A 70,570-nucleotide genomic window follows, 5' to 3' on the forward strand; every position below is an offset into this window, starting at 1 on the left:
CAACAGAAGTGGACACAACTGAAATGACTGAACAACAAAAACATGCAATATACTGTGCTAGGTGGGAGGATTACAAGTCAAACAATTCCTATATCGGCTTACAGTCTTATTGGAGGGATTAAAAATATACATATATATATATATATATATATATATATATATATATATACAAGCAAAACATATACAAAGTAATTTATAAAAGGAAGAGAACATTAACTGTTGGTAGGAGGGAGTAGATGTACTGTCAAGTACTCCTGTTATAGAGGCATATGGGTAGTGTTTTGAAGCAAACTAGATTCTAGGAAGAGACTAGGAGGGCCCAGATCTGGGCTATGGCAAGAGCTATTCTTGGTTTTGGCTTGGGGGCAGTTGCTGAAGAGCCCTAGTTGGTTAAGATTTAATCCACACTGAGGTCAGAGCTGTGTCCTTTGTCTTTTGCCTCAGTCCCCTTGCTCTTCCTTCCCCTTCTTCTTTGGCTACCCCCTCCCAGTGCCTAACATTCTGGGCAGTGACTTTGGCATGTAGACTCAGCAGTTCCTAGCTTGCCAAAGAAGTACAGTAAGTGCAGTCTGGTGAGTCAAAGTAAAAATTGTCAAAAGTTTTATGTACTGACAACAAGAAATGATTCCCTAACTTGGTGTGTGAGGTTACTAAGAGGGGGGTAGGCATGAGGTGAAGGACTTTATATCCTTTTAATTCTGAAAGTTGTACTCTCTGAACACCTAATAATTTCATTGTATTTCATGATCCATAAATTCACTGCTTTTTAACCCCTAAACCAGGAACAATTTGGATTGGTCTAGGTTAGGCCTGGCTCAAAATATGGGGTAGCATCTGTACAAAGGTATATAGACATGAGAGACTGTTAGTCATGCACAGGAAACAGCTGGTTGACCAATAAGCTTGGAATGAAGAGCATTTCAATAAACAAGCATTTTTTAAAATTACATTTTTTCCCCAATGGATAAAATGCTGTTTTTAAATCTCCCTCTTACTTTTCACCTATGTCGGAGGAAAAAAAACAGTAACAAAAATTTTTGCAATAAAAATGCATGATCAAGCAAAACAAATCCCTGAATTGGACCCCCCCCCCCCCAATGTTATTTTGTACTATTTTTATCAGAGAGTGGATAGCACACTTCACAATCAGTTCTATGGAACTAAGGCTGATCATGAAGTCTCTCAAAGTTGTTTATCTTTATAATGTTATTTATTCTCTATTCACTTCACTCTGTACTATCAGTTCATTCAAGTCTTCCCAGTGTTCTATGAAATAACATGCAATTTCTTTGAATGGCAAGGTCTCCACTGTTATGGTGACCTCCTTCAATTGGTGAAATCTGCCCCTGAATTTCCATTTGAGGAAATAACAAAGCTCCCTTCTAACCTTGTTCTGCCCAGGACTCTCCTAATTATTTTTTCACTTCACCCCTGGGGTAGAGCCTTCCCTATCAGCTACCCTTCCTTTTCAGTTTCCTTTAATAGGTTGTCTTTTCCCTATTCCCTGAAGGCAGGCACTGGTTTTTTGCTTGTATTTTTATTCCTAGTTTTTAAAATACTGCTTGGTAGATAGTAAATACCTAATAGTCTCTCTTTTGGCATAACAGTATTTCAGTATATTGCTATACCATAATTTGTTTAGCCATTCCTCAAATGATGAGGACCTCCTTAGTTTCTAATTGTTTTTCACTACAAAAAAAAAAAAAAGCCGCTTCTTCTGATCTCTTTAGAGCATAAGTCTTGTAGTGGTTTTGCTGGGCCAGAAGGTATGCAGCTTAGTAACTTTTTGGACATAGTTCCAAATTGCTTTTCCAGAATGACTATGCCAATTTGTAGCTCTATCAACAATTTATTAGTGTACCTGTTTTCTTGTTGTTCCTCAAACATTTGTCATTTTCCATGTTTGTCAACTTTAGAATCTTAGGTTAATAATTAAGTATCTACTATATGCCAAATCTGTTGACAGAAGTGTAAAAACAAAAATCTCTGTGAGCATCTTGCATTTAACTTAAGGGATAAAAACATTCAGGGATAAGGACATGTAGGGATAAGAATATATATAAAATAAAATATTTGGTGATGGGGAGGGGATAAATGTATAAGGAGGGAATTAGGAAAGGCTTCTTGGAGAGAATGGTTGGTATGAATAGGTCAAAACAAAATAGGCAAACATATTGAATTAAAATATGAAACTCTTAAATGGGTTTTGATCAAGGATACATGTAATACCCAGTGGAATTGTGGGCGTGGGCTATGGGAGGGGGAGGGAGGGTAGGGAAGAATAGAAAATGTTTGTAACCAAGGAATAATGTTTGAAATTGACCAAATAAAAAAATGTTAAAAAAAAGTAAAGTTCCTGGCACCTGGTAGACACTATTAAAAAAAAATGAAACTCTTGGTATAGGAGTTTCCTCCACCAAAACAGAATAGGATCCTCTGATTTAGTGGTTAAGTTCTTGGGAGTCCACAGAGGCACTTAGAGGCTAAGCAACCTGTGTAGGGTTATACAATTAATCAGGGTCAGGATTTAAACCAAGTCTTCCTGACTTTTAAGCCCTTCCCTCTGTGTATTAATTCATACTGTTTTCCTGAAACATAATATTAATAAAATATTGTGTGGGAGAAATGGTATAAAGGATGCCATCAGAGATATAGAATTGGAAAATGGTGATAATTCTTGTCCTACTTATCTCTATTGGAGTGGTTTGTTAGATGAGCCTTAAAGTGCTCTGCAATGGGGGCAGTTAAGTAGCTCAGTGGATAGAAAGCCAGGCCTGGAGGTGGGAGATCCTGGTTTCAAATTTGGCCTTAGACCCATCCTAGCTGTGGGTCCCTGGGTAAGTCACTTAACCCTCATTGCCTAGCCTTTACTACCTTGGAAGTGATACTTATTGATTCTAGGACCAAAGGTGAGGGTTAAATAAGAAAAATTCCTTAAATGTCTTACATTATAGGATTCAAGGATGAGTCTGAGATTGCACAATTGTGCAACTAGAAAGATTGTAGTACTCTCAGAACAAACAGGAGAGTTTGGTAGAGGTTTGAGGGAAAAGGTTTTAATTTAGTATTGAGTTTGAGATGTTTGTGATATAAAGAACTGTGTAGGGACAGTTGATCCTATGGGTGCCCAGATAAGAATGTAGAGAAAGAGGGCCCAGGCCAAAGCTGTAGAAGGTATAGCTACTAAACAGGGTATAGTTAGAACTACACAAGTATATGGAATTGGTATGAAATGGTGCCCTTCCAGCAAAATAAATAAAAATGGAGAGCTCAGAGAGAGTATAGAAGTGACAAGCCTCTATCAGAGAAGCCACCACTCAATGGCCTATCTGATAAACAGCAGGCAGCAAACTTGTCCTGCTCATGGAGACTGACTTTCCTGAGAAATAATTGAGGGGTAGGAGAGGAATCAGTACTGCAGTATTAACCCAAGAGGGCAGCACCTGTCATCTGCAACATCACATGCCTGTCAAGTCAGGCAATATAAACACAAGGTACCAGGATAGAAATGGGCCAATTCTGCAGAATCTCCTCCAGATAGGTCTCCTGGGAAGCCGAGGAAGGTTGATTTAAGTGCTCTGTCTAGTCTTATTCAGTTTTTGCAACTCTGTCATGGCTTCTCTTTAACCTCAGAATCTTTTGGGCCTTAGAGATCATGTTTTAGTCCAACTTTTTCAATTTAGAGCAGAGGAACTAAAGTATAGAAAGGTTAAGATCACTTGAGTTTCAGAGAGAAAAGACAGACCTGATTCTGAAGTCTAGTGAGATAGCTATGGGAACAGAAAGAGATTTTGGCCTTAACAGTAAAAAATCCAGATTGCCACACAATTGACATATAGTTGTGGGCAAGCCATTTGCTTTTTTTGGGTCAATTCTTTTGTCATTATCAGCATGGCCAACATTCATATAATGCTTTTAAGATTCACAGAGACTTTTACAATCATCTCATGATAATCTTAACAGTTCTATTTCTAACGTGTTTCAACTTTTACCAACACTTCCTAAAATGAGGTAGTGAAAATGTTATTCTCATCCTTTAGTTGAGGAAACGGACATCTAGCGAGATGAAATGACTTGTCTAAAGTGGCAGTGTAAGCTCATCCCTCAATTCCTAGGTGAACCAAGTAGAATGCAACCAGTAAGTCACTGATACTATCCTAAATCTTTGAAGTCAAAATTACAAATGGCCAGAAGAGTCCACCGAATAAATTAATCTTTGAGGCTTCATTGGCAAATTTCGGTGGTGAAATGGAGAGAGCACCTCACCTGGAATCAGGAAGACCTCGAGTTCAAATCAGCCTCAAAATATCTTCTAGCTGATGACTCCTCTAACGTAATTTTGTTTACCTCAGTTTCCTCATCTTTTAAATGGGGTTAAAAACATCTCCCAGAATTGTGTGACGATCAAATGAAATAGTCGTGAAGGGCTTCTGTATATGCGTGGTTCATAGTAACCGCTATATAAATATTAACCATCATTATTATTAAAGGATTACTGCTGCAAAGGACTCCCTCTTCAACGGCGCTTTCAAAACAATCATGAGCTAGGGGAATATAATCAGTCATTTCAAGAAGGGGAAACATGGTTCAGAAAAGTGACCAACCTGGGTACAAATATAAGAAATGGCAGTCAGGAATGGAAGCCATGCAAGACACAGTGCCATGGGGGTAACCCAAAAGACGTTTTCTAGTGTGGAGTAAGTGGTGAAACTGAAACCAAACTTTCAGGGTTACAGCCCTAGGAAATCTTCCTTAACTCCCCACCCTCGGGGGTAGGTTTCGCCACACTCAAGATGGAGGTGCGATGACTACGAGGCCCCGCAAAGGCGGTGCCTGCGCATGCGCAACGGCACCCTCCCTCCCCAGCCGGGACACAAGATGGCGGCGGCGGCGCTGGGGAGGGCGAGGCGGAGGCGGCCAAACGGGCGGCCAAGGAGAGTATGTAGTCGTGTCCCCCCAAGTCCGCTCTGGGCAGGTAAGGGCCCCTGGAGGCCGCGGTCCTGCCGCGAGCCGCGCTGGAGTCCGGGGATCCGCGGTCAGGCGACGACGACTCCTCCAGGCGCTTCCCGCCCGGGGCCGCAGCTCTGACCGGTCGTTGTCGCCACCGCCGCCGCCATCTTAGGCCCTCGGGCGGGCGACTGGAGATGGGAAGGGGAGGCCCAGGAACCGGGGGCCCCGAGGGTAGCGGCCTAGGGGAACTCTCTCCCGTCGCTGCCTCTGCCTTCGCCGCCGTCGCCGCCTTTGTGCTGGGCTGCGACTCCAGAGTCTCCTCAGCCCGGGGGCGGGAGCGCGCGGCAGGGCGGGGGGCGGAGCCCGGGAGAGAGGGCGGCGTGCGCGCACCCGCCCGCCCGGAGCTAGATAGAGAGAGAGGGAGGGAGGCAGGAAGAAGAGGGAAGGAGGGAGAGAGAGAGAAATTGAGATGGGGACGGGGAAGAGAGAGAGAGGAGGGAGCGCGCGCCCCCCAATCGTCCCTCCCCTCTCTCCGCCCCTTCTCTCCCCTTCCTGCGCAGAACGATCCCGCGCTTGCGCACTCCGCTGGCTCTGGTGCTCTAGGGCTTTTCTAATTCTGCGTCAGGAAAGGGAGCCCGACCGACCCTCCCCCACTCCTGGTGGCCCCGGACTGCGTCGCTTGCTCCTTTGATTTATATCAAATAATTTATATCTGCTCTGGTTTCTCTGGCCCGAGGCTTCCCCCCTCAGGATCCCTTGTGCCGGCCCTTATGCCCTCTGCCTGGCTCTAATGTCGCCTTGTGTGCTAGTGACCCTGTGTTTCTTTTGCTACCCAGCTGCAGGTCTGACGATGCCCCTGGTACTTTGCCCAAGCCACTGCTGACCTACCTGTCCACCCACCAACCCACCAGTGCCCAACCATACCGTACCTAGCATTTGCCCCGGACCATCCCTGGGAAAATCCTGCTGTGACTTCAAAGAAGCAGGGCTTGGTGAAGGCCTGGAAGTGCCTTCTTTTCGTGCTAATGCTTCAGACCCCAGAGGGTGAGAAATGGAGCTTGTCAGCCCTTAGGCCTCTGGCCCCAGGCCCTGAAATTCAAGGCCTGTTTTGGAACAGGGCTCAGACTGAGGTCGCTTCCTGTCCCTAGATACTGTGACTTGGGAATGATTTTAGAGATTGCTATTTTACTGTTGAAAACACCAACACCTGAGAAATCAGCCTAAAATCACACACCTAGTACCCATATCACCTGACTCCCAACCCAGTGCTATTTAGTTTAGCAACACTACTTTCTTCTAGCCTTTCAGTTAAGCACAGAACTTTTCCCATTTTAGGGAATGAACAAATGAAGTATGTCTCCTGAACACCATTCCTATTGGCTACATTTTGTGTCCCCCTACCCTATTTCTGTATCAAAATTAAGTAAATTCACTCACTTCCCCCCGAATTAATTGAGTTGAAAGTGTCTCACCTGGGACATAGATTTCTGTCCTATGCCTCTTATGTTTAGCATTAGAGTAGTCTATAGAGTAGTCTGATAGGATGGTATTAAGGCAATGAATGTGTACTCTTTTTCTAGAATGAGTAGTCAAGAGGTTTTCTGGAAATAGCTCTTAGTATTATAGCAGAGGATTTCTACTTGCTGGATTCTATATGGAAAGGAGTAAAACTGGGCCTTTTTGGTTCTGACTTGATTACTATGTATAATAGGTCTCATGCTGTTGCTGAGAGATGGCCAATGAGAACCATGGCAGTCCTAGAGAGGAGGCGTCTCTGCTGAGTCACTCCCCAGGCACCTCTAATCAAAGCCAGCCTAGTTCCCCCAAGCCTATCCGACTGGTACAGGACCTTCCAGGTATTATAATGGAACAATGAAGGGAATATAAGGAAGAGGTTCTGGGATCTTGGGAAGGGAATTTCTTGGTTTGTATTCCATGTGGAATTGTGCTAATAAAATAAGTAAAATTCAGGTTTCTTTGCCTAGCATTCAAGGCTTTCTGTAATTTAACTCCCCCCTACTTTTCCAGCTGTATTTCTGTTCTTACTATGATGCATTTTAAATTTCAACCAAACTGGATATAGTCTCTCCTTTGACTGTGCCCTGGCTTTTCCTGTTTCCATGCCTTTGCTCACCCTGTTCCTGCTCTTAGAATCTATGTCTCTACACTCTTCACCTATTAAATTCTTATTTATCCCTTAATGCTCAACTCAGATGCCACCTTCTCCAGAGAACCTCTGATCTCCTCATTCTCATTGGGTAACAACCTTCCCCCTTGAACTTCACAATCTTTTCACTTATTTAATATATTTATATTTTGTTATTGTCTTTAACATAAATTTCTGTTTTGTCTTAATTCCTCTATTAGATTGTATGTTCAGAGGTTAGGACTTTGTTTAATCTGAACTTTGTATTTCTCCCAGCTGGTATTTAATAAATGCCCATTATAGTGAATTTTTGGATTGCCTTGATTCTGGCCTTGGTTTCCAGATGAGCTGGTACAGGCTGGCTGGGAGAAGTGTTGGAGCAGACGAGAAAATCGCCCTTACTACTTCAATCGCTTCACCAACCAGTCACTGTGGGAGATGCCAGTCCTGGGACAGCATGATGTCATTGTAAGTGCCTTGCTTAGGGCTGTGGTGGGCTGATGCAGCTTTCTGAGAAGTGGAAGATGTTTGTGCCCTCTTTTTGAGGGAGCCACCCCTTCTTACTTGACTTGGAGAAGCTAGTTGGCAAAGTACTTGGGCTACTGCCAAGGGTGTGCTGCCTGAGGGTGGACTAGCTATTTGGTATTCAGTTGGTGGGAGATGGGTATGGGGCAGGACTGTGTAATAGGCTCTGCTTAGTCTGGGAGCCAGCATTGCCAGTTATAACTCTGCTGGTCTGGCCCCCACCCTCAGTCGGACCCTTTGGGGCTGAATGCGGCTCCGATGCACTCAGAAGCTGGAGTGGTGGAAACACCAGTGGAGAACAAGCCAAGGAAAAGGAGGCTTTCAGAAGAGCAGCCCAGTGGCAACATCGTAAAGAAGCCTAAGGTGTGTGTCCTGCTAGTGTGAACAACCTGGAATAAGGTCAGCTAGGCCTGAAGGCATTCGTGTAATGGAAAGAGACCTAGACAAGGAAGCAGAGGACCTGAATCTGAACTTGACTTTGATACTTACTGTATGAGTATGGGCAAGTTACCTAGCATATTGTAATGGAAAAAGTTCCAAATTTGGGGTTAGAGGGTTTGGGTTCAAATTTTAATTCAGCTCTTTCTACTCCCTCTGTGAACCTGGGCTCATCATTTCTCCTCTTTGGGCCTTAATTTTTCTCATCTGTAAAAGGAAGGGTTATATTAAATTATCTCTAAATTCTCTTTTATCTCTTGAGCCCTAAATTCTCTTATCTTCACTGTAAAGTAGAACTTAGTCCTTTCTGTAACAGAAAGATAATAATTCTTGCCTTCCCTCCTTAGCACTGTTGTGAGAATCAAATGATGTACTATATTTGAAGACCTTTGGTAAAGTGTTGTAGTCCTATGAGGTATTATTATTAGGACTTAGTCAAGAGTTTTGATTGCTGTTTTGGGGGCAGGAAGAGTGGCCCTATTATTCTTTAGGGAGCCATGTTCATACATACCATATTGTCAAGACTTACCCCTTGGAAAGTATTGTGACTTTTATCATTCTTCCTTCAGGCTGAAGTTCCAGGGACTCCTTCTGCCCAGTCTGTGCCCAGCTCCCCTAGTGTTCCTGGGACACCAGCTATAAAGTTATGGGGCACATCCCCTGAAGACAAACAGCAAGCAGCTCTCCTTCGGCCCACTGAGTGAGTTCTCTCTGTAGGGAGCCTCAGGCCTTTTTCATCTTAGTGCAGGCATTATGTGGGAAGTCAAGAGGGAGCAGCTGAGTCACTAGCTCATTTTGGGATTGGGTTATTGGTTCAGAGGCTGTTGGTGATTTACTGAGTTTACTAGAGATTGAGAGTTCATCTTCTCTATTCCTTACTTTCTTTATGGGCCACTATTTATTACCTAAGGGTGTACTGGGATCTGGACATCCAGACAAATGCAGTCATAAAGCAACGGGGGCCATCTGAGGTCCTGCCCCCACACCCTGAGGTGGAGCTGCTCCGTTCCCAGCTTATTCTGAAACTTCGCCAACATTACCGGGAGCTGTGCCAGCAGCGTGAAGGTAAGACTTGGCTCAGTCTCCCCTTTGCTTATGGTTCTTCTTCTCTCTTAGCTCAGTCTCCCCTTTGCTTATGGTTCTTCTTCTTGGCTGGGTCTCTCCTCTGCTTATGGTTCTTCTCTCTTGGCTGGGTCTCTACTTTGTTTATGGTTCTTCCAGCTTTTCTTTGTTGTTTTTATGTTCCTTTCCTCCCCTTCTCACCCCTCTGCCTTTGGAAAAAGCCAGGGGTCAGGGATGGGGCTGGAGTTGAGGAGTTCAATCATTAGGATCAGATACATGCAAGGTCCCACACCTTTCTCCTCAGACTTCAAGCTTCAAATTAAGATAAAAATCTGTGTTGCTTAGAGTTGGTTGAATGGCCACCCATTGTCTTTGTGTCTACAAAGAAGTAGTGTAATATAAGTACAAAGATCATTGGATTTTGAAGATCAGGATCTGGTTTTAAATCCTGGTTCAGTCACTAATTGTATTTTCTTGGGCAAGTCAATTGTCAAGATTCTCATTTTCTTTATCCATAAAATGAAGTGACTCAATTACCTCTAAGGCCCTTTTTAGCTCTGTATCTGTGATCCTATGATTTCCTTTCTGGGTCATTTCTGGGATTGCCCAGAATGTCTAAGGTCTTATATTCCTTTCTGCTCTCCAATCTCCCATTGGGATTGCTCATATTGGCCTCTCTCTCAGGCATCGAGCCCCCGAGGGAGTCCTTTAACCGCTGGATGCTTGAGCGCAAGGTGGTGGATAAAGGGCCTGACCCTTTGTTGCCGAGCAACTGTGAGCCAGTTGTGTCTCCTTCCATGTTTCGAGAAATCATGAACGACATTCCCATCAGGTACTCTACCAGGTCCATTTGGGCTTTGGGACTCTCCTAGGGCAGAGCCTGCTCCCTTTGAGGGTATCCTTGACATTGAGCCTGATGGCTACCCTTTTTTGACCCAGGTTATCCCGAATCAAGTTCCGGGAAGAAGCCAAGCGGTTGCTCTTCAAATATGCAGAAGCTGCCAAGCGACTCATTGAGTCCAGGTCAGGAAGTTCCCCTTTCCAGACCATCAAGCCAGAAATACTTTTATAAGGAAATTCCCCAGGAATGAAGTTGTCAGAGAGGAGTGGTAGAATTTCCCAGAGTTCATCCTATGCATCATGATTTCACACTGTAGGTTCTATCATGTTTGAGGGTACTGACAGAAATACCAGGCACAAGGCTGAAGAAGGAGGGAAAAGTAGGAGAAAATATGGCCCTCCATAGGTGTACCTATGGAGGTCAGAACTTGTGATTCTCCCTGGAATTCCATCACAGGCTCAGAGAGTCAGTCACCTCCTTAGCTCCTAAGCAAGCATTGGGCTAAGAGTCAGGAGACCTGAGTTTGAATCTTTTCTTGTGTTCACATGAATTCTTTAACCTTGGGCAATCACTCTCTCTAAGCTTCATCTGTTTTCATCTGTGAAATGGAGATAATACTTCTATTACCTACTTAGCAGGATTATAAGAAAAATGCATTCTGAATCTTAAAGTACTGTGGAAAAATGGATAGAGATTTTGCCTGACACAAGGCTTGTGTAGGTGGAATATGTGTGTTGGGTGGGAGAAGAGGAGAGCAAATAGAACCAGTGCCTCCTGGTTGGCTTGGTCCTGGTGCTTGAGTGCACTGATTTGCTGCCCTTCCCATTGAATCTTATGTAGGAGTGCATCCCCAGATAGCAGGAAAGTGGTGAAGTGGAATGTGGAAGATACTTTCAGCTGGTTACGGAAGGACCACTCAGCTTCCAAGGATGACTATATGGTGAGCTGTGGCCACTCTTTAGGGCCTTGGAAAGGAGGGTTGAGAGGGTTGGGGGCTCCCCAGGGTAGGTGGGGCTGCATCTACAGGGCATGTCTGCTGCAGGACCGTCTGGAGCACTTAAGAAAGCAGTGTGGCCCCCATGTGTCAGCTGCGGCAAAAGACTCAGTGGAGGGTATATGTAGCAAGATCTACCACATTTCCCTGGAGTACGTCAAACGAATCCGGGAGAAGCATCTTGCCATCCTCAAGGAGAACAACATCCCGGGTATGGGGGTGACTATCAAGGAAGATGGTTGGGGAGCTTTTGGGTGGAGGATGGTATCAAGGAATACCCCTGGGAGCATGAACTAGTTCTGGGAGGAAGGTGTAATTGTGATTGTGGAAACACTAACTGGGCCTTGTTGCCTTTTGGGGAGAGGGTCTACAGTAGTTCCATGACTGGCAGCTCTTCTCAATTCATATCAGGGAGAGGAGAGCTAAAGATATTGTATGTTAGGATTAGAGGTCACCTAATTCAATACCATCTTTGTATGGCTGTGGAACCTGAGGTTCAGAGGTTGTGACCTGCCCAAGGTAATATAGGAAGTAAGTGGAACAACTTGGATTTGAACCCTGGTTAAAACAGGTAGGGGTTTGGTAAGGGAGCAGAACATGTTAACTCCTCCTGCTCATTGATGGGGACCCCAGCATTGACACATCGGTGCCATCTTTCTTCATCTCCATGTGAGGCATTCCAGGGGAACATCGAATGGGGTGGTCACCTCAAGGAGGCAGTCCACAGGCGCTAAGGAGGTGACACGAGCAGTTCTGAGAGAGCCAGGTGCATATCCAAGGGACGACTGTTGCAACAGATTATTAGGAGCCACTGACTAAGCCTTATTCATTACCTTTGGTGTTTATTCTAACCAAATTTCCCCTATATATCTGTGGAGCCTGGGCTCAGGGGCTACAGTGCTTAGTATATAACTTGGTGTCCTGGAAGGAGTACCAGACTTTCGATCAAGAGTCATCGGTTCACATTGTGGCTCTGGCACTTACTTGCTCAATGAGCAAGAGAAGTCTCAGATTCTCAGAGCTTCAGTTTCCCTTTTTGCAAAATGAGGGTACTGTAAAAGTACTTGCATTTCTTACTCAGTAGGCTTGTTATGAGGAAAAAGTCTTGGTAAGCCTGAAAGTGCTACATAAATTGTTGTTGTTATTGCTATTATAATAATTACAATATAATTATGACCTAGGTCTGCAACCCCCTAGGTATAGCTCTGCCTGCCCCCTGCCAGTCTTCCTCAGTAAGTCCCCTCAAGGTGCTCCCTGACCCAAGTTGAGCATGGGCTGGAGTGGAGCAGGGTGGGGCCACCCCAGGCCAGGGCCCTCACCTCGCCCACTTCCCTCAGAGGAGGCAGAGGCAGCAGAAGTGGAGCAGCGACTCGTCTATTGCTACCCGGTACGGCTGGCCGTGCCCTCACCTCCCCTGCCCAGTGTGGAGATGCACATGGAGAACAACGTGGCCTGCGTGCGCTACAAGGGGGAGATGGTCAAAGTCAGTCGTAACTTCTTCAGCAAACTGGTGAGGGTAGAAGCATCAAGCTTTGGTGGTGGGATGGAAGAACTGAGTCAGAAGGGAAAGCTGGAGTGTCAGGAGAAATGAGTACCTCCTAAGTAGTAGCTATCTGCCCAAGTCAAGACATCAGAAGTCTCCATGCAGAGGCCTTGGTTGGGATCTCAGATTGCTTGGAGATATCAATTATGGAGAGACATTATGATATAGTGTAACCTTTGGACTTGGAGTCAAGAAACTGGGGTTTGAACCTGGACTTCAGCACTAACATCACTAATTTTGACTCTAGCCTAGTCAAGAACTTTTTTTCTAAATCCTTACCTTCTGGCTTAGAATTAATACTATGTTATCAATTACACAGCAGAAGAATGATTAGGACTGGGCAATTGGGGTTTTTCATCTGTAAAATGGGGATAGTGCTTACACAACATACCTTCTGTCTTCATTGGTAATTGTGAGGAAAGGACTTTGTAAACCTTAAAATATCATAGAAATGCAAATTATTTTATATTGCTAATGTGTTTATGTAAAATTATATACTATAGTTAGGTGTGTCATATTCCCCTACCAGACTGGAAACTTCACAGGGGCAGAATCCCAGAAGGATTACAGTGTTAAACAGCTGAATTATTGACATGGAAGGATTTCCTTCCTGAGCAAGGAGCCCTCAGGAGCTCTCTGCTAACATTCAATTCTCTGTCTTCTGACAGTGGCTCCTCTATCGCTACAGTTGCATCGATGACTCAGCTTTTGAGAGATTCCTGCCTCGGGTCTGGTGTCTTCTCCGACGTTATCAGGTATAGGGTACAGGTGGTGTGCCTACTTGTGCCAGGCTAACTAGCAGATGGGAAGTGGGATGGGGGAGGTATGACTAGCCTTCTGGGATGAGGCTAAGGTTGGATTGGAGGAGAGGTGGTGGTCTCTTCCCATCCTCGTGACTGTGGCTCTTTTGGTTACTCCTGTAGATGATGTTCGGGGTGGGACTGTATGAGGGAACAGGCCTGCAGGGCTCACTCCCAGTACATGTCTTCGAAGCTCTGCATCGACTCTTTGGAGTCAGCTTTGAATGTTTTGCCTCCCCCCTCAACTGCTACTTCCGTCAGTACTGCTCTGCCTTCCCAGACACCGATGGCTACTTTGGTTCCCGAGGGTGAGATCTCAGCTGTTCTTGACCTAGGAGGGTGGGCAGTGGCCTAGGCTGTGCATAGCTCTGAAATCAGAGGAGCTCTTGACTGTTAGTACTGAGTCTTGACTCTTCTCAAAGGATGAAGTTTTTTAACTTAGTTGCTGCTGAAGGGGAATCTTAACAAACCTGCTTCATAAAAGGGTACAATGTTCCACTAATGGGTTATGTGACCCTGCCACCCACTGGTTTTTTATTTTGTGTAAGATAAGTGTTCCTCATAAATCTCAGGTTCACTGGGGAGAAGATAACTAGGGAATGCATAAGGGCCAAGTGACTTACCTTCAATGTAAGAAATGAAGCCATTAGACCTAAGTGTCAAACAAAGATCATAATAACAGGGCTGGTTTGGGTAGGCTTTGAGAAGAGGATCTGAGGCGTCCTCCTGCCTTTATAATCCTCCAGTTCGCTGAGAACAGCAACCTCCACTACAGCACCCAGCACATTAGATATATACATAGGTGGTACCCACTCTTGGTAGGTTGACTGACTTCTGATGGGCCTCCCTCTCCTGCTCTCAGGCCCTGCCTGGACTTCTACCCACTGAGTGGTTCCTTTGAGGCAAACCCTCCATTCTGCGAGGAGCTGATGGATGCTATGGTCTCTCACTTTGAGGTTTGTGGCCCTCATGGGTGGGCTGAGGGATCAAGGGTGACATGTTCCTGAGCTATGCCAGATTCTCAGCAACTTCCCCCATTGGTGCTTTGTAGAAGCTGTTGGAGAGCTCCCCAGAGCCCCTGTCCTTCATCGTCTTTATCCCAGAGTGGAGAGACCCTCCCACACCAGCACTAACCCGAATGGAGCGCAGCCGCTTTAAGCGCCACCAGCTGGTGCTTCCTGCCTTTGACCATGAGTACCGAAGTGGCTCCCAGCACATCTGCAAGAAGTGGGTGCATTTTGTGGGCTGGGCTGGAGGAGGAGGGACAGGTAGAACAGGTACAGCTATTGCAGAATGGTCCATTTGCCTTACAGGGAAGAGCTCTACTACAAGGCTGTACACAACACGGCCGTATTATTCCTGCAGAATGATCCCGGCTTTGCCAAGTGGGAGCCCACTCCAGCAAGGCTGCAGGAGCTGACCACAGCCTACCGGCAGTCTGGCCGGAGTCATGGCTCCACCTCAGGGAGTTCCTCCACCTCCTCTTCTTCTGAGGCCAAGGACCGTGACACTGGCCGGGAGCAGAGCACCAGCCGAGAGTCCAACCCTACTTAGCAGGCAGTGCAAAAGTTGAGCCAGGGGGGTGGTGGTGGTAGTGGTAGTGGTATTGTCAGGCCTCGCTTTCTCACCTGATATAGCCCCAGCCCCAGGAACAAGATACCACCCACAATCCTCTATGGGGCAGCAGATGGGTTGAGGCTGCCACTGACATAGGAAGAAGGTGGCCCTCTATGGCTCTCCTCACACACATATCCTCCCCTATTTCCTTAAAATCTCATGCCTCACTCCATGTCCCTTGTGAATAGTCCCATATCCTCCCTGTCCTGTCGCTAACGCTGTTTCATGTGTAAAAGAAAATACAGAAAAGCCCCAAGACTGTGTGAGGGTTCTGGGAAAAGGAGGGAGCTTCTCAGGTCCCCTTCCTGGGAGCCCATGTCCAGGCCTAATCATGGTTGCTGCCTTTTCCTATGCCACTTCATACCAGTGAGATGTTCCCACTGCACACATACACCACACCCACACATGTGACACTCTTTTTACTTGCATACATCCACTAGCTGCAGGTCAAGGAGATACGGAATCCTCAGGGCCTTTGGTATGCCTATGGCTTTTAGGGCCCTGTGTTCTCAAGGACATAGGGATTCATACAACTCCCTGACTCCCCTTGGAGTGAGCCCTATGGGCAGGAGGCAGAAACCAAATCAGGCCAGGAACCAGATGATATTTTTCTTGGGTTCTTCCCTGCAGAGGTTTAGTGGGCTAACTAAACCCTTCCAGGTTATGTAAGAGCTAATGGGCCCAGTCTGGTCTTTAACTGATCTGAGTAGTTTTACCCATTGTGTATAGGGACCTTTGAATGAGCCTACCCCATGCCACCCAAAACTTGTCAATTAGGGTTCCTTAGGCCTGTGGATTATCAACTTCCTCTGGTGTCCCCAAGGACAAACTGGCAGGAGTTTGAGAAAGCTTTTATAGGGCAAAGGGACCATAGTCTAGAAATGCATGATTCTAGAATTCGAAAGTAATTCAGTAATAATCTAAAACTTGAGCATGACAACAAGCTCTGATACTACCTGTGATCATATGCAAATCACTTCTCTGAGCCTAATTTTCCTCATCTGTAAAGTGAGGGGGGTTGGGTGAAACGATCTCTAAGGTCTTTTAAAGCTCTGTCTTTGTGACTGAATTTCTGTAAAATGATACCTTCCCCAACCAACCCCAGAGCTAATTCTTATGCTTTAATGTTGAGCGCCACCAGCAGGAAGGTTCTGAGTTGCAGTGAACAGCAGAGTGCTGCCATTGTTAGGGGCAGTAGGGGACTGACCTCCAGAAGCCACTTTACCTACCAGCACCAGGTAAAGAGAAAGCAAAAGAGAACCATCCCAATCCAGTGAAACTGGCCAGGGCTGGCCTCCTAGTCCTTTTTCTTTATTCAGACAGACATGCCAGCTGATCTATCCAAACAAAAATAGATTTCCTCTCTCAGAAGCCTGCCCGCAGGCCCCGGTGCTCTGCTTCATCCAGGGTTGGGGATGGGGTGGAGTGGTTGTGGGTCAGGAGCACCTTACCACACCAGTGCCCTGTTCAGCCCTGGCACCAAGGCAGGCCCAAGTTCATTAGGAAGTCAGGGATACCTCTTGCCTGGTTCCCATGGAATCTTCTTGGTTGGCAAGGCAGATCCTGTGCCATCCTTTGGCAGGACTGTCTGTGGCATCTTAGCTTCTCCCTTCCCTCGTTGAGTCTCCTCAGTCATCAGTCAGTGTGATAACATCATACTCAATGCCTTGATGCTGCAGCTGCTGGATGTGCTCTGGCATTGCCTCTTCTGTCCCAAAAAGGCTCTGGGCCTGGGCCATGGCAGCATCAGCCACAGCTGGCAGGGAAGGAAGGAATTAGCCTTAGGAGGTTCAGGCCCAATTCCATCCCCTTCCTTAACTGAATTGCTCCCAGAGTCCTGCCATTTCTCCCCTATCCTCTCCACTATCTCAGTTCTATACCTGTGACAGCTGAGTGGGCAGCAGCCTCCAGCTGAGCTTGAGTGACAATCTGTTGTCCTGGAGATACAGGGACATACTGAATCTGGGGACCAAAGAGAGAGTGAAGACTGAGCTCAGAATTTTCCTCACCCCTCTTGGGTCCCATTTCTCCTGTTACCCCCTATTCTCGTACCTGGGATTCCTGCAGAAAAGGGGTGCCTTGCTCATACTGAATATGAGTGATCTGTCCCTCTTGTACCTGACAACAGAAAAATAAGTCACCACAGTGGGAAGGAAGCTGTCAGCCCTTCACACCACCACCAAGCTCTTTCTCCTTTGCTCCCAAGGCCTTTCCTCACCTGAATGTGATGCCCCTCGGGGACTACCACATACTCTTGGGGGAGGAGATGCTGTACCCCATCCTGTGAAATGATGTATTGCACCTGAGGAAGTAGAAAGGAAAGTGAATCACTAGAAATCATTTTGCTGGTATACCTTTGGAGAGGAACTACTTAGAAGCTGCTTGTAGGCAGGATCCAGGGAGACCCTGCTCTCCCAGAATTGTTGGTCTCACTGGGGAGAAAATGCAAACATCCCAGAAAAGAGGACATGTTCTGGGGGTCTGTGACCATTCTGAGATCCAAGGGGAGTGAGGGAGAAGAGACATCAGAAATGATGGGGATTGAACTGTCCATCTTGATTTATATATTTTATTCCTCTGGGGATGGGTTTTCCCCAACTGTAAAATGAAGGTTGGGCTAATCTTTAAGGTTGCTCCCTTCCCTAAATCCTAATCTTTTATGAAGCTAGGGGATGGGGGAGGCTGAAGTCAAAGGAATGATGAAAAAACTTACCTGGTTATCTGAGGTTACCAGGTGCTGTACCATCTGTCCATCCGCAGTAGTGATCTCCTGGATATAAGTGGCTTCCTCCTACCAAGACAAACCCAGCTCCTGTAGAAACTAGTTTCAGCCTAATCTCTCCCTGCTGATCCTACCCCCTTCACCCCACCCACAAATCCCAGGGCTCCTCTTAGTCTCACCTGATTGGCTACAGTTTGTTCCTGTGCCACAATGATGTGTTCCTGACCCAGCGCTTGCTGGAGTCGATCAGGCCCCAGTACCCCATGACTGGACTGTAGGGCAGCTGTGAGGAGAGAGAAAAAGGAAGAGTAGGGAGGAGCAAGTAGGATGGAGTAGGTTAGTAGGCTGCAGACTTGGGAAAGTCTAAAAAACACCTATTTGAACCTGGTGCTGAAACCCAAGCTTCAGAAATCTGGTCTACTCTCATACTGAGTCCCTCAGTTGGCTCTGGGGAAAATCATATTAGTGAGAAAGCCTAACCTAGGCTATAGGAAATATCTTGTCTTGTTTTCCCTAAGAAAGTGCCCTTACCCAAGAGAATGCCCAAATACACTCCCCTGAACCCAATCAATGCCTTGGAGGGTCCCTATTCCAAAGTGAAAGGGGGGTCAGGAGAAGGGGAGCTCACTATGCAGTGTAGCCAGGGTTTCATCATCACTATTGAGGATGATGGTCTGGGTGGAGGCACGGGGAGGGGCCCTGGGCACTGGGGGGCCCGGCTTCCTTCCATCTGGGCTGTGTAACCGCTGTATGTGGAATTTGAGGTGGCCATTTCGGTTGAAGCTGGTGGGCAAAAGGGGAGAAGGGTCAGACAGCCCCAGCCCCCAGTCCCCAGGTCCATTCTCCTTCTACTGCCCTTCCCTCCCTCCCCAACCTCTTCTGGCTCTCACCGCTGCCCACAAAGGTGGCAGGAGAAGGGCTTCTCATTGGTGTGGGTGAGGGTGTGACGCCGAAGGTCCTTCTTGTTCTTGGAGGCAAAACTGCATTGGCTGCACTGGTGTGGCCGAAGGCTTGAGTGCTGGGCCATGTGGGCCTGGCAAGTACCCAAGGAGACAGTGAGTATCATGGAAACTTACTTTACATCATCCCCTTTCCCTAGGAAACTGGCCCATAGATTTGCCCAGCAACCTGAAGGCAGCTGAAGAAGAACCTTAAATGTAGCATGGTATAGTGGTCAGAGAGCTGGACTTAAAAAATAGGAAAATTGGGGTTCAGATAGCACCTGGAATTATAAACACAGGCCAGCTGCCCTCCCTGGGTCTCAGATTCCTGCTCTGTAAAACAGGTGGGGATTGGAAGAGATGGTTTCTAAGGTCCCTTCTAATGTAATCTATGACCCTATAGAAGGGAGGGCCAGAAGCCTTGGGCTCTATCCCTGGCTTTTACTGATTCTATTACATTGGGAAAGTTATTACCCTGCTCTAGATTCCATTTTATCCATCAAATGAGAATAGATTTGCAATCTCAATGAACAGTTATAATATGTTCTGAAAGCCACAGTACAGTGCTAGGTAAACATCAGCTACTACTGGATTAGATGACAGGATCTGAGACACTAGAAAGGGACGATGGGGACCATCTGTTCTTACCCCACCCTTATTTTACAGATGACCAAACTAAGGCCCAGAGAGCCTATAAGCCTATAAGAAGGGGTAGGGGGTCACAGAGCTAGCAAGTAGTAGGAGCTGGGGTACAAATTCAAGGCTACTGCCTCCAAATTCCATGCTCTTTCCATTAGGTCATATTGCCTTCTAACTTGCCTAAGATGCTTGTAATGCAACCCAAAAGCCACCTGTTTCTGTTGCCCTGCTGACAAAGACCCAGGAGAAAAAAAGTTCATTTTAATGATCAACCCATCCCAATCTAACATAATTAGGAAGATAAATTTGCTGTCAAAATACCACATATATTAGGCACAAACTATTATTGGCTGACTGGTCACAACCATGGGATCCAACCAAAAGAACTTCCAAGTCAGAAGACCTGAGTTCTAGTCCTTGCTCTGTCTCTGACTATGTGACTGGGGGAAGCCCTCTCAGGACCATGGTTTTCTTCTCAGTCATCAAAAAGGGCTATTGATGATGCCCGGCCAAGTGACCCTGGGGCACTGTTTGTTAGAAGGATTCAAAGCCAGATTGTGAAAAATACTGTCTAAATGTGAGGGATTATAACCATAACAGAAGTCCACATAATTGAGAGCTGAGAGCACAGTGAGATGGCACTGGCCTTATGCATACAGTGAAGTTGTAATTGTTTGTGCTCAGGAACTCCCACCTTAGTCCTGTTACCTACCCGAACCTCAGGCCACAGGTGAGCAATGAACGAGCAGTCAGGACACTTGAAGGTGCTGGGCCCGGTGTGGGCCCGTTTGTGGCTCTCCATTTCAGCCCTTCCTGGGAAGGCCTCTGAACAGATCTTACAGGAAAACTTCTTGGCTGATGTGGCTGCTGCTGTTGAGGAAGATGGGGGTGGAGAGGGAGCCACTAGGCCCAAAGCTTTTGTGGCTGGGAGAGGTGGGGAAGTTGAGGTAGGTGGCACTCTGTCCTCCACTGGGGTAACCCCAGCCCTAAGGGCTCTTGCTGGGGAGGGAGGTGCAGGGCCATCTCTGCCCAGTGGCCGTCCTCCACACTGCAATAGGGGCCACTTAGTCCCAGATTCTGGAGTATCAGCAACCCCTGGGCCTGAGAAGGAAACACCTCCATCTGCACTCAGCTGTGGGGGAAAAAAAAGAAGAGACAGTGAGGGAAACTATAGAACCAAGATCTGTCTAAGTTGGGAAGAGAAAAGGAGAGAATAAGGGCAATTACGCCACAGAGAAATTGGGCTGGCTTGGAATGAGAAAGTGGCAGACCAAACGACAAATCAGAGAAATCAGGCTGAGCTTGGGAAAAAGGTTGAGAGAGAAAGGAAAGACAGAAACAGGACTGAGATGTCAAAGAGAAAGTTTGGGAGGCAAGGGAGTATAGGTAAGATTTGGGGAAGAAGAGGAGACAAGCTAGGAGGAGAAGGGAAGAGAAGGAGGGATGGGTGGGGAAAAGGAAAAAGTGAAGAAAGCAAGAGAAGTCAAGGGAAACGAACTGAGAAGAAAAAGAAATGATTGGCATCTGTGTGCTTCCAGGATCTTGGCTTAAAACACAAGGGGGAGTAAGAATGTATATGTTGTGTGTCAAAAGGGCTTTAAATTGAAACAGGAAGAAGAGGGACAGGGAACTCTATAATCACAAATCTAGTTAATATACGGAGAAACTATGAGTTATCAGTAAAGATGCCTCCAAACTCATAACAAGCAATAAAAAGTGTGACTTCCTTTGTCTATAGACAAAAATAACAAATAAGGTAAACAAGAAATCCTAATACTATAAGGCAAATTTGACCTGAAATTGGTGGGAGGAGTCCTATACTAGAATACAGTTCTGGAAATATATATCTTAATCAGAAGGAATCTGTAATAAATGCTCTCCATATGAAGGCATCTTCCTGTGAAGAGGTCCATGGACCAGAGTGGGGAAGCATAGTAAAGATGAAGAAAAAGATCACTAGTTTCAGAAACAAAAAAATGATTATTAAAGCTGGCATACACTTAAGAAGATGGGGCAGAAATAGATAAGAGACAAGTTTGGGAAATATCACAAGCCAGTAAAAATAGTAATTGGAGACTATTTGGATATCATCTATCTTATTAAAAAATTTTTTTAAACCCTTACCTTCTGTTTTAGAATCAATACTGTGTATTGGTTCTAAGGCAAAAGAGTGGTAAGGGCTAGGCAATGGGGGTCAAGTGACTTGCCCAGGGTCACACAGCTAAGAAAAATCTGAGTCCACATTGGAACCCAGGACCTCCCACTGCTATGCCCAACTCAATGAGTCAACAAAGCACAGTAGAATGAAGTTAAGTTCAAATTCCAGCTCCGATCCTTTTTTTTTTTTTAACCCATACCTTCCATCTTAGAATCAAGAATGACCTTCTGAAGACACAAAGAAAAGCATTCCAATGAAAAAGTGAGTTGTCTAAAGAGACCAATGTGTATGAATTGTCAGCCAATTTAGATTTTTAAAAGTACAGAATGTAGACAATAGCGGAATATGGGTTAGCCCTACAAGGATATAGTGTAAAGAGTGATAAAGTTGAAAATGAGCTAAGGGGGCAGTGAGGTAGCTCAGTGCAGTGAGAGCCAGGACCAGAGATGGGAGGTCTTGGGTTCAAATGTGACCTTAGACAGATCCTAGCTATGTGACCCTGGGCAAGGCCCTAAACCCCCACTGCCTAGCCCTTACCTATCTTCTGCCTTGGAAGTAATACTTAGCATCAATTCTAAGGAAAAGATTTTAAAAGGAAAAGAAAATTAATTAAGACTGGAAGGAAAGGCTAAGGATAAAAGCCTAAGGATGAAATGATGATAACAGATTGAAGGATTAAAGATTTAAAGTCAGAAGAGCCAAGAGCCCTTGAGGCCATCAGGTTCAATTCTATTTTACGAGAAAACTGAGGCTCAGAGAGGTTAGGCCTAAGGTCACCCAGTTAGCTAGTAATATCTGAGGCAAGCTATAAATTCAGGTCTTCCTGACTCCATGTCCAATGTCCTGTCCTCTTTGTGGAGAGAAAGCATCACTGCTTAATTCTTTTGTTTCTGTTTTCCCCTGACCTTTTCTTTTGACTGGAAAAGATAAAACAAAAATGGCCAGTGGCAATGTGAAACCAAGGGTAAGTAAGCTGAGAAGAAGAGAGCACCTGTCTATCTCCAATGAGAGCAGGCCAGGCTTGAATGGCCTGGAGCACTGAAAGGAATGTCAGATGTCATTGCTGAATTGCTAACAAGTAATTTCATGAAAAATTGGAAGGGCACCCACAGGACTAGAAGAAGGCAGGCAAGTGTCCAATTTTCCAAAATTGGAAAAGAAGAATTTTGCAAACTCAAAACTCAGTGAGCTTGATTCTGAGGTTTGGCAAAACTCTAGAATGTCTGTTGATGGAAGAATGGTTAATGGGCATCTGGTGAAGGAGTTGGGGACCACAAAGAATGGGCCAGGCCTCCTCAAGAACAGCTCATGTTGGGGGCAGCTGGGTGGTTCAGTGGATTGAGAGCCAGGCCTAGAGATCAGGCTATGTGACCCTGGGCAAGTCACTCAACCCCCACTCCCCAGCCCCCATTGCTCTTCTGCCTTGGAACTAATACACAACATGGATGGAAGGTAAGGGCATTTTTAAAAAAGGGTAGGTCATATCAGGCTAACCTTATTTCCTTTTCTAACCATGATAGACCAGGGCATCAGGAAAATGTGACAGAAATAATTTACTTGGATTTTAGCAAAGCATTTGATGAAGTCATTTTCATGCTTTTCTTGAAGGAAAGATGGTCCAATTTGGCCTAGATAATAGTACTGTTAGATGGATTCATAACCAGATCCAAAAAATTGCCATCAGTGTTTCCATGTTAACTTGGATAGTCTTAAACAGGTACACTGAACCTAATTTGATACTTTTTTAATGAATTAGGATAGTCATTACCATCAACTGTCATCCGATTTCATATAAAACAAGTTGCTACTGAGGTGCTTGTCCCTAAAAACAATATTTGGAAGAATATATCTAGGGGTGTGGATTAGGAATTAGGATTAGGAATCTGCACCCACTTCTGCTGTTTTACATTTTAATCAGTAACTTAGATAAGAGCGAAGATGGCATAAATATAAAATTTTCAGGGGATACAAAGCAGGAGGAAATGATTAACACTTCATGACAGTTAGGATCCAAAGAGATCTTGATAGGCTAGAACAGAAATGTTAAACATGCAACCTATGGCCTGAAATTGGAGTGAAGCCTGAACCAGATTACAATGTAGTTAGGAAATATTTAATAACATAAATACAAATACAATAGAAGGTGCATGGTTTAGTTATCCCTATTTCTACCTGATTCTGACACCATAAAACATGAGACTTAATTTAGAGATTTCACTTATCCCCATTAAATTAAATAAATAAATAAGTCTTAACACTTGGGTTCAAAAGTCAACTTCATAAGTACAAGGTTAGAAAGACACGACTAGGCCATAGTTCATTTGGAAAAGATTTGGGGGTTTAATATGAATCAACAGTATCTATGGAGCCAAGAAAGGTTTTATTTTGCATTAAGAGAGGTCTAAAGTCCAGGAATAAGAGGTGATCATACAGTGAGTGTCCTTATGTTCTTCCCTGGTCAGACCACAGTTGGAATATTGTATCAAGGTCTGGAGGAATTAAAAAACTGGACAGTGTCCAGGAGGGTGATCAAAATGGCAAATAACCCTAGGATTGTCATGAGACCATTGACTAAAAAAAAAAAAGGGAATGCTTAGCTTGGAGAAAAATAAGACTTAAGTGGGACACAATAGCTATCATCACATATCTGAAGGACTAAATGCAGAATAAATCTCTTAGTCTGGTTGACTCCAAAGAAAAGACTTAAAAACATTAAGCAAATGTTACAGAGAAGCAGATTTAGGCTGGAGGTTCAACTTCCCTAACAATTAGAGCTGTCCAAAGTGAAAATGAGCTGTCTTGAGGCAATGGGCTCACCCTTACTAGAAGTCTTCAAGTAAAGGCATATTGACTATTTGGTAAGTATACTGTGTTTTCTTGTTCAGGTTTAGGCTGGACAAGACAGCCATTGAAGAAGGCCTTCCCAAATCAGAGATTCTTCCATCTTGTCAAAATGAGAGTGAAGGGGATGGAAAGAGAATGGTGGGAGAGGGCATAGAGGGTGTAGTGGTGGTGGTGGCAGGGCCTTCTGGAAGGGAACAGGGAACATCAGTCACTTCTCTCCCTTCTCTTGACCTCGTTAACCTTAGCTAACATTTATGTAGTGCTTAAAAGTTTACAAAGAATGTCAATACTCATCACTTTATCTGATCCTCATAAATTGTTGAAGGAGATAAGTGCATTTTGCAGTAGACATCTTGAGGGTGAGTAATAAGTAGTTGAGGGTTCACGGAAGATGGAAGGCCAGCTTTTTGAGACTGGGGAAGCTAGAGAGCCTCTTACCTCAATGTGTTGTAATTGTGTCCCATCTGCTGCCATGATATAGTGGGTGCTGGGCTCCTTCAAGGCATCACTTACCACCACAGCCTGTGCGGCCTCCCCTGGGGGTTCCTGGCTGTGGGTACAGGGAGATAAAGGGAGGGCTGAGAAGGGGTCATAGGATCTTGAGGTAGATGATAGGATTTTGTGGACATTATTCATGCCATGGAAGGAAGAACATGGAATGGGGATGCAGGAGGAACTTGTTCTGGTACAATAAGAAAGCGATGGTCAGGCCTGGGCTCTAGGCCTGACCATCGCTTTCTTATTGTACCAGAAGTTGTCACCTCCACACTTTGGGCTTCAAGTTTCTTCATCTGTAAAATGAGAGTAAACTAAACCCAATATTCAAAGGTCTTTCCAGTTGTAATAGCCTCATTCCATAATATACTCATGTTTAAATACTGACAGTCAGAAATGAGTGTCACAGCAAACCCAGGATTGTTCATAATGGGCAACATGGAAGCTGTCCTTAACATGCAGATGGTTAATAGGACTCTCTGAATTGTAAAGGAGTTGTAGATCAATGAATACCCAAAGTCAGGAGATGAGGTAAGAAGCACCTGGATACCTTCAGTTGGGGAAGGTCAAAAGGAGGGGAGTTTTGGAAAGAGAAAGGGGATAGGAGAGAATCTGAGATGCAGCAGTTACAGATGGGCACTGAGAACACTTTCTCACTAGAAAAGTTTATGTCCTAGAAAAGGCTAGGAAGAAGGTTTGAGATATGACAGTATTCCTAGGGCATACCCTGGGAAACATTAGCTGAAATGGAACAGAAAAGAACCCCCAGGGACAGACAGATTCTGAGAACCTTGGGCCTTTAAGAAGGGACCTCAGAGGTCATCACATACAACCTCCTCTTGACAGAGATTCCACCTATGATCCTGACAGTGGTTATTTGTCTTTTGACTACTTATTTCCAGTGATGCAGTTCTATAAGGAAGTTTACATTTTTATACTGAGCCAAAATACAGTTCTCTGTGGATCACCTGTTTGTCCAGGTTTTGTCCCCTAAGGCTCTTCGCCATGACAGTCCTTCAGATACCTGAAGATAGCTAAGTACCTCCCTAAGTCTTCTCTCTTCCTGGCTGAACATTCCCAGGTCCTTCAACTGATCCCACAATTTGTTACCTCTTCCTACCTCTTTCCTGGTCACTCCCTTTTGCTTGCCAGTATCCTTCCCATGGCACAATCCTCCAGATGAGCAGATGATGGGACTATATATAAGCACTCCCTTGCTCTGTACTCTTGGATTTCATTCATTACAACATAAATCCCCTTAGCTATTCAGATTGCCACATTATAGTGTGTCTCAATGCACCAAAGCCAAAGAGTGTGGGCATGAGACCCAGATTAGATTCTGACTCCAACAGAAACTAAAAAGGACTCCCGAGTCAATTTCAGGAGAGGAGGGGAGCTGTGGATTAAGGAGAGTGAACAAACACCATCAGATGGACTGGGCGGTTTAGTGCTTTCATTTAATCTATACCAAGAAAGTAAAGCAGCTGCGGCCAGTATGACTGGAGGAAGTGTCACAGATAGACAATCCTTAAGTGCCTATTATTTGCAAGGCACCAGGGTAGGGGTTAATAAAATAGGAGCAAAAACCAGTGTCTTTAAGGAACTTATATTTTCCTTGATTTGAGGAGAGAATACTCCTAATAGTAAGGTAAATAGGAAAGGCTTCCCATATGAGTTGTTGCATGAGTTGAGCCTTGAACAATGGCCCACATGAAAACATTAGGGTGCTCAAGTGGGCTTGCTTTCATGAATCTATAGTGAGACATGGAATTTTAAAAAGCTGATGTGATCTTGGGCTGTATTATGGGGAAGTCTGAGGAAAGTGAGGTCTCCATTTGGCTCTGTCCTGGGCAGCACATGTCTGAAATACTATTTCCAATTCAAAGCACTTCACATTGTAGCAAGCACACTGATAAAAAGAGAGCATGGTGGGGAATGAGCACCACTTGGGAAGAGAAGACAGAAGAAAAGGCTGGGATCCATATGCTGCTTGGACAAGAAACATCCCCTCCACTGTATTCCTGGATGGTAGCAGAGGGCAAGGACTCTTCACTCTGTGGCCAGCTAGGATGGGCAGAAGTGGGACTCACCTGTATGGGGTTCCTGGGGCAGAGGTCCCCTCTTCCATAGGAGGGGCTGCAATGACGCTGTAGCTAGCTCCATTGTATGGTACAGGGGCCAAGGTGATCTGCTGCAGGTCTGACACACCCACTGGACCCTCCCCAGCAAAGCTACTTCCAGACTCAGCCACGTGCAAGGTGACCACCTGAGGAGAGGCTCCTGGGGAACCGGGCTCCCCAGGAGAGGATGAGAGCTCTGCCCGGATACCATCTGATTTCACTACAGCCACCTGCCATAGAAGTAATGGGTTGTTACAAGGATAGATGCTGAGGTGACCACATGCCCCTCAAGCTTCACCATGTACTATCCACCAGTAGGCTTACTATCCCTGGACATTCCAGGCTCATTCTGAGGCCCCATCTTTGTTCATGCTGCTTTTCTCTTCTGCTCTTATGGAAATGGTACCCTCGCAATTCTTGCCTACCAATTCAAGTACCACCCTAATCTGGGACCCTGAACATAGAACCTACTATCAAGAGCACTGGCCTTGGAGGCATAAACCTGGGATTCTAACACTGTCTACTTGTGTGACTTGAGTCACAGGATCAATGAATGCAGAGCTAGAAGAGATCTTGGAGATGATTTTCTCTAACTACGCTTGGTTCAGAGGAGGAAGTCTGAGGCCCAGAGCAGGAAATGACTTGTCCAAAATCATTATGTTGATAAGTGGCAGAATCAGGATTTGAATACAGACCTGGTGCTCTTTTCATCACACCCTCAGTTCTCACCTCACTCTTCTGAGCCTCAGTCTCCTCATCTGAACAATGAGGACACTTTTTCTTATAGAGATGCTCAAAGAAAGATACTTAAAAGTAAAGTGACACAGAAACATGAAGTGGGTTATCCTTCAGCATCACCTTCTCTATAAAGTCATCTCTGTTCACAACTACATCTCAGATCCTCTCCTGCTAAGATGCTTCACCTGGGGTCCATGGACTTTTTAAAAAAATGGTTTGATGATTACTTTAATATAATTGATTTCCTTTGTAATCTTATTTCAGTTGTAAATTTAAAAACATTATTCTAAAAGGAAATCCATAGACCTCACTAGCCTCCCAAAAGGGATTGACAATACAAAGATAATTAAGAACCTCTGGTTTAAAGAACACATCTTTAAACTAACCCAACTAGACTCTGAGCTCAGCAGAAGCAAAGACTGTCCTATTTATTTTACCTCTTCTCACTGTTCCCAACACTAAGTAAACATATGGGCAGCCTGAGAAATACTTTGACAATTTGGGGGAAATGTGGGGCCTCCTAAGAGCTGGGGTTTGACACAAGGAGCTCCTCCACAGTCCCACCTGTAGGGCAGCTCCTCCCAGCTCCCGCTGGGTACTCATGTTCAGCAGAAGGTCTAGTGCTGTCTGAGTGGCCAAAGCTGTGGACTCTTCAGCTCCTGAGGGTGGAGATGGGCAGTAAGGAAAGAAATAGGGGAGAAAATTGGTGACCTGAGAGCCCAACTTTCCCTGTCACCCTTCACCCTACCCCTCAAACCCCTGCTAAAGCCTCACCTTGTTGGTAAATGATGGTGGCCCCCCCCAGGGCTTCAGGACACAGCAGCTGGGAGGTCTCAGGAGTTGCTGACTCTGAGGGAACCTGAGGAACAGGACACAGCTTCAAGCCCTATCTTCACCTCTCCCAGCCCAGACCCTGTCCTCACCTACCTAATCCCCCACCCTTGGTCTGGTCCTGACTTCCACCCTCATCCCACCCTGATGCCCCGTCCTCACCTCTGGGGAGTCTGGCGGATCAAGGGTGGCAGACTCAGGGAGCCCAGGGCGCTGCCCGTGCTGTTGCTTAAGCTCTTCTATCTGTTGCCTTGAAAAGAAGGGGCGGCGGCGGCACGGTGGCTCCTCAGGATGACGTCGACCCCACTCCTCAAAGCTGGCCGAGTGCCGGCAGCGCACATGCAGACGAAGGTTCTTTTTGTGTCTTGTGGTGAAATGGCAGAACTCACAGGCAAAGGGCTTGGCTCCTGTGGAAGCAGAGTGGAAGGGAGGAGAGGAGAGAAGGGAGATGATGGCGTACCTGGCAGCACACCCTGCATCCAGGCAGGATGCCTTTATTAACAAAGGGTTATAGAAAAGAGAGGGACCTCAGGACACCAAATGCCCAATCTGAAAAGGATGGCAGAGGGCATTCAGTCCAGCTTACATTTGGCAGGGTCAGAAGCAGTGGTCTGGGATGATCTGCCCAAGGTCACATGGCTTTTGGAGCAAGGCCTGGGGTCCCAGACTTTGCCTTTACATCCTGGTCTCTTTCCACCAAGGTAGTCCCTTGCCTTGCCAAGCAGATCGTGGGCTTCCCCAGAAGGTAAGGACCTGGCTCAGCCCCTTCTGAAGGGCCCCATCAGCCTCAGCCTCCACAGTGTTAGTGATGGAGGCAGGACTGGATGCTGTCACAAGACTCGATTTTTCATCTAGCTCTGCCCTTGATTCATTGATGAATTTCAGTAAGTCCTTTCCTATCTGTGAACCTCAGATGTGTCCTCTGAAAGATCCCACTTCCATTAAGTCACCAGTAGGGCTATTTGGCAAGGGTGGGGGTAGGGGTGGCACACTAAATGAAGCAATGTATAGAGAAACTCGAACTGTGAGCTACCGTGGTTAGCACAGGGTGAGCACAGATCATCTTCTGGATATATGTGTGCTCTATTAGACTGACTTTTTCTGACTATTGGTAAAACCGTCTCCTTAATTCAAAAGTTTCTTTAATACTCCCTCCAGGATATTTTTGTTCTTAGATAGTCAGTGGGAGGGCAGTGTCAGGAAGTGGGAAAGGAGAGTTGGGGTGGCTGGAAGTTGGGAGGGCACCCTGGAGAAAGAGGAGGTATCTGAGAGGCTGACCTGTGTGCTTGACAGCCACATGAGAAAGCAAGAAATCTTCCCGGAAGGTCCGGTAGGGGCAGAAGTTACACTTGAAAGGCTTGTCGCTGACATGGGAGAGCTGATGATTCAGTAGAAGCTTCTTATCTTCGCAGACAAACTCACAGAATTCACACTTGAACCTGGGGTTGGGCGCATGAGTAACTAGAGAAGCCAGGAAGGGGGTTGGAGGGCCCATAAGCCAAGGCCCTTCAGGGACAGGGTGAAAGGGCATCCCCCTACCCCCTCTCTTGTTCTCTATTCCCCACAGGATGAAAACGTTCACCAGAAAGAACAATAATACTTACTATGATAATTATGGCTGATACATATAGCATTTCACAGTTTACAAAGAAATTTCTTTATAAGAGCACAGTGAGGTAGCAGTATAAGGATTATTTCCATTTGACAGAGGGGAAACCTAAGGCTGAGAGGGGTAAGGTGACTTGCCCAGGGTCACACAGCTATTAATGGAGTTACAATATGAATTTAGATTTTCTTTCCTTTTTTTTAAACCCATACCTTCTGTCTTAGAATTCATCTGTTCCAAAGCAGAAGAGCACTAAGGGCTAGGCAATGGGGGTTAAGTGATTTGCCCAGGGTCACACAGGTAAGGAAGTGTCTAAGGCCATATTTGAATCCAGAAATCCCATCCCTAGGCCTTGTTCTCTCTCCATTGAGCCGCCTAGCTACTCCTTGAACTTAGATTTTCTGACAGGACTTTGGGATAGTTTACCTGCGGTTTGCAATGGCTTGGATGTGTGTTAGTAAATGCATCTTGAAAGTGTATCTCTTCTTAAAGGACTTTCCACACTGTAAATAGCAGGATGGAAAGAGGTCAAGGATTCATATACAGCATTGGCATTCCCACTGGCAGAAGTCTCAGTTTTTCCATGGGACCCACCCTCCTGCTCCTGCCCAAACTCTCCTCTGAGCCCAGGCCATCCACCTTGTCACACATGTGGGGTTTCTCAGTGCTATGTGTCTTCATGTGCTGTGTAAGACGCTTCTGCATTGGGTAGACTCTGCTACACACAGGGCAGGGGAAGGAGCTCAGCTTCGGGGGCTGTGAGGGCACAGAAGCAGAAGGGATGAATGGCAAAACCTGTAAGTCACAGGCCTTAGCCAAATGCCTCCCAGCCCAGTACCCAAATCCAGCCCACAGCTCTAGACTCACAGGTTCTGGCCTCTTCTTCCTGTAAGGGAGAGATACACACAGAATTAGCTGACTCCCCCCTGACCCATCCTCCCAAGTCTAATCCCAAATGCCCACAGTCCCCAAGAAGCCTTCCATTCTAAAAGCTTCCCTTGACCCTGAAGGTGACTCCTTCCTCCTCCCTCCCCAAATTAAAACATCAGTAGTGCCTTATGGCAAAGCTTACTTGCTCTATCTCTTTAAAAAAGAACAAAACTCTTACTTTCTGTCTTAGAATCAATTCTAAGTATTGGTTCCAAGGCAGATGAGCAGTTAAGGGCTAGGCAATGGGGTTCAAGTGACTTGTTCAGGGTCACAGAGCTGGGAAGTGTCTGAAAAGCTTTCTCTCTTGAGGCAAGTCATGCTGGTTGTCATTATCCTTATTTTCCAAAGGAAGCACCTGAAGTGCAGAGGGCTGGAATATCTGGTCCCAGGTCACAAAGCTAGTAAGTGATAAAGCTTGGGCTTAGCCCAGGCTTCCTGAGCCAAGTCCAATGCTCTTGGCTATGAACTAAAGGACTATGGCGGGAGTCACCACCTCTCTCTGAATCTCAAGTTCTTGATCTACAACGTAGTGATAATAACTTTACTGTTAGGCTATCATGAAGATCAAAATAAGATACTATATGGCAGGTGTCTTGAAAATGATAAAATGCTCTCTATATGTCTAGGAAGTGTCTGAGGATAGATTTGAATCCAGGACCTCCCAACTCAAGCCTGGCTCTCTATTCACCATGCCACTTAATACTTCCCATCCTTTTTATTTCTGTAATAGCCTAGCTGCCTGCCTGTCAGTCTCCTAAGGGCACACTTCCACTAACCGGTCCCGGTTATGCACTGCAGAGTGTCGGACGACATCCTTCCTGTACACACTGGTGTAGCTGCACTCCTCACATTTGTATGGTTTGCTGCCCACGTGGTTGAACATGTGCTCCTGGAGAGGCAGATAAGGCAATAGGCTTGGAGTGTGCTCTTCCCTCAAGTGCCCAGGCATCCAGAGTTAGAGACTAAGGTCACTCATTCCCCTCCCTACCAGAAATCCTGCAAGTTTGCTTAATACAAAACAACCAAATATTAGGGCTTGAAGGATCATCTAATCTGTTACATTAGAGAGGAGGAAACTAAAGCCCCAAAAAAGGAAATGACTTGCCCAGGGTCATAGCTAAGATTCAAATCCAGGTTGTCTGACTCCAAAGCAGCCTATTCCCTACAACTCCACCCTGGCTCTCTCCCTTCCCTTCCAGGAGCCCCGATTCTTGGACACCTTGAGAGAGGACCAGCGGCGGGAGCGGTAGCTGCACTGCAGACATTTGAAGAGCTGGGGGTCTCCAGCCTCATGGGAATTAACATGGAAACGCAGGTCCTCATGGGACAGGAAGCGGGAGCCACAAATTCGGCAAAGGTAAGGTCTCAGGAGTGGCTTGGGGGACTTATAGTAGTACCTGGTGGGGGTAGAAAGAGCTAGGTTCAATGACAGACAATGAGATGGGGGTAGGGGTCCAGCCCCACAAAGGGCTGTCTTCTCCACCACTTGGGGCACTCCTCCCCCCTCACCTTTGCCCCATGTACTTGCGATACTTCTTGCCCAGGAAGCGCCGGGAGGGCCGGCCACGCCGTCGAGGTGGCACATCTGAGTCCTCCCTGGTGTTGGGAGCTGTATTCTCTGCATCTGACTGGCTCACGCTGGGCTCTGCAGACCCCTCACTGGGTCCACAGGGCTCTGGGCCTGATGAGCTAGTGGCCTCAGGTCCTTGCAGCTCCAGGAGGCCATGTCCACTCTGAGAACTCACCAGTGACTCACCTTCCACACCTGTAACAGATCTGACACTTTACAGCCATGCCACAGATACATCAGACAAACTAAAAACATGCCATGTGAAATGTGGCAGCCCTGTGCAAAGAACACTGGACTTGGAATTAGGAAATGAGGGTCAAGGCCCAATGGCCTCTTAGCTCTGTGTATGAGATCTCTAGGTTAGTCACTTCAACTCTCTAAGACTCAGTTTTCCCATCTGTACATTGGCAGGGTTAGACTAGATGACCTCTAAAGATCCTTAACTCTCCAAATTCTGTGATTCTGTGGTTAGCATAATCACCTACAAAACAGAGATAACAATACCTGCCCTACTTACCTTCTGAGTGTTGAGGTTCAAATGATATCAGAGAAAGAAAGGTGCTTTGACAGTCTAGAAGACTGAGATTTAGGGAATACTTATGATTAATAATTGAGATTCTCCTAGAGAGCATTGGCAAAGTATTGGCATGCATGCTGAGCCAGCACTGGAGGAGCTGCTCTGTTCTCCCCTATTCCCAGAGCCCAAGGACATTTTTTGCATGCCCTGCCCCTCTGTCCAGCCACCCAAAGCAGGCACTTCCTCTCTTTACTCTCTGGGATAATATGGGGGCTCACAAGCAGCTTGAAGTTGCAGTTTGGGCATGCAAATTTGAAAACCTCCGCCAATGCTGTCCTAGAACTTTGTGGTTTAAAAGCACTTTCCTCCCAACAGCACAATGAGATAAGTAAACCTTATCTCTATTTTACTGATGAGGAAACTGAGTCTCTGAGAGGTTAAAAGACTTTTGTAGCGCCACAGAGCTAGGTGTCAGAAGTGAGATTCAAAGGCAGGTTCCAAATGTAGAACTACTTCAACTATATCATGCTGTTTCTCTAATGGGTTTGATATGCCACAGCCTGCTTACTACCTGCCCCCTCCCACCCCGTCCTGTTTCACAAGGCTTACCCTCTGGAGGGGTGAGAAGATCTAGGCGGGGCAGCTTTCGAGGCCTCCCCGGCCTCCTTCGGGGCCGTTCAGCACTGGATGTAGGAATGGGGCGTTGGGGACGTGGCTGCCGGGATCTGGGTTCATCTTCTGCAGGGTTGTAATCACTGTCCTCTGGCAAAGGGGAAGGCAGGATGTTAAGTCCACTCTTCCACCCACCCAGACCTAGCCCTCACCTTCTCCCGCTCCTCCCTTCCCTGGAATCTCCCAGGCAGTGCTCACCTTCCAGATCATCAATGGCTCCGGCATCAACAATGTCATCATCTTCTTCCTCCTCTGGTCCTTCTTCCTCCTGGGGTTTAGCTGAAGCTCCCCACTTCCTAGAACGTCCCTTCTTCAATGCTGTTGTTGTGGAAGCTATGGGAAAAGTGAGGCAGAAGCCATGCCAACTTGTCTCCCCAGGCTTAGTCACCAAGAGGCTCCTCACCACTTTCTGCTGCTTGTGTGGACTGCAGAACACACTAAGCTCCCTCATACCCAGTAACTTAGAACAGAGAATTTTAGTTAGAGAGGACCCTACAGAACAAACAGTAGCATGCTAGAGTGGGAAGGGGCCTAAGGACTAGTAGCAGAACTGAAGGTACTTTAGAAACCATCTGGTTCAACTCTCATTTTAAAGGGGAGCAAAATGAGGTAGAAGGTGTGTTTTGCTCAAGATCACACCCCCCAATCTGTGGTGTAGCTGGGGCATGGGGCCCAGTTCCCACTGCTTCAGCCCATCCCTGGGAGCACCTTCCCCACCCTGACACAGCCATTCCCACACACCAGGGCGGAAGTGCCTCTCCCGCATGTGTCTGAGCAGGGTGCCCTTGGAGCTGCTCCGGTACTGGCACATTTTACACTTGAATTGCTGCACAACCACCACCTCCATCATGGCCTCTAGGCTCTGCAGGTCAGGCTCTTCTGTGGGGCCTGGTGGGGGGTTGGTGGTGGGAGAGCAGCCCTGGGCTTCCGCTGGTTCCATGCAAGTAGAGGTAGAGGTGGGGCCATCAGACAGGGCCTCAATAGCTGCCAAGCTGTGGGCCAGGGCAGAGCTAGACATTGGGGACACCATGGGGGCACCTGGGGAAGTGAGAGAGTGAGGATCACCTTAACATCCTTAACAAAAGCCGAAGGATGAATGCTATTCTTCCCGACCCTGCCTCCCCTGCATATGAAATATGCATTTCATAGAATATCAGTCAGGGTGAAAGGAACCTCAGGGATAGTTGAGTACAAGCCCCCTTATAAAGATGGGACAAATGACATCTAGAGGAGTAACTTTGGCAATATCAGTGTGAGATAAGCCAAGACCGACATTCAGGATTCCAGAGCCATTATTCTCTTGCCCTTACTCCTTCCTTCCTTCCAATCCCAATGACTAGCTGTCAATCTAGTGCTCACCATCATCTGGGCCCTGAAGAATCAAGTACTGGGTGGTTTCAGCACCACCATCTTCTGCACTTGTCACCGCAATGCAACCTGGAATAGAACCAAAATTCTGTTCTCTGGACCACCTGGTTCAGACCTGACTCTGCACCTTGGATCTCTTTACTTTCCACTCTCTTCTGTTCTTTGACATGTAGCTCTAGTCTCCCCCCGAAGCTTTCTCTGATTATACCAGTTTATATTCCATAGTTCTTACTACTTTGTAAGAACCTCTCTGGCACTTCAGTACATACTGTGACACACTATCATTGAACAACTTCACATATCAGTCTTGCCTCCCAAACAAAAAGCACAGAACTGGAAGGGATATTAGAGATCATCTAGTCCAGTGATGGTGAACCTTTCATAGATGGAGTGCCATCCTCTCCCCAGACCAAAAACCATGCCCCCAGAGCCTAGGTGCAGTGCTTCTCTTCACCATTGAGTGTTGGGCATGTCCTAACCCCACCCCCCTTACCCCCCACAGGCTGCTGGGCAGAAGGACAGGTGAAGTGAGGAATGTCCTCAGTGAGTGTAGAGAGGGGAGAGGAGTGGCCCAAGCACTCTGCTCCCCTCTAGCTCTGCCACCTGTGAGCTGTCCACCTTACCCCCTGTGCTCTCCCATTGGCTGCTGGGCAGAGGGGACAGGGCATGTGAGAATGTCCTCAGGATAGAGGTCAGGGGGAGGGGAGCAACTCTGCCAGAGACCCCCTGCCTTTCTAGTAACAAATGGGGGGAGCAAACGCACGTGCCCACAGAACAGTCTGGGTGCCATATTTGGCACTGTGTTATAGGTTTGCCATCGCTGATCTAGTCCAACTCCCTCATTTTATAGATGAGAAAACTGAAGCCCAAAGCAGGAAAGAGATTTGCTCAAGGTTACACAGCAAGTCAGCGAGCCTAGTTTAAGACTTAGGTCTTCAAAGTACCAGGCAAGGACTCTTTCTACCACGTTACACTGCCTCTAGTTGGCACATTATAGCCAAGCAGTAGGAACTGGGAATCCTGGGTCTTGAGCTGAGTAGCAAGGCCTGCTGGGTATATGAGGTTTAATTTCTCTCCCTGCAGGCAGAACCAGCAGTGAGTTGAATAAGCAATTAGAAAAATGGCCTAATCCCAGGTCCCCCACTTACTCTGAATCAGGTCTGGCCCGATGGTTGACTCAATGATCTTGTCAATAGCAGAACCCAAGTCAGAAGAGGAGGCAGTGGAGTCAGAAACCAGCATGGCAGCATCGGCAAGTACACTGGAGTGTACCAACACTGGGGGGCCACCTGCTGACCCACTGGACACTAATGCTGATGGGCCGATGGATGAAGAGTCAGGCAGATAGCCCTGAGGGGTGGCATCCCGGCTGGAGCTACTTTCAGACACTTCCTCCTACAGGTCAAGAGAGAATGAAGTTTGACCACAGCTTTTCTAATACCCTCAACCCTAGATTTATGAAACTGCTGGAGACATATCAAAGGTAATTTGAATGTTTCCAGTAATGGGGATGGCCAGTTTTGGGTCATACCCTTTCTTACCCAGGGTTACCATACACTGGGTCACTAGTAAAGATAATTAAGAAAGGAGTCTGTGGACACATTGAATCTCCTAGAGGCCCTGAATGTTCCTGTCTTTGTGCCTTTGTTCCCACTGTTTCCTACACCTAAAAATGTCCCACCTGCTGGACAACACAGGGTGAATAAACAAAGATGGCTCCTCTAATGTCCTGAATACTGGGACAAACTTGTTCTTTCAGACATGGGCAATAAATATCCAGTGAAAAAACTCCTTCTATCATTGCAGATCTGGAACTTTTCTGCAATTTATAATCACAGAAGCACCAAGGATTTAAATCGCTTGCTCACACAATCAGTATGTGTCAAAGGAAAAATTTGAATCCAGGTTTTCCTGACCTCAAGGCTGACTCTTTATCCATTCATTATCCCAGTGGTTCTCAAACTTTTTCTGCAGTGACATAACTTGAGTTTCAGCAAAATTTTAGCAGAACCCTTGAAATAAAATCCTCTGAAATTATTTTTAATGACCATTAACAATATAAAGGCCATTAAAAAAGAAAAAAACAAAACAACTTTGAGTGTTTCAAGATTTCTTATGGCACAGTTTGAGAAATACCAAACAATTCCACACTGCTTCTCTTCCTTTTTTACCTACTGAATTCCTATCCATCTTTTAAAGTCAAATGCCATCTCTAGCTGGAAGCCTCCACATCCCAAATGACTTTCACTCTCAGATTTCACACAGTACTTTTTTTTCTTTTTTAAACCTTTACCTTCTGTCTTGGAGTTAATACTGTGTATTGGCTCCAAGGCAGAAGAGTGGTAAGGGCTAGGCAATGGGGTCAAGTGACTTGCCCCGGGTCACATAGCTGGGAAGTGTCTGAGGCCAGATTTGAACCTAGGACCTCCCGTCTCTAGGCCTGGCTCTCAATCCACTGAGCTACCCAGCTGCCCCCTACACAGTACTTAAAAAAAAAACAAAACTTCAGTACATTTAATTATAATCTGACATCACAAGGTATTTGTTTTTATCTTACATTGTTAAAGGACTCTATCTTATCTAAGGCTCCCCAGTGCCTAGCAGTATTTTGCACTTAATGATTTATGAAATTTGTTGGACTGATGAATGAAATATAGAAAGAGATCTTTTAGATCAAATCCATAACTTATAAAATTGGGGGGAGGTAGAGGTGAGGAGTAACTACATAAGTCCCATGTCCACCAGAATACAATGGCAATTCTTTCTTCCCTTCATTCATTCTCTTCAAATATTTTTTTCATATTAAGTATCTAATGAGAAAGAGGGAAGGGAGAAAAATAACTGAATTGAATGGAATTTTTAAAAAAGAGTGGATGTCAGGCATAGGACATTATTTAGAAATTGATAGAGGAGCTCCCTTAAGTCTTCTACCTGGGAACTATGGCTATGTTCTTAATCTAGGAAGGGTTCTGGTGGGGGTTGGCCCCATGGGTCACACAACCTGCTGGGCTCTCTGGTACATTGTTTCTGTTCCCCAACTGGGTACTGCCTCTTCCCAGTCCTTATAGCCCCCTCCCGAGCCCCATCTGGTACCAAGGAACGGGTGCCGTGGTCTGAGCTCTGCCCCACAACAGAATCATCTGCCTCTGACAAGAGACTGGGCCCTGGGGCTGTAGCAGTGGCATCACTGCTGTCGGCTGACATGGCCTCTGAGGTGCCCACATCAAGCCCGCTCTCAGAAGGCTCCTCCTGGGCAGGCCGGGGTGCCGCATCGCTGCTGCTCTCCACCTCATTCTCCTCCATCGATGGCCCTGGCTTGCCTGGGCACAGGGCACAGGTACCTCGGGAGTGACTGGCCTCACCAGGGGTATCTCTTGCGGGTGCCGTGCAGAAGGTCCTGAGGCCCCTGCACTCAGGCCTCGAAGTCACCACTGTCTCTTGCCCACTAAGCTGGGCAGTGCCCCGGGCAAGAAGCCCAAAGCACAGAAGGGGGCTTGCTCTGGGGCAGCAGAGTCAGTTCGAAGTCTGGGGCCTTCACTCTGCAGGGAGTAACAAAACAGGGGGTGTCCATGAGCCAACCTCCCCCAGAGGTTGCCTCGACCACCCCAGCCCCAAACCCTACCCCACAGGGAAAACTGAGGCACCAGCTGGGGTGGGGCGTTTCAGGGCCTGGAGAGGAAAGTTCCTGGGGCAACGGGACCCAGGAGTTCTGGGTTCCCAATTTTAGGGGTAGCATCCCACACGTGAGGGACAGTGGCTCTGGCCACTTAGCCACACTGCTCCTCACTCCCGCCCCAGTCCGGGGAACAAGCTGGTGCCCTTGGTCAGTGGTATGGTCCGTGCCCCCCAGAGGTCCCTCAGTCCCAGGATCAGTGGTACAGCCCATTGGCCCCCTGGGTCAGTATGGTTCGTTCTCCACTCTGTCCCCCCTCCCCCCTCCCCCCTTTTCCCCCAGTGGAGGGGGTTGACGGCGGCGATCCCGGGGCCTTGGCGGCGGAGGGCTGTCCCAAGCGCTGCCTGAGCTCTGGGCCCGGCGCCATCTTGTGGAGGCACTGGGTTTCCGTTCAGGCAAGTGCGAAAGCGACTAAAAGATCGGGGGACCCCGGGGCCCTGTCCGGGCAGCCCCGCCGGCCCAGGACCTCGTCGCCAGTCACCGCGGAAGCCCATAATCGCTGCTCTACAGAGAATGTGGGGCGGCCCGCCCCTGACCTGTACTCACCCGCTGTTTTCTCCTCCGGGTTCCTCTCCCGCTCCGGCATCGACTCGGCCGCCATCCTCCTCCCCCCGCCGCGGAAGGACCCATCGTCTTTTCAACAAGCCGGATCTACTTCCGCGCCACTGCGGAAGGGCGAGGTCGGGAACTGCCCTGGATCCGGCACCCAAAATCCCAGGGCTTCTCAGAGATCCCAGAAGAATATGAGTATATCTGTCTCCGTTTTCTGGAGTAGTGGAGAGTCCTCAGGCTTTGGGGACTATTTTATCCTGGGTGCGGAGGGATCCATTACGATCTCACGTGAATCGTGTGACGTCACACCTGGGTCCCTTTACCCAGAGCGGCGGGTTGGCGGGAGGGGCCAAATTGGGACGATTCAAGCCACTCCTCTTTTGACGTCATGACCGGGCTCATCTCCTGCCCCCTCCCTCCTGCCACAGTTCCGTCTGCGGAAGTAGGGAAGAAACCTTTTGCCAATCTTCAATTTATTGCTGGAAGGAACCTTAAAAATCGTGTAATCCCACACTCTGATTTTGCAAATGGGGAAACCGAATTCAGGGAGGGGAAGTGGAATAGATCTGAGTCTGGCTTCAGAGATTAAGAGGATTAGGAAAATGAGCCATAGATAGATAATCTATGTTGTGGTCAATGCAGAGAGCCTGGACAGTATGGAGGTTCACTCAGGGCTCTGTTACATACTATTTGTGCAAATCCTTAACCTCTTAGTTTTCTTATCTGCAAAATGAGGGAACTGAATCCGATGAAAAGAGAACTTGATGGGGGCAATGGCAGAGGGCCAGGGCCTCTAGAACTGGGGCAACAAGACCTACCTGTCCCATAGATTGAATCAGGATGATTTTAGCCTAGTGCTTTTGATTCTAACATTAGAGAGCAAATCCTTTGGTTTCAGATTTTGATTCTTCATTAGTATTACAAATTCCTACAGATAAAAAATGATTAAAAAAAACCCTTATCTTCTGTTTTAGACTATGGGTTCCAAGGTGGTAGGGGCTAAGCAATTGGGATTAAGTGAACTGCCCAAGGCCATACATCTAGGCAGTGTCTGAGAGTAGATTTGAACTCAGGTCCTCTGATTCCAGGCCTGGGCCTCTTCACTGTGCTACCTTGCTGTCTCCAAATAATGTATTCTTGTCAGAGGTTCTTTATCTAGGGGCCATGGACTTTATTTTTATTTTTGTAATAAAAATCATATTTAATGAGGGATTATGGAAACAGTAAATGCATACAATAAAATGCAGAGGAGTACAAAGGAGACCAATTATATTAAAATGTGTTTATTGAATCTTTTTTAAAAATCCATGGATTCTAGGTTGAGAACCTTGCTTTAGGCAGTAGGGAGCCATTGAAAATTATCCTAGCAGCTATTTGAAGGATGGATTGGAATGGTGAGAGGCCAGTTAGGAACCCATCACAGTTGCAAAGGTGAGAGGTAATGAGGATCTGACTTAGAAAGTTAGATGCCATAGGCATTGTAGAAATTAAATTGAAATGACTTGTCAACTGTGTGATAGGGTAAAAGATAGGGAAAAGTCAAATGACTGATTTAGAGATTTCAAGCCTGGGTTACTGGGTGGGGGTACAGAAGGAAGAAATAAGGAAGTTGGGAAGAAGGACAGGTTTGGGGGGGTGGAGGGTGAGATGTTGGTCTGGACTGTTTGAGTTTGAGTTGTTGGCAGGACAGGAGAAAGAGCACTGGGGACCATGAACTTAATTTTTTTTTCCTAAATGAATTTACATCTATCTGGTTTCCTTTATAATCTTATGTAATTTAGTTTGTGCATTTAAAAAATCATTCTGAGATGAGGTTCATAGGTTTCACCAGAGTAGCAAAATGGTCCATGATACCCCCAAAAAGGTTAAGAACGCTTATGTTAGATTAACAAAAGTGGGAGAAATTGATGTATAATAAATGAAATATTGGATTTGAAGTCATAGAAGATCCAAATCCTAATCCTAGTCTTGTGTTACCTTGAACACGTCTCTGGGTTTAAATTTTATCAGTAAAATGAGGATAACAATATTGGTACTGACTGCCTTGCAGAGTTGTGAAAAATAAAAGTGCTTTTCTTAAAATGTTATAGGAAGTGGGGCAGCTAGGTAGCTCAGTAGATTGAGAGTCAGGCCTAGAGATGGTAGGTCCTGGGTTCAAATGTGACCTCAGATACTGCCTGGCTGTGTGACCCTGGGCATGTTTCTTAACCCTGGTTGTCTAGCCCTTACTACTCTTCTGCTTTGGAACCAGTACACTATATGATTCTATGACAGAAGGTAGGGGTTAAAAAAAATGTTATAACAAAGTGAGATATTATTTGTAATTGACACCTCAGTGTGAGTGGGAAAAGCATACTAACCTAAAGGCAAATTTTACAGGTGGGGTGGGGTGGGGCAGGGGACCTGGAGGAGGGAAAGAGACCAGTAAGACCTTGCTTGGAGAGCACAGGTAACCTGGGTTTTAGTCATATCTCTGCCCTTTTCTCTTTGACTTTATTTTTTTTTATTTATTTTTAGCTCCATTGGCTCCCTATTACCCCTAGGATCAAACACCTCTGTCTGGCATATCTAAAGCCTTAGATAATCTGACTCTATAATCACCTTTATTCTTTATTATATACTATGTCCTTTTATATATTCTTTAGTCCAACCAAGCTGGCTTTTGGCTTTTTCTTGTGAACTAGTTTCTATCTCCGGTGTCCATGTCTTTGCCCAGGCTATGCTTCAAGCACTCCTTTATCACTGATTTTCTTTAAGACTGCAAAAGTGCCTTACGAGGCCTTTCCTGATCCCTCTAAGCTGCTAGTACTTTCCCCTGAAATTATTTTCTATTTCTTGTATGTCTTTTGTCCATCATAAGGTGAATATATGTTTCTCCCCCAATGTTCCTTGAGGACACAAATGGCTTCATTTTTGTCTGTGTCCCCCATGCCTAGTACAGTGTCTAGTAAGTGCCCATAAATGCTCATAAATTGATTCATGACTGGAGATCAAGCTGTAAGGGATGCTTCTGCCCAAGTAAGACTGTTCTCTTTGACTTTGAGTCACTTCCCCTTTCTTGGTCTCATTTTTGTTATTTGGGAAATGGGAAGGTTAGATTTCATGCTTCTATGTGCTCTTTTGAAGGGAAAGGCTACTCTGCTGATCACCGCAGTGCTTCATGGGAAACAACTTTCGTGATAAGTTGGTTTATCAGTGGGGCTTGCTTGCACATATGCTGTCATGGTTTTGTAATCTCTTCTGGGTGAGTTAGTATTGTTGACAAGTCTTCAGCCCAGTCATCACAGTGCCCCCCACCCCCATGCCCACTCACAGGATATTAGTCCCCAGGCTACGTCTGTTCCCAGTCCCGCTGTAGATTTCATATTTATTATTAGCTGATGTCACTGTTTCTTCATGTCAGAGCACAAATGATGTGCTTAGAGCTGGGCCCGGTAGATTTAGTTTCATCTTTGAGACCTTAGGATTCAAAGCTAAACACTATCGGGCTCCTAATAAGCCTTTGGGCCTCCATTTTCTTCCTTTATCAATTTGCCCTTCAACACCACTGCCTAATTTACCTTCTTTAGAGAAAGTACAGACTTCTCTTCGTGGACTTCAAGAATGGTGCTAGCTTAATGCCACCCTAATGCTCTTCACATCCTCATTATTCTAGGATAACTGAACTGTTATCTGTCCCCTCATACGTCTCCATATTTTCCTTCCTTGGTGATTTTGCTCCCTACCTATGTTCACTTCCCCTGAAATTTGGTCTTCAACACTTGCCCAACTCTTTGATGTTGAATTTCCCAGTTCAAATGCCAACTTCTCCATGAAACTTTCTTTGATTCCTCCATGGGGATCAGGGGTAGGATGAACCTTTTTCTTCTTGGACTTCACAGAGAACTTTATACTTTAAAGTACTTATCATCTAATACTATATATTTTGGCTAAGTGAATTTGTCTTTTCATCCAACCCCTACCCCACCCTATGAAGTTCATGGGGGCAAAGAAACATGTCTCATCTAAATTTTGTATTCTCCTTCAGTCCAAAGGAGCACAGGGCATTGTACCCAGAAGGCTCTCCATAAATGTTTATTGCACATGTAAAGAATATGAGGATAGAATGCTAAATCTGGAAGGGACCTCAGAGACCATCTAGTCCAACCTTTCCATTTTACAGATAAGGAAAGTGAATCCTAAAGAGCTAGTGACTTGATGAAGGCCATGCATCAAGGAAGTAGCAGAGCCAAGATTAGGACCTGGACATCTGATTTACAATCTAGTGTTCTTTCCACTGCATCAAATTATCTTTCCAGTCTGCCCTCAGGCTACTCTTGAGGGGACTCTGGAGGGACTTTCTGGAAGTAATAAACATCAAGTGCAATTTGCCAAAAGCATATTGAAGTAGATAGTTTCAGGTTGGGTGTATTATGGTACTATAAAGACAAATCTGTATGGATTGATAATTAGAAATGAGGAAAAGGGAAATTTCTGCTTGGAGTTTATATAACAATTCACAAGCACTTTCCTTAAAATTCAGAGAACACTGTAGTGGCTAATGATGTCAGGCATTGTTATTTTTTTTCTGCAATGGAGATAAATGAGATGAACTTGCCTAGGATCATATAAGTCTTCAAGCCAGGATTCAAATCCAAGTCTCCTAACTCCAAGACTAGTCTCTTTCCAGTACACCTCTGATATTTCTTCTCCTTTCCCCCTGAAGCGTCCCCCCACCCCCCAGTCCAAACCCTTACCTTCAATCTTGAAATCAATACTCTGTATTGGTCCAAGGAAGAATAGTGGTAAAGATTAGGCAGTGGGGATCAAGTGACTTGCCCAGGGTCACACAGCTAGGAAGTATCTGAAGACAGATTTGAATCCAGGTCCTCCCAACTCTGGGCCTGACATCCTAGGTCTTCTTTTACTACCTTTTACAGGTAGGATTTTTGGTTGCTTGTGCCCACCCACAAAGAAATTATTTTGTATCTCTTTTGTGTTTTATTTAACTCTATGTCATATCTCCCACTATCACCATGAAAGGTCTTTTTAAAAATTTTTTATTTTTAATAAACCCTTACCCTCTGTCTTGGAGTCAATACTGTGTATTGGTTCTAAGGCAGAAGAGCAGTAAGGGCTAGGCAATGGGGGTTAAGTGACTTGCTCAGGGTCACACAGCTAGAAAATATCTGAGGCCAGATTTGAACCCAGCACCTCCCATCTCTAGGCCTGGCTCTCATCCAGTGAGCCACTCCATGAAAGGTCTTTCAAAGCAGAGAATTTCATTTTTTGTACTTGTATTCTTAGGGTCTGGCCTAGTGACTTAATTTCTTGTCAAGTGAACTAATGGGCGACTGTATAAAGATATTACAAGAGACAAGTTTGCAGCTGGTATGACAAACTTTAATGGCTACACAACAGAATAAAAACATTAAGGTGACATTTTGTTATGTGTGTATATATCTTTTTCTTCTCTTGACTCCTGTCTTCCCTACCACTTAATAAATGCTGAATTGAACTAAACTAATATCACATATGCATGATAGTGGCTATGTTATAGATTAAATTACTTGCCCAGTGGTGTTTAATACATCTTATTGAAGCTGAAATAATGCTTTGGAGGTACATTGGTAAACTGTAACATGCCAAGAAAAGGGCAACTAAGATAGGAATATAAACTCAAAAACCATGCCATCAAGGGTAGCTCAGTAGATTGAAAGCTAATCTTAGAGAGGGAGGTCCTGGGTTCAAATGTGGCCTCAGATATTGCCTAGTGGTATGACCCTGGGTAAGTTACTTAACTTCATTTCCTAGCTATGATCATTCTTCTGCCTTGGAGTCAATACACAATATTGATTCCAGGATAGAAGGTAAGAGTTAAAAAGCAAAACAAAGAATAAAGGTACCAGGGATCTTTAGCCTTGAGAAAACTTACGGCGCACATGAGTATACTGCATGACTCCCGAGGATAATGGGATAACTAATGGATAGAAGTTTCGGGGAAGCATAATAGCTCAATATAGGGAAGAACATCTATTTGGAGGTCTCCAACAATACAACAGGCTGCCTTGAGAGTTAGTGAGCTCTCTGTCTCTGGAGGTATTCAGAATAGCAATTAGATGACCAACTGTCAGAAAATGTCGATATTTCAATATAGTGTAATTGGGATATTTCAGCATATTTGGTTTCCTTAATAATCCTGTGCATTTTATTTTATACTTGTAAGAATGTTATTCTGAGAAGGGTCCATGACCAAAAAAAAAAATGTAAGAACCCCAGTAGCAGATAATCTCTCAGGCCTCTTCCAGCTCTGGAGTTCTTTGATCCTAAATGGGGAGGAGGAACAATTGTAGAATCTTGCTGGAGAGTCTAATTAGAGTTTTCACTTGAGTTCTGTGTTCTGGGAGAATAGGGAGAGGGAGGAAGATAATGGCAAGTGGTCTACTTCCTGTGGTCAGTTAGGAACAGCTTCATGGAATAGAAGGAATTAAAAGCCATTTTAAAACATGGAAAGGAGCTGCTTGGCAGACTGGGGCAAATGGTTGTCCTCAGCATGTGATCAAGCTCAGGAGGAGGAGTAACAAATCTTGGGGTCATTGGGTCTGTGAGTGGAGGTCTATTAAGGTTTTGAGGTTAAGTTGGAAGCTTGATTTTAGAAGGTAAGACCATCTTAGCTGATTGGTAACAAAGGAGAAAGCTGCTAGAGAGTCCTATAGAGAGAGAAAGGTTGGTTTGAGAGGTTGAAAAGATGTGCTAAGGAATGCTTAGAATAAATGTTGAAATGGAAGAGAACCTAAAATCAGGCTGAAATAGAGGTTGAATATGACCACGATTTGGTGGCAGGAATTCATGTCAAAGGAAAGTCTAAAAAGATGGGGTTGGAATTGGTCATAGAATTTCAAAGCTGAAAGAGATTTCAGAAGTAATTTAGGTCAGTGTCTCCAAAGCAGAGGCCAGGATCCCTAGACAATGGTAGTTTCACTCCAAGGTAGCTGTAGCCTGACCCTATAGGGTAGGTAATAAACCACTCCAGAGTTGAAAATGGGTTGGATTTATAAAGGGCGAAATTATGGTGGAGACTAAAAAAATCTAAATTTAAGTGGTCACCAAGGGAAATCCCAAATAATAAAATACCCAAGTCATCTGCCAAATTTTACGGTGATTTAATTGATAGTGGAGAAGATTAAGAAGAAGGAAGAAGAAGAAGGAGTAGATTTCCCCCCCCCCCCAATTAGTATCAGGGGAGAGATCAGGAGATAAGGGAGTAAGGATTTGGAGTATGAAGGAGGAAGGAATCAGCCTGACCTCCAAAGGGGCTCAGCTAAGATGCCCGAACTTGAAATCAGCTCCAGGGCAAAACTCACCACCCAACACTCCAAGATGTCGGAACACTTAGCACTCTGCCAGCCAGAGTTGTCTCTCCAGGGAAAGAGGAGGGGCCAGGAAGTGCCACGCCTTATATGGACATTTTTACATCATTTTTCTGCATCTCATCTGTACCAATGAGGACTTAGCTTGACTTAGGACAGCCCAGAGGTCTGTCCTTTTTTTTTGCACATGTCTGTTGAAGGTCATATTCTCAGATAATCAAATCTTGAGTTTGATGCAGACCTTCAAAATCTTGTTAAACTGAGTAGGGTGGAGAATGTAGAGTTTCCAAGACCTGATTCTGTTATTCCAAGTATTTCCATTGTTACTGATCAGGAAATAGCTAAATCACATCTTTTAAAGAATGGTCTGATTAGGATGGAATAGTTTTAAAATTCACAGATTCAGGAGTGTGTTTTGGTAAATGATAAAAACTTGGCTGTCTGAAAATCCACAACACCCTTTTAAGTTTAATCTTCATTCATGTATAACCTTGTCAACATGGAATCTAGGAACCTAGGCCACAAGTTAGGGGTTCCTAGATTCCATGTTGATAACCTTTATTTGATTACTTGCCATCTCAAAGAGGAGGTATGGACATAGGGAGGGAGAGAATTTGGATTGCAAAATGTCAAAAATGTTTGAAGTTATTTCTACATGTAATTGGGGAAAATACAATAAAATATTACTAGAAAGAAAAAAGTTTAATCTGTATTAACATGTTCTCCATCACTTTTTTTTTTAAACACTTATCTTCCATCTTAGAATCAATACTGTGTATTGGTTACAAGGCATATGAATGGTAAGGGATAGGCAATGGGGGTTAAGTGACTTGCCCAAGGTCACAGAGCTAGGCATATCTGAGGTCAAATTTGAACCCAGGACCCCCGTTCCTGAGCCTGGCTCTCAGTCTATTGACCCACCTAGGTGCTCTTCTCCATTGCTTTTTAAAGTCTAGACAATCAACAAAATAATAAATCAACTCCCGTTTTGTAGTATTAATTGATTTACAAGATATAAATGCTCACAATGAATACTTAACAATTGATTTTCTCCAGGCTGTACAAGCTGGCATCAGCAAAACCTTGGCTGTATCCCACCTTCGCTTTGAAGCTTGTTTCCTACACAGTTACATCTGGTCTTTGCCTTCAATATTCTCCAGCTGTGCAAGTTCCCAACATACCCTCTGTCTGCACCAAGTGTTAGCTTCTAAGGGACATTATAAGCTACCTACTGGCCAAATATCCACAACAAATAGCTGCAAAGGCACCATAGAGAAAAACCTCCTAGCCATTCCTTGTCCCCAGCTCCAGGGTAGTGACCAGTGAGTGAGAGCCTCACCGTATCCCTTTTCATTTTGGGTAGTTCAGATTTAATTACATAATTTTTTTAAATTAATTTTTTTCCAATCAGGAAAAATCTATGCTCTTTCCCTCTCCTCCCTCCCCTCATTGAGAATAATAATGATAATTTTTTTTAAAAACCTTTGTTACAAACGTGTAGTCAAGCAAAACAAATTCTTCATCAGCCATGCCTTAAAAAAAAAAAAGCTTGGGTAAAAGAGAGCAGAAGAAGGAAGTCCTCTTTCTAAACCTTTACCTTCCTTTTAGAATTGATACTAAATATGAGTTTCAAGGCAGAAGAGCAGTAAGGGCTAGGCAGTTGAGGTAAAATGACTTGCCCAGCTAGGAAGTGTCTGAGGCCAAATTTGAACCTAGGACCTCCTCTCTTCTGGAGAGTCTGGCTTTATCTGCTGAACCCCCAGCTCCCCTCCTTCCCCTCTTATTGGTTCGATTCCTATTGCCTGTACTGTAGGTGAACTGGGATCCAAACCCACTGGATAAAGCAGATTAGAGCTGCTAAAAAGTGCACAGAAGAAAGGCCAGAAAGAAGAATGTAAAGAAATGAGCTGGGGGTGGAGGTGGTGATGTGGGTTTCAGTTGTGGGAGGTCATCTCAAAGGGGGCTAGGAGTTTAAGCTATCATAGCCCTGGAGCCAGGTTTGTCGCAACCAGCCAACTAGGGATGGAAGCTCTGAGAAGCCAGGAGCCTGGGCTCAAGTCCAAGGAGGGTTTTGAACTTGGAACTGTGAATGTGTTCTATAGGAATCTAGCTATGCTATGGAACTATTCTCCTTCCTCTCTCTAGAGACAGGTAGGGCAGGCGGAGAGTAGCTTTATTCCTCCTATGTGTTGGGGCAATAAGTTTGTCCAGTTGTTGTTGTACCTTCTGAAGTAAATATTTCCTTTTAAAAACAAAAAGAAAAAATTGCATCTATATGTATATATGCATAAAAGTCTCATTCTGTGTGCTGATTCTCATCTCTTTATCAGGAAGTTGTTAACATGTGTCATCATTAGTCCCCTGGAGTCATGATTTGTCATTACACCCATCTGACTTCCCAGGTCTTTCAAAATTGTTTGTCTTTATCATGTTGTCTTTGTATAAATTGCTCTCTTGGTTCTAGTCACTTCACTCTGCATCCATTCAAACAAGTCTCCCTAGGTTTCTCTAAGATTACTCCCTTCATCATTTCTTACAGCACAATAGTATTCCATCTACAAGATCTATATCATATCTTGTTCAACTATTCCCCAATGGACAGGCTTCTCCTCAGATTCCCATTCTTTGCTATCTCAAAAGGAGCTATAAATATGCTTAGGATATCTTCAGAGTCTGTTTTTTTTAGGATCAAGCCTTCCCTTAATCTATCCTCCCTCTAATTCTCCTTTCTCCCCTTTCCCTTCTATTTCCTTATTGAATGAAATGTAGTTCTGTACCCAACTCTGTGTTTGGATATTCTTCCTGGCTTTGACTAGTTAGCTGAGATTAAGGGTTCAAGTACTTCCTGCTCCCCCTACTCCTTCCTCTTTTTTTTTCTTTTCCTTCCTTTCCATTCTTTTTTTTTTAGGATCATGACATAACCGAACCACTCTCAGGCCTTCTGTTAATTAGACTCCCTCTATGAAGAAGTGATAGAGTTCAGAGAGGATACGTGTGTCATCTCACCATATTAGAATGCAAGCAGTTTATCCTTATTTCAAACTTTATCATTCATGTTTGTATTTTTATATTTCTCTTCACCCCTGTGTTTGAATTTCAGATTTCCTATACACTTCTGGTCTTTTCATCAGGAAAGCTTGGAAGTCCTCTATTTCACTGAATGCACATTCCCCCTTCCCAATGATTATACTCAATTTTACTGGGTAAATTATTCTTGCTTGTAAGTGAGTCCTTTGTCCTTTGCCTTCTGGAATAGCATGGTAATATTCTTTTATAGCGGTGACTACTAAATTGTGTGTGATTCTGACTGTCTCCTCCATACTTGAATTCTTTCTGATGATTTTCAAGGATTTTTCTTTGACCTAGGAGCTCTGGATTTAAGCTATAATGTTCTTGGGAATTTTCATTTTGGGGTTTCTTCTAGGAGGTGGCCAGTAGGTTCTCTCTATTTCTACTTTCTCCTATGGTTCCAAGAGAACTAGACAGTTTTAAGATTTTCTGAAATATGATGTGAAGGCTCTTTTATTGTGGTTATGGTTTTGGGGTAGTCCAGTGATTCTTAATTTTTCCCCCTTTCAGTCTATTTTCCACGTTAATTGTCCAGGCCACATTGCTTCTCTAGAGCCCTTGGACCGATCTGTCTGGCTCCTTATGCAGACGTGGGCTAGAAAAGTGACACACTATGATTTTTTTTTTCTTGGCTTTCCTTATCAGGGTTCCGTTTGGTACATTTTCTAGATTTATTTGGTGGGGGCCAGGAGGAGCTTGCTGTGCTTCTTCCTACTCCTTCACCATATTGGCCCTGCCCCTTTTTACATTATCTGTTCTCCCTCAAAACCTGCCCTTCTTTACATATCTGTTTCTATCAGAGCAACGCAGTCCTTTTGGCCACTTAGGCTTACCACCTCCATGTAATCTTCAATCCCTCAGTCTTCCTGTTCCCTCAGAGCCAGTCAGTTACCAAATCTTGTCATTTTTATTCCCATAGGATTTTTCATAGATGTCCCTTCTCTCTACTCACACAGCTACTACCCTAATCCAGGTCCTCCCCTCCTTTTATCTAGACTTTTGCAACAGTTGGAGTAAAACATATGTCCCCATATAAGATAGGCATGCCTTGCATGACCTGCTCCTCTCCAAGGAAGCCTGTGATTTCTGTTTTGTGGGGAACAGGAGAAGGGTTATGGATGGATGTGTGTTCTTTTCAAAGCCCATCTTTAAGATGGGTTATCTGACCCAATTTATATGCAAATGAACTTTTGTGCTTACCCAGATCCCACAAGATGGAGGTATCAAGGGTTGTGCTGGTAAATATTTAATGATCAGCTCTGGGAAAAACAAATTATATAAACATTTTTTTTAAACCCTTGCCTTCTGTTTTAGAATCAATACTAAGTATTGGTTTGGAGGCAGAATAGAGGAAAGGGCTAGACAAGGTGGGGTGTTAAATGACTTGACAAGAATCATAGAGCTAGGAAGTGTCTGAGACCAGATTTAAACCTAGTGTCTCCAGGTCTTTGTTCTCTATCCACTGAGCACACCATCCTTTTAAATTTAATCTGAAACATTTTACATTTTCTCTCTTCTAGACAGTCTAGAAATGAACAAAACAACAAACCAAGTCTTGATTTGTAGTATTTGCCAGCTTCTGAGATTAAATACACTTAAAATTTAACAATTGGGTTTCTTGAACTGGAGCTAGAACATTCTAGCCCACTCCTGGAGGTACCCCTAGGAGAGATGGCAGGAACCTTCTTCTGGAAGAAGCCATCTTTCATTCTTTGCATTCCTCTGTTGTGTGAATGAAAACAGCCTCTCTCCACTGGCTGCATAGCTGAAACTGGCAGCCTCGTTAGAACTATCTGACTGGACCAATTTCTCTGGAAAAGGCCAGGGGCATGGAGGTTCCTTTTATCCAAAGCCTAGGCACAAGGAACTGAGCTGAATGTATGAAGATGGAGGGACTACTTTCCTCAGTCCATCTCCACTGAGGCTTTGTGATTTGGAGTTTCCATGTTTTGTTGGTCCTTTTTGGTTGTAGATGCAAGCTGCAGGGTCCCTGAAACCTGGGAGTTTAAGTCCTAAAGACCTTGGAGTTAGGATTCTACTCTGAGAATTCAGGGTGCTGGGATGCAAGCCTGAGGGTGGCTTTTGGACTTGGAACTTGTCAAGTTATGAACCTTAATCCCCTTTCCCTCCTTAGAAATAGTGGTATGGGGGGATTATTCCACCTACTTGTATATTTGTTTTTACTATATCTTTGGAGTAACTATTCTTTTGCAAAAACTAATCTCACTGGTATCTGGAACTAGAGTTTGGGAACCAGCTAGAATTGGGGGAACATATTTAGTAGGGTACTGAGTCATTGGCAAAGACTAGATATGCCCCCAAACACCTTAAGTATATTTGAACTTTGGGAAGGGGCAAAATACTGGCCTTCAAACATTGGGAACCAGGGTAAGCACTATTAGGACTATCTGTCTACCTCCTTAATATTGTTGATCTAAGGATACTGTTTGGGGGGATTCCAAACAAAAGCTGGCCCCCATGTTTAAGGGAAGGGTAACCCTTTAGCTTATATTCATCCATCAACCAAGAGAGATACCTTGATCTAAACCCAAAAGGCAAGTCTTTTTCCAAAGTCTCTAGGTAGGCAGGCTGGAAATCAGACACTTGCTGAGAACCTGAATTCTCTACATGTCTATAGCTTCCAAAGTCTTTCTTTCTCCATATGTGTCTCCACTGACTAGTCTCTGGAAACACTCATATTTCTTTCCCAAGAAGCTCTGCTCTAATTCCACTCTTTACACAAGATCTCAGTGTCATCTTAGTACTCTCTCCACTAATTAGTTGTCATTTCTCTTTCCTAATGCATTAAAAATGCCCTAGACTTAGTTGGGAGTCCCAAGTCCAGGCTTCATTCATAGAAACGCTATCCCATACCCACTGAAGAGGTGGCCTTCTTTCCTGGGTCCCTAAGCTTTTAAGAACAAGTGTAGGGGCAGCTAAATGACTTGGTGGATAAAGAACCAGATCTAGAGAGGGGAGGTCCTGTGTTCAAATGTGGCCTCAGATACTTCCTAGCTATGTGACCTTGGGCAAGTCACTTAACCCTAATTGCCCAGCCCCTGACAGTTCTTCTGCCTTGGAACCAATACTTAGTAGTAATTCTAAGGCAGAAAATAAGGGCTAAAAAAAGAGTTAAATGTGATATGATAAAAAAAAGAGTTCTAAACTTGGAAATACTGGACAAATTACTTAACCTTTCTGAGCCTGTTTCCTCATCTGCAAAACTGTGATAATAATACCCTTAGAACATACCTTATAGGGTTCTTATAAGGGTCAAATGAGATAGTGTGTAAAAAGCTTTGCCAACTTTAGAGTGCTAAATAAATGTCAGTTTTGAGAGATTAGAATTGTTCTGAGTTGACTTCAGAGAGAAAAATTAGAAATAATAGCTGAAATTCATAGACAGACAGATTTCTGCTTCATAGAACCACAGGTTTAGGACTGGAAGGGAATTTAGAGATCATCTAGTACAACACTCATTTTAATGATAAGAAAATTGAAGCCCAGGGAAAAGTGACTTACCCAAAGTCATGAATAGTAAGTGGCAAATCTAGTGTTTGAATTCAAATCTCCTTTGGCTTTGTGTCTAGGACTTTTCTTTTACATAAAGATGTCTCTCAAGGAAAAGCTTCCTAAACATCAGATGGACCCCCAAATGGAATGGGTGGCTTCAGGAAGATGGGATTCTCTATCACTAAAGTTTTTCAAACAGAAGCTGGATCACTACTTGTTGGGAGTACTGTCTGGGGAATTTCTAGTTGGGTATCACTCAATGACCTCTATGATCCCTTCTTGTCTCAAGAGCCTGTGATTTTGAGAGCTTGTGTGGGAAGTCCCAAAAGGACAATCTACTGGAAGTGAGCCAGTGCCATCATTTACTTGGGTAATATTGGGTAATGTTGGGTCATCTATATAGAAGGTGATTTTTTTTTTTTAGCAACAGCTGAGGTAGCTATTTTCTTCCAAACCATCTGCTGCCTCTCAGAGTCAGTCACCCTCCAGGGGGTCATCCTGAAGTACAAGGACCAACACCTTGATTTGCAAGACATTGGGCATGACTGGGTAGGAGAAATGGAAAAAATGAAATGCAGCCTCATGGTCAATGAACATTTAATGAACTCCTATGATGTACCTGTTTCTGCACACGGCGTTGTCCAAAGGGCATAAAACCTGATCTCTGTCCTTCATTTTTTACCAGGGAGATGAGGCAAAGGGAGAATTGTCAGGATAGAGAAGTGGGATGACTGCAACAATTCACCTTTCCCTAGTTCACGGAGGTTTTGTTTTGATCTTAAATCCTTAATTTCTTAGTATTAATTCTAAGACAGAAGAGCAAGGGCTAGGCAATTGGGATTAAGTGACTTGCCCAGGATCACACAATTAGGGAGTGTCTGAGGCTATATTTGAACCTAGGATCTCCTGTCTCTAGCCCTGGCTCTCAACTCACTGAGCCATCCAGCTGCCCCATTCACTGAGGTTTTTGATGTGTTTTCATCACAATAACCTTACCATGTAGGTGTTGAAAAAATGATTATTATCATCCATTTGCACAGGCTGCAGGTTATCCCCTAAGTCTAGAATTCATTCCCTTCTCACTTCCACCTCTTCTAAGCTCTAACTTCTGTCCAAACCCAGCTTCAAGTGCCACCTTTTACATGAGAACTTCCCTAATTTCTCTCCAACTGGTGTGTTTCTCCTTCAATATAGTTATTTGCTATTTACTTTATATATACATTACATGCCCAAATCTTAGAGCAGTTTTAAACTGTTTAAGCTTATTAAAGCTTAAAACTGCACTAAGACTTTTGGGGCATGCTATATTTTTTAAGGTAGCAAGGCTGTCCTCCACACTTAAGATGGAGGTGTCATTGTATGGCACAAAGGAAGGCAGAAAGGACATCTCTAGTCTCTTTCCCCCACCCCTTTCTCCAAGGGATATTATAATTCTTTACAGGAATGGAAATTGGAAGGTGGGACCAGAGAATTTGGCCATTCTACGCATTTCAGACCGAGAGGGTATCAAGCTAAAATTATATCTGTTCCCTTAAATATTATTTGTCTATGGCAGTGATAGCAAACCATGGCACAGGTTCAAAAAATGGCACACAAAGCCCTCTCTGTGGGCATGCCTGCATTCACCTGCCAGAATTTGTTACTAGAAAGCCAGAGGGACTGGGGCAGAGCTGTTCCCTTTCCCCTCTCCTTGTACCTGAGGATATTCCTCACTTCACCTGCCTCTCTGCCCAGCAGTCAATGGAAGCACTTTCTCCCACCCCTGTCTGGAGTAAGGTACTAGGGGGAGGGGCTCATATGCTACCTGAGGGTGAGGTGCAGATGACAGCCTCTTGAGTCTGTGGTGAAGGTGATTCCTGTGGTGGGGTTGGAGAAGAGCTAGGTGTGAAGGGTGTGTAGCTCACAGCATGGCACATAGTTGGAGGGGAGTAGAGCTCTCATCACCTACACCTCTGGCCAGCAGCCCAATGGGAGTGCCTCATCCCTCCCCTGTCTTGGGTAATGGGGGCTGGGGGGGCCACTCAGGCTCTAAAAGGTTTGCCATCACTGGTCTAGGAGATGAGGTCTGACCTAACTTTTGATTGTTGTTCATTAATGGGGAAGAAGAGGACTCCAAGCTTTATATTCAAGTCTTGACCTTTCCCCACCAAATACCAGTGAATATATACACACACACAAATATGAAATTAATCAAGAAACCCATTTATCCAAATAGGTAGCAAACCAGAAACCACAGAAATTATACTACATAGGAGAATACGTATTAGATAATATAGAGTAAAGGAGCTCTCCCACTGGGAGTGAGATAATACAACGTAACCAAGAGAGAAAGTCCTCCATCTCACTTAAGAGGAGGATTCCCAGTGTAGCAAGGTGGGGTCAGAGATGAGGTTAAGACTGCTGGTTCCTCTTGTGTTGGCTTTTTTCCAGAATCTTTTCCTTCAACAACCTGAAGTGGGGTGACCATTGTCCATCTTGTCTCTCAAAGTTGAAGGCCAAAAGGCCAGAAAGATTCAAATAACTGGAAGAAAACTCAAAGACTGAAGGATTCAAACAAGTTTGATCTCCTCTGTTCCCTCCAACTCAGAGCATTTCTCCTCCTCCCTACCCAATCTTGTCCCCTCAGACAGGTGCAGGGCATTAATTTTTACCAATAAGGAAAGAGTGACATTCCAATGGTCTTTGGGACTGGGGTTTCAATATCTTTTTTTCCCTCCTTAATATACATTTAAAAAATTAATTATACCATTTCAGGAAATACTTTGTCAGCTAGATGGCGCCATATATAGAGCACTGGGCCTGGAATCACAAAGAAAGGAGTTCAAATATGACCTCAGACATTTCCCATTGAAGCTCTTTTGCTTTGGTTTCCTCATCTGTAAAATGGGGGTAATAATAAAACCCAGCACCCAGGATTGTTGTGAGGATCAAATGAGATAATACTTGTAAAGTGCTTAGCACATTACCTGGCACATAGAAGGTATTATTATATATGCTATTGTTTATCATTATTATTTTATTAAAATTGTATTTAACCAATTGATTAGCTTAATGTAGTTAATCTAGTTCCTGTTTATTACTCCTTCCCACTCTGTACTAAAATATTAGGTAGCAAGAATTTAATTAATGTGTAGATTCAGTGAACCTATCTTTTTTTCTTTAAAAAAAAATCTTTATTTTTACAAGCACTTACTATCTCTCCCTCCTATCCTTCCCGCAATTATAATAGAAAAAGAAAACCATCATAACAAATGTGCTTAGACTAGCAAAACAAATTCCCACATTGGCCAGTGTCCAAAAATGTATGTCTCACTCTGCATTCTAAGTTCATCACTTCTCTGGCAGAAGGTAGATAGTGTGCTTCATCGTCTTTCCTCTGGGATTGTGATTTGTCATTGCATTCCTCAGAGTTCTAAAGATTTTCAAAGTTGTTTTTCTTTATAATGTTGTCATTATGGAAATTGTTTTATTTCTGCTCACTTTGTATCTTTTCACAGAGGTATTCTCAATTTCTTCTGAAACTTTATATTTCTTCATTACTTATAGTGCAATAATCTATTATATTCATGTCATAATTTCTGTAGCCATATCCCAATAGGTGGGCACTCCGTTAGTATCCAGTTTCAGGATACTATGAAAAAGAGCTACTCTAAACATTTTGCACAAATGAATTCTTTTCCTCTTTCATCACTTTGGAATTTGTGGTGTTGTTGCGAGTCAAAAGGTATAGAAATTTAGTGACTTTTGGGACATAGTTTTAAATTGTTTTTCAGAATGTATAGGCCAATTCACAGATCCACCTACAATATATTAGTGTGTCTGTTTACCAATAGCCCTTCCAATATTTATCATTTTCCCCTTTTGTCATCTTTCTCCATTTGATGAGTATAAGCTAGAACCTCAGAGATGTTTTAATTTGCATTTACCTATTATGTTTGGTATTATTAATGATTTAGGACATTTTTTCAGATGATTATCAGTGGTTGGATTTCTTTCTTTGCAAACTGCTTTTTCATTTAGCTACAGGAGAATGACCTTCAGTCTTATAAATTTGAATTGGTTATGAGACTTTTATCAGAGAAATTTGCTGCAAAGATTTCCCCCAGTTACCTGCTTTCCTTCTAATTTTAACTATATTAGTTTTATTTTTTCAAAAACCTTTAAAATTATAGATAATGAAAACTCCTTATTTTAACTATGGAGAAAATCATGCAATGGTTCTGACTGGATGTATTACAAATTTATGTTACACAACCTCAATTGGGCCCTCACTACTTCTAGGTAATCTATGGTATACCTCCCTTAACTCATTGTCCCACTCACCACAATGGTTTTTCTAAACTTTTTTCATTCTTCTTCAAATCTCCCATGGCTCACCCTTCCCACTCTCTTATCTGTGAGGCTTGCCTCATATTTTACCAAAAAAAATTTTTTTGAGATCATTTATTGTAAACACTCTCTTCTCCCTACTTCCTCATCTCTTATCACTCAGGTGCCTTTTGCCTTTATCTTCTCTTTCTTTCCTGGTTCAAATGTTGAGCTGGCCTTACCCCTTATTCTATCTGTTCAAGTGATTCTATTTCATCCCATCTCCTCCAGTATTCTTTCACTTCTTTTCAATCTCTCCCTCTCTACTAGCTCATTTCCTACTTCCTAAAAACATGCTCACGGTGTCTTCCTGATCTTGAATAAATCACCCATTGATCCTTCTATTCTTGCTATCATCCTCTTTCTCTTCTGCCCTTTGTAGATAAACTCCTCAAAAAAGGCTGTTTACAATGTGTCTCTGTTTTCTCTCCTCTCACTCTCTTCTTAAGTCCTGACATTCAGGTTCCAACCTTATCCACCAAAACTACTTTCTCCAAAGTTAATAATGATAGCTTAGTTGATAATCCAATAGCTTTCTTCCTTCCTTCCTTCCTTCCTTCCTTTCTTCCTTTCTTTCTTTCTTTCTTTCTTTCTTTCTTTCTTTCTTTCTTTCTTTCTTTCTTTCTTTCTTTCTTTCTTTCTTTCTTTCTTTCTTTCTTTCTTTCTTTCTTTCTTTCTTTCTTTCTTTCTTTCTTTCTTTCTTTCTTTCTTTCTTTCTTTCTTTCTTTCTCTCTCTCTTTCTTTCTCTCTCTCTTTCTTTCTCTCTTTCTTTCTCTCTTTCTTTCTCTCTCTCTCTTTCTTTCTTTCTTTCTTTCTTTCTCTCTTTCTCTCTCTCTTTCTTTCTCTCTTTCTTTCTCTCTTTCTTTCTTTCTTTCTTTCTTTCTTTCTTTCTTTCTTTCTTTCTTTCTTTCTCTCTTTCTTTCTCTCTCTCTTTCTCTCTTTCTTTCTTTCTCTCTTTCTTTCTCTCTCTCTCTTTCTCTCTCTCTCTTTCTCTCTTTCTCTTTCTTTCTTTCTTTCTTTCTTTCTTTCTTTCTTTCTTTCTTTCTTTCTTTCTTTCTTTCTTTCTTTCTTTCTTTCTTTCTTTCTTTCTTTCTTTCTTTCTTTCTTTCTTTCTTTCTTTCTTTCTTTCTTTCTTTCCCCCCTTCCCCCTTCCCTCCTCCCCCCCTTCCCTCTCCTCCCCCCTCCCCATCTTCTTCTAAAACCCTTTCCTTCTCTCTTAGAATCAATACTATTGGTTCCAAGGCAAAAGAGTGATAAGGACAGGCACTGGGTTAAATGACTTGCTCAGGGATTAGTAAAATAAAAAGTATCTAAAGTAAGATTTGAACCCAGGACTTCCTGTTTCCTGGCCTGGCTTTCTATCCATTGAGCCACCTAACTACCCCCCAATGACCCATTTTTTATTTTATTTATTTATTTATTTATTATTGACTTATTTTTCTCTTTTTTCCTAACCTCTTTGCTGCCTTTGACACTATTGATCACTCCCTCCTCCCTGATACTGTTTTCTCTCTAGTTTTTCTCCTAGTTTTTTCTCCTAGGTCTCTGACTGTTTCATATCACTCTTACTAGATTCTCCTCCAGATCATGCCTTCTAAGTGCAAGTGTCCCTCAGGGTTCTATCTTGGTCTTCTTTTCTTTTAAAAAAAGTATTTATTTAATACAATTTATTCCCAGATATCTCAGACTCTCCCTTCTCTCCCTGCATCACAGATGGTATCAGCTGATAAAAAGAAACATATAGATTGTATCTTTTGGATTTCTGTTTTTCAGTTCGTTCTCTGCAGGTGGACATCTGCAGATTATTCTTAAAAAATTGATTCTGTAACTGTATGTAATGTTCTTTTGGTTCTACTTGTCTTCTCTTTTTTCTCAGTACTACTTCATTTGGTGATCTCATCAGTTCCTATAGATTTAATGAATATTTTTATGCTGAAGATTCTCAAATCTCCCTTTCTTGACCCAATCTCTCTGCTGACCTCCAATCTTTCATCTCCAACTGTCTATATCTCAGACTAGATATCCAGGAAATATTTTTCTGTAGTTAACATTTCTAGCCCCATCCCACATACTAGTGCTAATAATGAGTATCTTTGCTTTACCACTGATCTTACTGAAGAGGATTCTAAGTTCTCTCTATTATATGTTTGCTCTTGGCTTTAGATAGATATTGTATACTTTATTAAGGAACAGGTCTATTTATTCCTAAGCTTTCTAATTTTTTAAAAACAAAAATTGATGTTGAATCTTAAGAACCTTTTTAGCATTTATTTATAAAATCTTAATTTAAAATATTTGTTATTAGCTTGATCTCAGGGGTGGAGGGGATATGATTGAGGAGAGACGCTAAATGAACACCTTAATGAAAATATCAACAACATGGAAAAGAGTTTGGACTGAGGACACATGTGATACCCAGAGGAATCACGCATCACCATTGGGAGGGGGGAGAAAAAGAAAATGATCTTTGTTTCTAATGAATAATGTTTGAAAATGACCAAATAAAATAATGTTTAAAAATTAAAAAAATATTTGTTATTAACATTGTTTAATGCATTTATAGTTTTCCTTATATTGGACCAATTCTGAATGCCTAGATAACTCAAATTGGCTTATAGTATATAAACTTTCAAATATTTTGTGGAAGCCTAACTGCAAATATAGTAATGAAAAATTTTGTGTTGATATTTATTAGAAATATTAGTCCAGGGGGCACCTGGGTAGCTCAGTGGATTGAGAGTCAGGCCCAGAGATGGGAGCTCCTGGGTTCAAATCTGACCTCAGACACTTCCTAGCTGTGTGATCCTGGGCAAGTCACTTAACCCCCACTGCCTAGCCCTTACCATTCTTCTGCATTAGAACCAATACCTAGTATTGATTCTAAGACAGAGGATAAGGGTTTTTAAAAAAAGTAATATTAGTCCATAGTTTTCTTTCTCTGCTTTGTCTTTCCTTGGTTTAGGTATTAAGACTTTATTTGTATCATAAAAAAGGTCACTTCTATTTTTGCAAATAGTTTATGAAATAGTAGAATTAATTGTTCTTTGAATGTTAGATAAAATGTACTTGTGGATCCATCTGGTCCTAGATTTTTTTTCTTTGGGAGCTCATTTATGGCTTGTTCAATTTATTTTTTTCCCTAATATTGTTAGTCAATCTTTTTTTTTTTCTGTCAATCTGGCTCTTCTATATTTTTGTAAGTAATTATTCATTTTCTCTAAATTACCACTTTTCTATGGCATATTATTGAGCAAAATAGTTTCTGACAGTTTTCATTTATTGTGGATTCTCTTTTTCATTTTTAATATTAACTGTGATCCAGTGAAAGCTAGTTTCACTGGTATGGCCTCAGCCTCTAGGGTGCATGTATGAAGAGACAAGTCATTGCTCCCCTCCTCATCCACTTGCTTGCTATGGCACAGTTAGAATAAGTTTCTTGGGTCCCTTATTTCCTATTAGGCAATTCAGAAAATACCCTGGTTTCAGTGGTTTAGACTGCCTAATAGCCCTATTACCTTGCCCCAAGGGTAAAGAAGTAGTTTCCTATTAGAGCCATGTCAGTTCTTTGTCCAAAACTCTATATAAATTTGAATTTAGGCTTGGGATCTGAGTCCTTGGCTTTTTACAAGTCCAAGTCACTAGTTTTTCTATGGAATGGGTGATAGTGGGGTGAGGGTGGGGGAGCAAGAGGGGTATGCCATTCCTCATTGGCATCTGTCTTCTTCCCATGGCCAGGAAGGCAGTGTTACTTTTCAGGAATAGTTTCCTCCTACACCAACAATTTGTTTTTCCTCCCTCTTAAAAAAAAATTAGATTAGCTAGCTTTTTATCTAGTTTCTTTTTTAGGTTTCTTTTTTAAGCTCCAAGTTTAATTTACAAATGTAGTTTTTAAATTCAAATTTTTATTAATCTCTTCTTTAATTTCCAAAATGTCTACTTTGCATTTATAAGTAATTTCCCCCAAAAGAATGTAAATTCCTCTATATCAGAGACTCTTTCATTTTTTCCTCTGGGTCAGTAGTACCTAGCACAGTGCCCAGCACATAGAGTACTTAATATATGTATGTTTTTTGACTAAATGATTCCCTTTTACAGAAGTAATTGAAACTCAGAGAAATTAAGTTCCTCATCTGAGGTCAAACAACTAATGAATATCAGAGCCAAGATTGAAATCTAAGTTTTATTTGATTTCTATTTATTATTATTATTATTAAACTCTAATCTTACATCTTAGAATCAATACTGTGTATTGGTTCCAAGGTAGAAGAGGGATAAGGGGTAGGCAAAGGGGGTTAAGTGACTTGCCCAGGGTCACAAAGCTAGGAAGTGTCTGAGGTCAGATTTGAACCTAGGACCTGCCTAGGTTTGGCTCCTAATTCTCTGAGCCACCCTACTGCCCCCTTATTTGATTAAAAAAAATTCTGAGTCCTACTTTCTTTCCACTATTCTATGACTTTTCCTAAAACTGCAAAGGAGTCATGATTTTATTGCAAATAATCATACTAGCCAACATTTATGTAGTGCCTATACGCCAGATATTGTGCTAAGTACTTTACAGTTATCAAACAATAAGCATTTATTAAGTATACACTACTGTGCTAAGCACTTTACAATTATTATCTCATGATACAATTATTATCTCATTACTTTGTAACAATCCTGAGAGATAGATGCTATTATCATTCCCATTTTTGAGATGAAGAAATGGAGACAAACAGCTAGTAGGGGGTCTGAGACTGGATTTGAACTCAGGACTTCCTGACTCCTGGTCCAGGGCTCTATTTACAATGCCTCCACTGAGGCAGGTCAATGCCCTTTATGAGGTGCCACGGGGAAAAAAACTGAAACAAAACATGATTGCCTTGTGGCCAAACTTGTGGTGATCAGTTTCTATAAATTCAATCATTCTACAGGCCAGAGACATATAATCAGTTACTGGGTCATCCTCAAAGCCTTTCCAGCTTGTGCTCGGGAAGGGATAGCCTTCTGGAGCTCAGATTCACCCCCACATATGGCAAGATATCAGAGTAGGGCATTAGTGGATTACAATAAAGATGTCTTATATGCAGGGTTTAATGGCTTAGGAAGTGTTTCCCTTGCAACAGCTCTGTGAGGAGAGTAGTGCAAGCTTTATTGGTGCCCTCTATTTATAGGAGGAGGCACCTGAGGCCCAAAGAGTGGAAATAATTTGCCAAAGGGCACACAGCTAATGAGTATAATTAGCCAGAGCTAGAACCCGAGTGAGGGCTTTCCATTACATGATGCAGTGTGAAGGATAAGCTTCATCAGAGGTGAGGCGAGGGGCTAAGAGAAGCGAAGGGTAGGGAGCCTCAGGGTCACACAATCATGGAAACAGGGATGAAAGGGTCAGGAAAGGTCTGATAGTTTACAGCTGAGGATTCCTAAGACTTGGAGGGGTTAATGGCTTGCCTAGGATCATAGGGGTAGTACAGAGCAGAAATTAAATGCCACATCTGATTCTAAAACTCTTGCCACTGTTTAATACTGCCTCATAACTATTGTAGAACTAGCCCTGAACTGGGAGGCCAGGATTCTGCTAATTCTTTTTTGTTGTTGATGTTGTTAGCCATTTATTTTAATGTTCCTGAGCCCCCCTGTTGGAGACAAGAACTCCGTGAGATCCCGTGGAGGAAAGCATAAAGTCTCTGTAGAACAGGAGACTCAGTCTTGGAACGGGTTCTCTTCACCATCTTGTCTCTGAGTTCTGCCGTTGGTCACCTTCTTTGCCCTGGAGATATTGAGCTATCTTGCATCTTGAGAGAGTACCAAGGAGGTAGCTAAAGGATAGCCAATGCCAAACCAGGTTTCAAACTTTGGGAAGCTGGCATTGTTTAAACTTGCCTTGGTGAACTTCTCAGGATGTTTTTAACATTCATTTTAAAGAAATAAACCTGCCCAGTACTGCCCTTATTTTGTGATCTCTGTACACAATGGGGTTATGTGGATTTTAAATATAGATTTTTTCCATATGACATAATATGTAACAGAACAAATATAATTATAATATATAATATAATAACATACTATTTGTTATTAATATATAATCAATTATGATAGATACACTTATTCAAGAGAAACAAATTCTCACATTGGCTATGTCCAAAAATCTATATCTCATTCTTTCCCTTCCCTCTCCCATACTTCTTCCTCCGCACTCCCCAAGAAGGCAGGTACTAACTCCTTATGCAGCATTGACTGAATTCCCCTTACCTCTGGATATGAGCTTAAACAATGGAGTTGGATTTGGCCTGGGGTTCCTGGGTAGATTTCAGGGGATCCATGAAATTGGAGGGGAAAAATACATCTTTATTTTTAATAACTGTTCATTAAAATTCATCCTTTTCTTCATTTATGTATATTGGGGGAAATAGCCTTAGGTCTCACCAGACCTCCAAAGGAGTCCATGACACAAAAAAGTGTAAGAACCCCTAATCTAGATGGTCCTTAAAGTTCCTTCCAATTCTAATATGCTAGGTTCTATGTTCTCAGTTCCCTCCCAGCCTGGGCATTCTACATTCTGGGTTCTCAAGGCTTCCTGTTCTAAAATTCAATCAATGATACTGAGAACAGAAATATTCTGGGAGTGTTAGGCCTCAGAACTTCCCCACCCCCACACCCTTAGGGCCCAGGGGTGAATGGGGCTGTCATAAAGCCCACACCTGCCTAGCGGGTGTGCCAGTTTCTTCCTTCCTAGGGATATTGGGTAAATTTCTACAGGAAGTGGTTGTTCTAAGAGACATTGCCTCAGGATCCTGAAGGGAGGGGAATGCAATTCAAGATGGATCTCTTAGTGGGATGGCTGCCCATCCTATAAATGAGTCAAGTTGTAGTTGATTGGGGTTTTTCCAGGCTAACATTCTAATAGTCTAATGTCTGGGATGGGCTAGAATATGTGACTTCTCCATTGACTCCTCAGAAGACTAGATGGAACTACCAGGTGGCATCTCTTTTGCAGGTCAGAAAGTAACTATTAATAAATGAAATAGTGTTTGATTGTGCAAGTCATATTGTTTCACAAAACTTGCCTTTCATGCCAGGATCCAAACTCAGTCAACACTTTCATTTGCTAATAGTATAGTGCAGTCAAAAAGGGTCTGGAGTTGAAGGACCAGGGATTTAATCCTTAACACCAATACCTATTAACTATGGAAATGTGACTTCCAGTCTAGATCTCAGATTTTTATATGCATATATACTATATATTTATATATATATAAAATGGGAGAGGGGAGAGAAATAACTCCAGTTTTAGCAACCTTTCAAGGGTTACCTTGAGGATCATATAATCATAGTTAACAGCTGGGAAGGAACTTTGAGGCCTATCTTTCTAGGTAACCTATCTAACCCCCTCATGTGACAGATAAGGAAACTGAGACCCATAGAGGTTCATCCATTTGAGTTTAGAGATTAGTAAATAGCAAAGCTAGGTCCTCTGAATATGGGCAGCTAGTTGGTGCAGTAGATAAAATACCAGGGTCTGGAGTCAGGAAGACCTGAATTCAAATCTAGCCTCAGATAAATAGTATCTTGGGAAAGTGACTTTACCCTATTTGCTTCAATTTTCTTCTCTGTAAAACGAGCCAGAGAAAGAAATGGCAATTCACTCCAGGATCTTTGCCAAGAAAATCTCAAATGGGGTCACAGAGTATTGGACACGACTAAAACAATTCAACAACAGTCTCTGACTATAAATACAGCATTTTTTCCCCACTGTATCATGAATCTGTGCAAAATACATTATAAATATAGTTCTCTCTAGTGCTATATTCATGGTAATTGTTGTTATTAACATCTATGAGATCCAGGTATAAAGGAGGACCTAAGAATTTTGGGAATTGAAATGTAAAGAGAATAACACTGATAATTTGCATGTTATATTTTGGGACTCCAACAGTATTGGGTCCTCATTGTCCGACCATGGAATGCATTAGAATGTGCTACTCCAGTGCTTTTCCCTTTCATCTTTGGGTTACTTTTTCTTCCTAAATTGGTTTTCTCTTCATGGGATAGTATTTTCTGGAATGGCAAAGAAATAAACCTTCAGCTTGAATGGAGGATGAGAAAAAAAGGCCCAAGGAGATTTTACCCCCTTTTTTACAACAATAATTCATTTAATAATGCATCAGGTACTATGCTAAGTATTAGAGATAGAGACAAAAATGAATGCGTCCCACCCTAAGGGACGGATCTTAGATTCTGCTCAGGAAGGACAACATGACTCCAGATAAATAAATAGGCAACGTGTAAAAGGGAATCAAAAGTCATGGATCTATTGCTACTAATTGTGGGACAGGGGGCAATTTACTCCTACTTTTCTGAACCACCGTTTTATCTGTAAAATGGAGATAATATTTATATTTCCTACTTTATAAGGACCATGTTAGCAAAATATTTTGCAAACGTTGTTAAGTCATTTTTAGTTGCATCCAGCACTGATTCTATTTGGGGTTTTCCCAGCAGAGATATGAGAGTGGCTTGTCATTCCTGTTGTAGCTTATTTTAAAGATTAAGAAAACTGGGGGATAGCTGGGTAGCTCAGTGGATTGAGAGACAGAACTAGAGACAGGAGTTCCTAGTTTCAAATTTGACTTCAGACACTTCCTAACTGTGTGACCCTGGGCAAGTCATTTAACCCCCACACACCTCCACAGCTAGTAAGTTTCTGAAGCTGGACTGGAACTCAAAACTTCCTGTCTTTAGGTCTACTTCTCTATCCACCTAGCTTCCCCTTGCCAAGCCTAAGGAGCCACGGAAGTGTGAGGTATTGCTATTGTTTCTCCACTTCTTTGCAACATGGTAGCTAGAGCAGGCCATTTGAAGTCAAGACGGGGCTGGTCCACGGCCTGGCTCTACCATGGCTCACAGTGTGGCCATAGGCCAATGGCTTTTCCTCTCTGGATCTCAGTTTTCTCACCTATAAAGCGAAGGGGTTGGATTCCAAAAGAATAGAGACTTTCATTGGAGCACCCGATAGATACAGGTGAATGGCTGCTCGCCCTCCTCTCCCGGTCCCCTACTCCCACCCCAGGCTCTCTGCTATTGTGGCTGCTCATTCTTTCTCTGCCACCCCCGGGAGCCAGAAGTCTGCTACTATTCAGGTGCATCAAACCTCCAAAACGGTAATAGGTTTGAACACATCGCAGTAGGTTGTGTGAATACATTAGTTTTGTTTTACCTAACACCCAGGGAGTTGGGGCCTTTGGAATTTGCTATGCTAATTTATGCAGATCACATCCAAATAAGGCGATCCCAGGATTAATTGGAAGCAAAAAAGAAATCAGAGAGTAGGCTGGGCGCAGGTCCTGCTGGAGTCTTGTTGCTTCCTGATTCTGGAGCATCCCCAGGGAGAAGCTTTTCCTTTTCTCAGAGACTGACTACACATGAAGAAGGGAGCAAGAGGAAGGAATGCGGCTATTTCAGGGGGAAGTAGCCACCAGCACCAGGAAATATCAGCTCGGCACTAAGAAGTACTGTAGGGCAGAACAGAAAACGTCCAACAGAAGAGTGAGCTCAGAACTTAGATTGTTGGGAGCTGGGAGGAACCTCAGAATGCAGAATGCTGGAATAAGGAACATGAAGTGTCAGAACAGTGTTCTCATCTGTGGAGATCTTTTTGGATCCTGATTCTGTCATCAAGTACATTCATTACTGCAACCTGCTTTGAGTGGATTGCAGCATAAAGCTGCCACATAAACTCAAAGATGAGACCATTGGAAAACGAACTACCAAAGTACAAGATGGGGCCAGCTGAGTTGCATAGTGCCATGCCTGGAGCCCAGAGGACCTGGGTTCAAATTTGACCTCAGATACTTCTTAGATATGTGACCCTGTGCAAGTTGTCGTTGTTGTCTCCTCCTTCTCCCATCTCTAGACCTGGTTCTCAAGCCACTGAACAATTTAGCATCCCCACCCTGCCGCTAAGACAGAGAGTAAGGGTTTAAAAAAAGAAAGAAATACAGAACAGATGATGTGTAACTAGATAACAATGAATGTAAAAAGAACATGGGGTCCTGGGAACTGCAAGTTCCATAGAAGGGAATTCTAAACCACAGTCTGCATTTTGGTCTCTTCTGTTGTCTCCTATGGCTGACACTCTGGCATTGTCTCTGGGATCCTAGGCTCTGACAGTTGAACTACTCCTTTCCTTTGTCCAAAAAAAGGAAATATTGCCACTTCTCAGCCATTTCCAAACCAAGCCTCATGAGTATAAACCAACACTTTCCAGGTCCCCTTTATTTGTTCCAACTTCCCCCATTGGACTGTAAACTCCATGAAGACTAGGACTGTCTTCCTTGCTTCCTTGCTTCCTTGCATCCCCTAAGGTTTAGCATAGTGTCTTGCAGATAGTAAGTTCTTAGTAAATGCTTTTTCATTTATGCAAGCATTCAGAGCAATATGGGAGCCAAAAAAGGTAACAGTGCATTAAGAGAGGCATGATGTTTAAACAAAGTGTCTTTCCCACCTAAACCCACCCCTCTTCTTAACTTCTCTATTGCTATGGAGGGTATCACCATTCTTTCAGTAAGCAGGTATCAACTATGTCACTTCCCTACTCATGACAGTGTAGTGACTTCTTTTTGCCCCTAGAATAAAATATAAACTCTTCTATTTGGTATTTGAAGTCCTTCACAATCTGGTTTCAGTTGACCTTTACAAACACACATTTCTCCCATTCACAGTCTCTATAAACTGGTCTACTTGTGTCCCTCACATAGAAGATGTTCCATGCCTCATTTATGTCTTCCAACTAGAAGAAGGTGGTCTGAGTGTGTAAGGGCCTTAAGATCATGACAGATGAAGATTCGTGAAGGAACTAGAGATGTTTACCTCAGAGATGATTTGATAACTGTCTTCAAATGTATGAAGGGACCTAGTGTAGAAGACTGACTTCTGTTTTACATGGGAATGGGTTGCCTTTGGAGATAGTAGATCTCCAATTGAGGTATTCCTCAATTGAGGTATTCCAGTGAAGGCTGGATGTAAAGGTTAAAAAAAAGGAAGATGAATGACTGAGGAAACAAAGATTCAAGCTTATAAACATATTGGTTTATTAAGCAATGCATGTCAATTGCTCAACTAACCAGGACCAGGCTCCTCAGCTTTGCCACTGGACCCCAAATACAGGAGACAGATTTTTTGGAATTAAAAGCAATCAAATAAGACCAATTTGTTAAATGGGAACAATTAACTGAGATACAAAATTAGGTAATCTGATTTTTAATTGGAGGAAAGATTAAGGGCTTGCTAAATTGGAAGGAGGAATACAAACAGATGCAATTACCTGAAATCAGAGAAAGAGGTGTCCCATTCTCCCTATATTCAATCAAAAGAACGTAGAAACAACAACTGCTTGACTAGTATGGGGCCAGTTCTCTGAGAAGACATACGGGTTGCTTGAGATGTACATTTGCGAGAAGACTCCTTGCATCAATCTTTGGATCTGTCTGGGTTTCTGACCAGCATAGCCTAGGTCCTTAGTTAAGTCTTTCTAAGCAACAGGTAGAGGTAGTTTAGCTTCTCAGCCAAAGAGGGCTAGGTTCAAATAATGCAGTAACATTTTCTCCACAATTTCCATCATTAAATAAAGTTTCCTCACCAGACAGAAATTGGACTAGACCCATAGTCGAATGGAAAGGGAACTGAGCTAGCTTCAGAATTGAGTCACAAAATGAAGTCAATGTGGTTCACTCAGTTCCCACGATTCCCTCAACGAGGTCACATAGAGAAATGAGAGGGTGCTGTGGCCTGCTTATATCAGTTTCCAAGAGCTGATTGTTAAATTTTCAGTGAGAGCATTTATACCAGAGAAATTAGAAAATGCTACAAATTAGGTCTTGATTTATGGTTATATTCATTGCTTAGGCTTAAGAAAATATTATTAAGGCAGATTATGCTTAAAAGTGCATTTCCCCCCCTCCCCCAAGAACTGGTCGCTAAACATTTAGGGGTACATTCCTGTGTATCAAGCAGGACCAGCACCTCTGGTGTGAGGGCTTGCTGAGTCCTTTTCAGTGCTTCTCATCTACCTTTGGTGTCTGCTTGGCATTCAACTTTCTCCTATGGCTCCAAGTAGCTATAGCATACCCAGAAGCCACATTCAGGTAAACCCTCTCAGCAGATGGGCTAAATAAACCGGGCTGTGAGTAACTGATAGGCCTCAAACCTCTTGGTGCACTAGAGGAATGTCTACTCCAAGCACCTGAAGACTTCCTTCACTGGAATGGCTAGATGAGAAGAGTCCATTCAAACAGCCATGGAGGTGGCTGAAGTAGGCACTGTGGAATGCTTAGAGCTTAGCCCACTCACTGTCAGTCATCTTGCTGTTTGTCTTTCCACTCAAACTCAACGACTTTGGAAGAGAGAGTGATGATGATGACTTTGGGCATCTCTGCCTCATTTAAATCCAATTCATGCACAATTCAAAACATCACCTATGATGTCTCTGGTCCTCTTCCAAAACAAAGGACAAACAGCAACAATTACAACATTTCTGTGATAAGGTTCATCAGTGCTGGAACCAGGACTTAAGCCTGTATCATCTGAATCTAAGTTCTGGACTTTTACAGACATTGTTTTCTAACTATCTTCCTTATAAAGACTTAAAGGTTTTTAGACTATTGCTACCAGAAGGAAGTTTATCTGAAGTTACCTCATATCATTATCCTGAATAGATAATAGTTGCAATATTTCCTCTCTGGCCCCACCAAAGACTGGACTTCCCTACCTCTGTACCTTTGTTCACACCACTCCCTATTAATTAATTAATAAATTAATTAATTTTTACACTTATCTTCTGTTTTAGAATCAATACTGTGGATTAGTTCTAAGGCAGAAGAGCAATAAGGGCTAGGCAATAGAGGTTAAGTGACTTGCCCAGGGTCACACAGCAAGGACGTGCCTGAAGCCAGATTTGAACCTAGTAACTCCTGTCTCCTAGACCTGGCTTTCAATTCATTGA

General features: G+C 43.6%; 2 protein-coding genes and 1 non-coding gene across 5 annotated transcripts; 1 reads left to right on the forward strand and 2 right to left on the reverse strand.

The window, feature by feature from the left end:
* Positions 1-4,828: 4,828 nt before the first annotated feature.
* On the forward strand, positions 4,829-16,015 carry PCIF1 (phosphorylated CTD interacting factor 1). 2 transcript variants are annotated; one of them, XM_007474924.3, is made up of 17 exons: positions 4,829-4,975; positions 5,787-5,994; positions 6,662-6,806; positions 7,440-7,564; positions 7,850-7,984; positions 8,629-8,759; positions 8,970-9,124; positions 9,806-9,953; positions 10,061-10,144; positions 10,803-10,902; positions 11,005-11,167; positions 12,294-12,466; positions 13,168-13,254; positions 13,423-13,607; positions 14,162-14,255; positions 14,351-14,526; positions 14,613-16,015. In XM_007474924.3, exons 3-17 carry the CDS (start codon positions 6,683-6,685, stop codon positions 14,851-14,853), a joined length of 2,121 nt encoding a protein of 706 aa, XP_007474986.1. In that variant the 5' UTR covers positions 4,829-4,975; positions 5,787-5,994; positions 6,662-6,682; the 3' UTR covers positions 14,854-16,015. The 2 variants fall into 2 exon arrangements, with proteins under 2 accessions (XP_007474986.1, XP_001366196.1); XM_001366159.5 differs by having other exon boundaries at positions 4,843-4,938.
* Positions 16,016-16,155: 140 nt separating this feature from the next.
* On the reverse strand, positions 16,156-39,599 carry ZNF335 (zinc finger protein 335). 2 transcript variants are annotated; one of them, XM_007474925.3, is made up of 28 exons: positions 39,287-39,599; positions 38,161-38,606; positions 36,216-36,462; positions 35,059-35,136; positions 34,441-34,737; positions 33,898-34,032; positions 33,637-33,789; positions 32,465-32,705; positions 32,160-32,337; positions 31,717-31,829; positions 30,878-30,896; positions 30,650-30,766; positions 30,437-30,513; positions 29,683-29,843; positions 28,567-28,811; positions 28,348-28,432; positions 28,138-28,232; positions 26,806-27,065; positions 24,659-24,770; positions 19,931-20,350; positions 18,529-18,671; positions 18,267-18,421; positions 17,818-17,921; positions 17,630-17,707; positions 17,135-17,218; positions 16,969-17,034; positions 16,797-16,878; positions 16,156-16,672 (listed from the first exon to the last, which is right to left on the reverse strand). In XM_007474925.3, exons 2-28 carry the CDS (start codon positions 38,368-38,370, stop codon positions 16,545-16,547), a joined length of 4,083 nt encoding a protein of 1,360 aa, XP_007474987.1. In that variant the 5' UTR covers positions 38,371-38,606; positions 39,287-39,599; the 3' UTR covers positions 16,156-16,544. The 2 variants fall into 2 exon arrangements, with proteins under 2 accessions (XP_007474987.1, XP_016282707.1); XM_016427221.2 differs by having other exon boundaries at positions 32,450-32,705.
* MIR7361 (microRNA mir-7361) lies at positions 16,879-16,940 on the reverse strand. Its single transcript, NR_127597.1, has one exon. It is a non-coding gene; the product is annotated as a microRNA mir-7361 (primary transcript).
* Positions 39,600-70,570: the final 30,971 nt, after the last annotated feature.

This window comes from Monodelphis domestica, chromosome 1 (assembly GCF_027887165.1).
Source record: "Monodelphis domestica isolate mMonDom1 chromosome 1, mMonDom1.pri, whole genome shotgun sequence".
NCBI classification, from domain to species: Eukaryota; Metazoa; Chordata; class Mammalia; order Didelphimorphia; family Didelphidae; genus Monodelphis; species Monodelphis domestica.

Bases quoted from the DNA above. Each gene is read 5' to 3' on its own strand.
- PCIF1 (XM_007474924.3), top strand. From the start codon at position 6,683: ATGGCCAATGAGAACCATGGCAGTCCTAGAGAGGAGGCGTCTCTGCTG. The intron at 12,467-13,167 runs GTGAGGGTAGAA...GTCTTCTGACAG, and splicing joins GTAACTTCTTCAGCAAACTG to TGGCTCCTCTATCGCTACAG. The intron at 14,527-14,612 runs GTGGGTGCATTT...TTTGCCTTACAG, and splicing joins TCCCAGCACATCTGCAAGAA to GGAAGAGCTCTACTACAAGG.
- ZNF335 (XM_016427221.2), bottom strand. From the start codon at position 38,370: ATGGAGGAGAATGAGGTGGAGAGCAGCAGCGATGCGGCACCCCGGCCT. The intron at 17,922-18,266 runs GTGAGCTCCCCT...CTCTCCTCACAG, and splicing joins AACCCTGGCTACACTGCATA to CTGCCCTACAGTCCAGTCAT. The intron at 17,219-17,629 runs GTAAGTTTTTTC...CTACTTCCTCAG, and splicing joins TGGTAACCTCAGATAACCAG to GTGCAATACATCATTTCACA.